Genomic DNA, 64,435 nt, shown 5'->3' on the forward strand with positions numbered 1-64,435 from the left:
ATATGAATGTATACAAAACTTACCGCAACTGGGGATAGATAAATTATTAGAACTTTATAACGTGATATGGAATAGTGGACAAGTTCCCCTTCAATGGAAGGAAATTGTTATAATTCCAATCCTTAAACCAGGAAAAACACCAGGATGTTCTAAAAATTATAGGCCAATAGCACTAGCGTCATGCGTATCAAAAATTTATGAACATCTTATACTTAATAGAATTACTTGGTGGATTGAATATAACAATATATTACCAAAATATCAAATGGGATTCAGAAGAGGAATGGGGACAATAGATGTTTTGACTACACTTATTTTAGACATATGGTTGTCAATTGTTCGTCGCGAATTTTGTATAGTTGTTTTTCTGGATCTTTCTAGTGCATATGATGCAGTCCTTATAGATTTGCTTGTTAAAAAACTAAAAAATCTCAATCTTGCTAAGCAATTTATTGAAAGTATAGTTGGATTATTACTACAGAGAAAAATTTATGTTCGTTACGGTCATCAACTTTCGAATATTCGCACAACTAGTCAAGGACTTCCGCAAGGTGCGGTGTTAAGTCCAACATTATTTAATTTGTATACTTATGACCTTGGTAAACAAGTATTGAAGTATGCTAGATTATTGCAATATGCAGCAAGAATCTATCTGATGGTATAGAGAAAACACAACTGGCTTTAAACGAATTATGCACATGGTGTGGTAATAATTTCATATACATTAACGTAGAAAAATCATCTGTAATTGTGTTCCATAGAAAAAGATTACAAACTCCAGTTGTGTTAGACATTAATGGATCACACATAATACAAACTAGGACACACACATTTCTTGGTATTATGTTGGATGATAAATTGAAATGGAAAGCCCAAGTAGAACACATGGAAGAAAAGGCGCTTAAGGCGTTTAACATTATAAAATGTCTCACAGTCAAGAAAAAGTGGGGAGCAGATTCTAGACTACTCCACATTGTTCACAAGCAAATGCTAATCTCAAGATTAGAATATGGCTCTTTCTTGATTAACAATAATCTAAATTGGACATTTGGGAAAATATCTTCAATACAATATCATAGTTTATGTAGAATCTTTGGTCTATGGAAAGGAACACCGAAACAAGCTACGTTTGTTGAAGTAGGAGAACCACCATTTCATCTACGGGCACAATATCTTGCAAGAAAATTCTTAATGAAAAAGATGTCTTCCATATCCAGTCCGATAATACCAAAATTATCACTTTTACAAGCCTTAATGTCATCAAACCGTACAGCTAAATATAAATTAAATCATCCAATCTTATTCACAGCATACAAGTCGATTAAGGATTTCATACCGAAAGTTATTAGATTTTCAACTTCTCCGTGCTTTACGACAGACTATTTTAAATTAGCAACAATACTTCCCGTTCACTTTCCTCCATATCCAGATAAAGATACACGAACGTCAATGCCAAGTATGGTGAATAACATATTCATGGAATATGTACACTCTGTAGTGCATGAAGATTTTTACATAGTATATACAGACGCATCAAAGTTCGCAACTGGTAACACTGGAGCTGCAATATATTGCAATAATCTAATGGAATACAAAATCTACCCATTACCAGCAGAATTTTCAATATTCACGGCGGAAGCGTTTGCTATTCGTCAAGCATTGTTGTATATACAGGAGAAAAACCTCAAGAGGGTAGTGATCGCCACTGATTCAGCGTCAGTCTTACACTCTCTGGGATCGATAACAGCTGATTACTATGTAGACTGGTACATTGTTAACATAAAAATTTTGTATCACAAACTAACAAACTCAGCATACAGTATTTCTTTTGTCTGGAATCCTGGGCATACATCCATAGAAGGGAACCACATAGCAGACGCATTAGCCAAGTACGCAGCTGAAGAATCAAGTCACCGATCGCTTCGGATCAAATTTTCTGCAAAATCGCTAGAGTCGCATGCTAAAACAGAATTGTTGAAAAGTTGGCAGAAACAATGGACAATTACAGGGAAGACTAATGGGAAAAAATATTATTCAATTCAACCAATTATACCTAAAGAACCTTGCTATCAAGACATTAACCTTTCAAGAAACTCTTTAACAAGTCTTTTTAGATGTCGGCTAAATTACACCCTAGCCCCTAAAGACCTGTACACTAGGAAGATCGTTCAATCCCCAATCTGTCAGTGTGGTGCAACAGAAGGAACACCTGATCATACGTATTATATTTAAATGTCATCTTAATGCAACTACGCGTGATTATTTCTTTAGAGACCTAAAAGAAGCAGGATATAATGTTCCATACGCCTTGTCAACACTTTTGAGGAACCCAACGCAGAAAATAATATATGTACTTAAAAACTATATTGTGAGAGAAAATATTATATTATAAAATTATGAAATTGTAAAATTATAAAATGTAAAACAAATGTAAATGGTGCATAGCAGCAAAGCTACAACCAAATATACATTTATATATATATATATATATATATATATATAAAAACTTCCAAACCTATCTCTGTAGCAGTTTTGAAAAATATTTTAGCATTATTCTTAATTGTATTTATATCATCCTCTAATAAGTCTACATCATCTGCATATGCTAACAACTGAGTCACACATTTTAATTTTAGTCCTTCGTTAGTTTGTTTTACCTTCCTAACAGCATATCCTAAGGCAAAATTAAAGTACAATGGAGATAATGCATCTCCTTGTTTTAACCCATCATGAATTGTAAATTTGTCAGGCACATTAATACCCACACGAATTTTACTTTCTGTTTCACTGGTGCATAATTTTAGGTTCTCAAATTTCAAACGAGAGATGCTTATTTCGACACTTGCGACTGGCGCCATTAGCCATTTTTTTAAAGAAGAAACGAACATAAGTTGCGAATATCTATAATACTTGGATGGAAGCCGCATGCAACTGGTTTAAACAATAATGACTTGAAACTTGTTGGCACATTGATATAGAGGTAAAATCAAAACAAATCTGCATACATCGGTTCTCAGAGTTTTGAGGAAGTAAGAATAAAAGTATCTCTAGTTCTTTACTTCTAGTTTAGCTGGGATAAAGGAAATATTCCGACAGGGACAAGTGTCCCTGCCACTGTGTTATCTAATTGTCTTCTCTCAATCTAGGGAGGTGGGCATCCTCAAATTTGGTCTCTCGGCTTCCACATAGAATTACAACGGTGCTGTGTCCTGTGCTGTGTGCTCCCGAACAATAGAGTTTATGACAGGATGTGGGCAGAATGTTGGAGTCACAAACAACAAACAAGAAATTCAAGTGTGCTACAGACGGCGGTAAATTTTCCTTTCACAAAATATTTTCCAGCAGGCTCTGTAACTTGGGTTTCCTTTTTCTGTAGTACGTAAGTTGATTACAAATGAAGGTGTATTGCTAAATGTATGTGTTCTACCCTTATTTCTTTTGTTCTAATTTGCACAAGAAATGAATGTGAATAGAAGATGCAATAATATTATATAAATATCTCGGAAGCTCGAGGTCCTGCGACTATATCTATCTATAGCTTTTGTAATAACCACAAGACGTGTGTCCTCGTCGTGCTCCTACTCAGCAGACGACCATCAGTGTCCATGTCTTTCACCCTCGGTAAAGGGAAAGGGAACATTCGGCATTCTTCGTAGATTTTCGGCTCTGTCTTCGGCATAGTGAATGCATGACCGATGCTCATTCTACAGTTGCTTTCGAACTAAATCCGCCTAAAAATTATTATTTTGCAATATTTTTTTCTTCATTTACGGAGAATTTTGTGTTGCCAGTTATCCCAGTGAATTTCATGTGTGTTATTTCTGGAATTTGTATGAAAAACATAGTTTTAAAAATCATACTTAACAGTTTACCAAATCAGTGCGGTTCAATTGACTCGAAGGGAATTAACCCACAGAACTCATTCCGGGTCTTGCAGCAGCTAGCTAATGGTGCGGGGGAGAGAGTAGGTGGGTGCTGGAAACACTCTTCGTCCAGGGCTTGAGATCAAGAAATTATGAAGAGAAGATAGGGGTTATTTCTGGTAGTAGATCAATGTCCGATTTAGACTCTACCGGGTGTAATAAAGAAAAAATGTGTTCGACATTTTAATCCAGACTAATATGGAATAATAGGTGGTTACAGAAAAGCATTAAAACTCTACTGTTGGCTTTAGGTCCCATTTTCAAATGTGTTCTGCTCCTAAGTCCACTTCATGCATAGACAGGCTAATTGGGGCTGAACCTATAGTTTAAAGTGGGATCCGAAACTATATGTGCCTCCACCAGGTATCGAACTCTGTATCCCTTCATTACAAGGCGACAACGTTACCACTCTACCATTCGGGAGGACCTATTTTCAAATGAAAAGGGTGTGTGGAGCAGTTCAGGTTTCGATGACATGAACAATTTACTAAATCATCACAGCGTCATCGGCAAACTTAAATCCCCGCTGAAATTCTCTTGACAACATTTGCAACTATGAGAATAAACTTGCAACAAGATCAACAGCGTAAACTGGAGATAATGAATAAAAAATAGAAATTAAATTTTTACAATTAGTTGATAAAAAGAACGAAAAAGAAGTCTTCCTAAAGACACTTTCTATTCTTTGAAATCGAGTTATGGTCATTTGACATAGCTCGTCACAGAAGTGAAGTAAGTGTCGTTTATTCCTCAGATTAATATATATCTCGATGGGAGTACAAAAACCTTTGTCTTACTTGAAGAAAAGCGTTATTAAATTGTTCAAGTTAAGCTCGTTAGTTTAAACAATTCCCGTGTCTAGTTCTAGTGCTGAACGATCTTTTTCATCATTTCATCGAATTAACAGTTAATGTAGAAATACCTAAGGGCAGTAATTGGGAAGAAGCTGCTAAAACTGAACTGAAAATGCAGACGATGAATTCTACAACATAGAGCAATATATATAGAAGACGTTAGTAATAAGAATAATGCTTTTTTAAATTTCTTACATGTGCTTCCCTTGGTGTAAATGTCTTGTTAAGAAATTATATACTACATTTCAATTCTATTTTCTTTGAGGGGGATAAAAACATCCCGTTTTGATTTGCAGAGGATAATATTTTTGGGGGGGAATTACCGGCATTCCCCTCCCCGTTAATTCACACTCTGGTAAGTACAGTGGGATCCAAATTGTCCATGACTATTTTCATGAAATATTCTTTTACATCCTATGTGTTTTTAAGCAATTGATTTTCTTGTATGCTGGTGCAGAAGTTGTCAACAGCTTGTTTTGAGTTTTATTTTAATTCTTGAAGCTCTTATTGGGCCAAATAAAGTGCACGAACATGGTGATGGACAATTTGCACGGTGATACTCATGGATCACACTGTACACACAACCACCCTCTCCTCTTTCTCAATCTCTCTCTCTCTCTCTCTCTCTCTCTCTATCTGTCTGTCTGTCGCTCTCTCTCTCCCCTATATCAATCCCCATTAGAACTGTCCGCACAACGCTGCCGGACCTTCTCAGCATGTGAAGGGCCAGGCGGACAACCTTTTTGAATGAAGTCTTTGCTCTTTAAGGACCTGTTTATCCTGCATGTACGGAACCGCATCAGGGTTGCCACTGGCATATTTATCTGCCAAGGTCATAATTTGTTTGAGGTCCAATTTATGCTCAGATAGGCTGATCGCAACTGGACCTCGATTTAGAGTTTTAGATTGGAATCTAAGTCACTGTGCAATGTGCCTCCACCGGGAATCGAACCAAAGTCCCCTGGCTTACATGACAGCGTTACCACCACGACATCGAGGAGGCTCTATTTTCCTCTGTCGGATAACAACATAGTAACGTGGCATGAAACACTATGATGGTAACACATACGACAGGTTGCATGTTCAGCTCAGAATATGAATTTATCAACAGACTTGTACACAGCCCCGGCCCTAGGAATTTTGCCGCCCCGAGCAATTTTATTTCTTGCTGCCCCCACCCCAAAATACGTGCAAAGAAAACGTAATGTATGAACAACTAAGCATGTCTGCAACTCGTGCAGGAAGCAGTACGTAGCGAGCTCCGCTCTTCGCGTGAGAAGGCTTAGTGATCGAACTGTCCGAGTTAGCTAGGGCCGTATAAGGTTTGCTAGTGTTGTGTTAGTTTTTTTTTCCTTAGGAGTGCAAGCGAGGTATTGTTTACAATTACCGAGCGCCAGTGAAGATACGATGAAATAGATCACGAAGAATACACAAAGAGAAAACACCTTGAAATTTGTTTTCATAGATGTAAAAACGGACCCAATCTTCAGTATGCTTTAGTGATCATAGTTTGGTTTCATTTGGTGTTTTAAGTCCACTTTATGCACAGTGAGGCTAATCGGGACTGGACCTACAGTTTAAAGTGGGATCCGAACCACTATGTGCCTCCACCGGGTATCGAACCCGGAAACCCTTAATTACAAGGCCATGACGCTACCACTGCGCCATCGGGGAGGTTCTAGTGATCATAGTGTACCAATTCTCAAAATAAATTTAGATTTGATCAAACCCCGACAAGGTAGAGGATACTGGCTTTTAAATAGCACATTATTACACAATGGTAGCTATGTCCAGCTAATCAGGGAAACGAGGAACGAACTCAAGGCCTCTCGGCCAGTGCAAAAGTCCCTAATCGAGTGGTGGGAAACTCGAGCAAGCCACACTAAGTCCCATTCTTCAAGAACATAAACACGCCAGGAGTCACGTCATTCATAAATTAACTTTAGATTCCGGTGAAGTTGTCACCAGCCCTCATAGTATACACGACAGGTTTTTGCAATACTATAAAAATCTTCTTGGTCAAGCCTTTAAAACAACAGAAACGCAATGTAATTTTTTTTAACTACCTCCCTGCATCACTGACGGAAAATGAAAGAACTGAGCTCATTCAACCGTTTAGTAAAAAGGAGGTTCATAATACAGTATTCAAAGCTCCGAGGAATAAAACTACAGCCGAAGATAGATTACCATCAGAATTCTATCAATGTTTCTGGGATTTAATAGGAGACGAATTAACGCAATGGGTCAACGAAGTGTTGAAAACAGGGACAATAGGGAAGACCAGTAGCACGGGAGTTATAGTGTTAGTCCCCAAAAAGGCAAATCCAAAGATCGTCACAGATTTTAGGCCAATTTCAATATTGGGTAGTGACATCAAACTTATAAGTAGGCGCATAAATCAGAGTTTAAATAAATATATGGTTAAACTTATTGGCAATTTGCAGTTCGCTTGTAATACGTCTCAAAGTATACATCACTTGCTGCAAACGATAAGAGACGTAATTATTACCAAATAAAATAAGAATGCATCCGAGGCAATTCTATCCTTAGACTTTTCCCAAGCATATGACAGAGTGAGTCGAATATCTATACAAAGTCTTCGAAGTATAAGGCTTCGGAGACACTTTTATTAATTGGATCAAAACCTTATATAATTATACGCTGCTAAAACTCAAAATAAATGGTTTCTTGACAACAAGTTTTAAAATGCGACAAGGTGTACTACAAGGGACTTTGGTATGTTGCAAAAATCCTGCCCTTCAAACCACAGCACTTAGCTAAGGTCAACAAAGCTGTTGGCTGCTTTATGTGGCATGATACAATTTTCCGGGTGGCAATAAATGAGGTCACGTTATCAGAGAAGACAGGTGGGTTGGCACTAATACACTCGAACACACAGGCAAGAGCTTTGTTTGTACAGACTGGCCTTCAAACAGCTTTCTCACTGCACGGGTCAACGACCCAAGCATGTATACTGACGATCATACGGAACATTCCATTAGAAGCTCCCATCGATATCCAAAGTATCCCAAAAAGGTTTTTGTTTTATAAGGACATTGCTATACAAGTATGCTATCAGTTATTACGACATGAGACAATTACACCATCTGTTAAAAAGATATATAGCGAAATCAATAGTTCAAAGAACGCAGTACCACGAATAGTCAGGGATTTCAATACACATAATTGGCCACAAATATGGGAAAATGTGCAACGATACTTCACACTGAATATATTGTACGCAATAGAAATAAAGTAAATATTAGTTATTTGTGAATGTAGAAGACAGTCACATAGTCCCCCCCACTCTCTATAGAAAACTACTCGAGAGATCAAACATTTTATGATATGTATGTTATCTAAAGTGTGCAGATCACATGGAGTTTTCTCAAGACATAAAAATTATGGGTCAAATTATGAGGCATATATAATTCACACACACGTGAAATAATACTTAGTAGTAACCTTGCAGAACCCAATCTCCTTGTTGGCTAAACTACTTATATAAATAAAATACAATATGTACAGTCATAACACGACTCTTCAGTACATTAATTATTGAATTATTACACATCCAATAAACAACTTGCCTCCAATTATCATTATTTGATCCTTGCCCGACCCTGTGGCCGAGTGGTTAGCACATCGCGCTGCGACGCCAAAGGTCCCGGCTTCGAATCCCGGTCGGGCTTGGTTGTTTGTGAATGTCCATTCATCAATTTCATAATTTCATCACTCATCCCCATCTTCGCAAATTAGCCAAGAGGGACAAAACGCGAAGTGAAATAAACTAAATCAAATCAAAAAAATCAAATCATTATTTGATCCCTATATATAACTTCATTAATATTGATTTGCTTGAACATGCCTGGTCCTTGCATAACATTTAGATATACATACGACAAGCTTACTAATAAATACTATTAGGCTGCTCCTGAAAGTAACACATTTCATAACTATCATGACTGACTTCACACATCATTCTACAGATCACAGTAAAATTAATTCACCTTTCATTTCTACAATAACATTATTAACTTCAATTAATTATATTTCAAACGCTGTCAATAACTATCATTTCTTTCCCTCGTAACAGTTAAAACGTTAAACATTCTGTAATGTATCACCTTTTGTGTACAAGGGCAAAACTTTCTTAACACTTAACTGGGAAGATTCATAATTTGCATAATGCCATATACAATTGTACAAAACATTACATAGTAACTTATAAATTTAATTGAGATGATTCACAGCAGTTTTTAATTATGCTTCCATTCCTGACAACATACTTTGATTTAATTGTCTCTCCCTTGGATCAAATGACACTGCATTTTCATTCAGTCCATTACTTAAAGTGACATTACTGTTAGGGAAAACGAATGGTCGTTCACAGGGCTGACGACAATTAGAACATAAATTTACATTATTGTCGAAAACTGTACTATTGTTCGGTGAATTAGGAAAACAAGCTACATTAGGATCCGAATTGGACCTCGTTTGTAGATAACCTTGTCTTGTAATAGAACGTCTATCATTCTGTGGTGTCGCACTGTCTCGTCGAAATTGGGTATTATTTGGATTTAAGTTTCTTCTAAAGAACTGTTGATTGCAATAATTATTTTGATTCCTTCTTCTGAATGTAAAGTCCTGACGCCGATCAGAATTGTCATTCACATTTTGCTCTCTATTATACGAGCTACCACCGGATGTAGAACCAAAATTAGAATCTCTATTGTTGCGAGAGAACTGTCTATTATTCCTTTGATTAGGATTTTGCTCGCTGTTCCTTGGTTGCGTGTTAACTGTCTGAAATTTGTACTTTTGTTTATCTCTGAAATCTGACACATTTGAATCCTTAGTAAACCTGGATGTTCTCACTTCAAAATCACTAGGCAAATCACACTTCTTACCAGATCTGGTCTTTATCAATTCCAGTCTCTTCAGTAAATTAACCTCGTCAACCTTCGTTAAGCCAGCACTTAATATCGTCTGTGCCGTAATCGATGGAAACTGATTAATCAAAATGTCTATGACTTCTGCATCTTTAGGACGCTCTACCAAATTATAATATGTTGAATAAGTACGAGTGGCAAACGCCTCCATGCTCATACCGCTATTTTGATCATACTTTCTGTTCCTCAATTCTGACAACTGAGCCTGCGTCAATGAGTATGAAGTGTACTGGTTCAGAAACTCATGTACAAAATGTTTGTATGTCATAAAGGAATCCACGTGCCTATTGTACCATCCCTCGGCTGGCCCTTGAAAACAATTCCGAATACATTCCAATCTCTGAACGTTTGGAATCTGAAGCAAATCCAAATGTGAAGTTAAGGTTTTAATAAACTTCCTTGGGCTAGATTTCTTTGGATTTCCAGAAAATTTAGGCAACATATTCAACTCATTCAACCGTAGATACTTTCGTGGTTGTTCCTTAGAAGTAGATGGTTTATTTGTATCAGAATCAATCATAGTGGCGTGCTTATGGTGCTTCGTGTTGTAATTAGGTTTAAATCGTTTGCCAGAAGTTGCTTGCTAATTATATCTAGTTTTGTTTACTTCAGACATATCAGAGTCTATATTGCTAGATTGTGAAGCATTATTTGCTGGATCAACATAACGAACTTGTGAAGTTTTATGAGGCTTTTTAAATCAAGAATTTCGCACATTAACTGGTAAAGTAGGATGTGACAAATTAGATTTAGGATTTCCTGTAGATATGCGTTTTCCTGACATATGAAATGGAAAAGATTCATTTTCTGAAGCACTGGAAGATGACAAGGATAAAGATACGGGATGCTCTGGATTACGTGAAATTTCAGTAATGTTGCCATTGTTCTCTGCAGCTTTATGGATTGTTGAAGTATTAGTCATCAGCAGTTTAGCTGTTACATCACTTAATCGTGCTTCACAGATCTCCTCAACACGTTGAATTAAACCTTCATTATTACTTTCCCTAATCTGGTTGATAACATTCCACTGCTCGTTTACCTGCAAACCAAAGCCAGCAACACTATCTTCTAACTTACGAATGCTGTTGGTATTCGCTTCACCAGATATATTCAACTGTTGGAAATTTTCATCCAACACTTTAACTTGTTCCTTTATTTGATCATTTGCTGTTTTGCAAGCTTCAGCAACCTGCCCAATCTCCATCCGGAGTGAGTTGCCCAACTCCTTAACAGTGTTGTTCATATCTTCCATACACTTCACCGTTCTGTCTTCAAGTTCTGCAAACTGCTCTTTCTGAGATTTCTCATGCTCTGGCAATTGCTCTCTCTGAGATTTCTCATGCTCTGACAACTGTTCTCTCTGCGATTTCTCAAGTTCTGAGAACTGCTCTTTCTGAGATTTTTCGAGCACTGACAACTGTTCTTTCTGAGATTTTTCAAGCTCTGAAAACTGCTTTTTCTGAGATTTTTCAAGTTCTGACAACTTTTGCCTTACGCTGTCATTCGATTCCTTCAATTCCCGAAACATGACCAATAATTGAGCATTAAAATCTGAAGTACCCGTAGGTAATGGCACGATAGGAACATTCTTCGTTGTCATTGCACTACTTTGTATTCACGACAACAGAATGAAAATATGAAGTACACAAAGGAAGGAACACTAATAAGTCTACAAATTATAATTCTTCAGTGTAACCAAATTCCCGCACACAGGCCACCAATTTCTTGCAACGATACTTCACACTGAATATATTGTACGCAATAGAAATAAAGTAAATATCAGTTATTTGTGAATGTAGAATACAGTCACAAATGTCTCCGCCAAACACCTTTCAAAAGCTGGCCAATCAATATGGTACAAAGTGATCTATCGTGTTATAGTGACAAGAGATAGGACATACCAATATGGAATCAGTGACTCTCCTAACTATATATCCTACAACATGCCAGACTCTTTAGCCCACAGGATAACGAAGTGTCGAAACTCCTCCACCGCATGGAACAAATTGAGAACAATGATCAGTCGTATATGCCGCACCTCATTAACAAAGTTCACGGATACAGATATAGTTTTTCCTCATTTCAATTTTTTTCCACCAACAAAACAACGAGCATTACAATGGTTGATAACTGAATACTTATTATATATATATTTCACAATGACGAGAGCAGTTTTCAGAAACAATTCAGTATCTTCTTGCAAGAACAATACGAAAAAATTCATCTCCAAACAAGGAAGAAATGGTATGTAAATTTCTTAAGAGTGCTTTATACTTAATTTAGGTCAAACAAAAATGTAAAGGTTTCAACCAGATAGAAATACAAATTGTAATAGCAGTAATACACTTATGTAAACAACAATGTAATTCCAACTTGTATATCAGAATGAGACAATAATGAAAAAAAGAGTGGTTAGAAAAAAAAGAGTGGTTAGCACATCGCGCTACGACTCCAGGGGTCCCGGGTTCGAATCCTGGCCTGGGCATGGATGTTTGTGAGTGTCCATTCATCAATTTCATCACTCATCCTCATCTTTGCAAATTAGCCAAAAGTGGCACAAGAAGCGAAGTAAAATAAAGCAAATCAAAGAAACAAAAAGGTAACAACACTTTTGCTGGGTTTTTAAAACATCTGCAAGGAACTTCAAAACAAGACCAAGATCGTATTTGTAGGACTAGCCAATACTAAGAAAGAGATGTTTCTCAAAAGTGATTAGAACTTTCTTTTGACAAATTTTTAAAATCTGAAAATTAACAACTGTGTTTAGAACCTTTCTGCCTGCGTGGTAGTAAAATTTCATCAAGATCGAACCACCTGTATTTAATTTATAGAATTTCAAAAAGAGCGATAATTTGCAAAACTAAAGAAAATGCACTTTTTTTGTTCTCATTGAATAAGCTAAATTTTGATGTAATTCATTTTTATAAAGGTCTCCTGGTTAATTTTTAATTGGAGTCCAAACTCTAGTATCCATAATTTTTAATCCGACAGTAATTATATCCAAATGTAAGCCGGGCCCTTCCAATGCCTTGTAATCAAGGGGTCCCGTTGGAGGCACATAGTGGTTCTGATCCCAATTTAAACTTTAGGTCTAGTCCCCATTAGCCTTACTTGGCATAAAGTGGACTTAAACACCAAATCAACCAATTGCAAGCAATTTTTGTCATCGATTAACATGTTTCGGTGTTATCGGGATTGTGAAATGAAAGGTTCTTATTTGTAGGTTTCACTTAAACCTCCCTTGTGCAACACGAAAACCTGTGACAATCGACAAAAATTAATGTCATGATGTATAAATAAAGGCTACTGTTGTTCTTGCACAAAACTGCCTTGTAGAGCAACCAGTGTCGTGCGCAAAGGAGGGTTGGAGGAGATCATAACTGGGGGAGTTGGCTCCGAATTTCTAAAAGAAAAGAAGGCAGAAAAATATGGCAAAATGATGGCTGACCACTAAGAAAATTATACGTACATTACCCTCTTTCGAAAATCCTAGGCACGCCACTGATAGCAACGGAATCTCGTGTGTCGCTACTGTCTGAAGACCTATTTTGACAAGAGATTCAGATATTGGCCACTAGATGTCGCAGTATGCAAGAAAAAAATGCGATTCCAATGGCTTGCTTGCTTGCTTGCTTGCTTTTTCTTGGTTCACACCGCCTATCCTTTGCGGTTTCGAGCCAGTGGGACTATTTTATGTGCTCCTACGTCTTCTTCCTCGGTATCCCTTATGGCACTTTCACAATTCACTTTCACTTTCACTCGTGATGTTCTCTAAGGGGGTATCCTGTGGGGTATGTGACGCTGTATTTTTCCGTGTTGTTGTTGTTTGGTGTTTTTTTGTTTTTGTTTTGTTTACATGACAATGTTGTGTTTCCGTGCGAAGCTATATAGTGCCCACATAGTGGGAACTCGAGGCTGGCTTATTAAGGTTGGAATTGACACCGGAAATGGGACATCTAATCGCAGTAGGGTTTTATAGAACATTTCCCGATGAACTTGTCGTAAGGGGCATTGGAAAATCAGATGCGTTATTGTTTGGTTGGGTTCTCCGCAATGGCAGGAAGTCGAAGGTACCGCGTGTATTCGTGCTAAATGTTGATTCACGAGCACGTGACCCGTGCGCATTCTCAAGGTGAACACAACCACTGCCCGAGGTAGATTCAGAGATTGATACCAAGGTTGTTTTGTGCCGATATTCGCGTTCCACTTGAAGGTTGTGGTGTTTTGGATTTCATAGGTACACCAGTCATCCCATTCATGTTGGATTTTCATTTTTACGCGGGGGAGCAAGTCTGTATAAGGTAATCGTAAAGGGGTTATGTGTACGAGTGTCCGAGCTTGTTTGGCGTAGGTATCTACTAAATTGTGGGATTTGTTTTGATTGGTGTGTGCCTTAATGTAGGTGAAGGTCACTTTCTGTCCCCGTTTTCGAATTCGTAACGCTGCACTTTGAATGAGATAAGGGAAAATCGTAAGTTTGTGGGCTGCGATTCCAGCTCTGGATAACGTTTGTAGCACGCTCAGGGCGTCTGTCAGGATAAGAGACTGTGGAATGCCCGATGTTAGAATATGGAGTAATGCTCGATAAATTGCGTAACATTCCGCAGAAAAAATTGACGCGGCAGAAGGTAATTTAAATTGTCTAATTATATTCTGGGACGGGATATAAAATGCAGAACCTACATCGGTATCGTCTTTTGATCCGTCCGTATATATTAATGTAGCCTCCGGCCATCGTTCTTGATAGTTTCCATGTTCCCCACGGTCGACGTAATGGAGATCTAAGTGTGACTCTATGGGGATATTTAGTTGATATATAAGTGGGTGTTCGTGGGTAAATGACAACTGGCATGCCTCGGTATCTATAAAATAACAGTATAAGAAAAAATAGCGGGGGTTTGAGTGATCGATGCTCTTTACGATCTCCCATTGTCGTTGGATGGCGAATTCTCTATTGAAAGGGTGTGGGTGGATATCCCATGTTTTAAGTAAAAATTTTACGGCGAGTTTTTTTTTCGTCTTTGGGTTAGTGATTGTTCATGGCTCTCGAGATATACACTCACATTAGGACTGGAAGGCATGAGTCCGAGACAAGTACGTAAGGTCTGTCTTTGCAATATATCTAGCGAATTCAGGAGTTTTATGTTCGCCCCGCCATAGACTGGGGCTGCGTAATCGTACAGTGAACGAAAGCAATTTTTATAAAATAGTAACATGATGTATGGATGACTCCCCCACTTAGTGGTGGCTATACTTCGTAATATGTTATAATTTTTTTCCCTTTGCTGTGAGGTAGGCTATTTGAGGTCGCCATGTTAATTTTCTGTCAAAAACGACTCCGAGATATTTATAGGATTCTACAAGAGGGATGTTTTGTATACTTGAGATATTGTTGGGATAGGTACGGGATTGTCGAGAATTGAAAATTATGATTTTAGATTTGGGGGGTGAAAAAGTGAGTCCCATACTCCAGAGATTGTCCCGAAGGACTGTGATAGCTCGCTTTAGAGCCAGGATGCCTTGTGTGGCATCCGATGTTTGTTTATAACAGCATAAATCATCTGCGTATTGTAAGAGTTTAAAATCAGCGAGATCTAATTGGTGAATATGTTGAGTATAGATGTTGAAAAGTAAGGGACTGAGGGGGGATGCCGGTTCGGACTTTGCGGGTCCCATCTACTCGATCTTCGAACCAAAAGACAAGATTGCGTTTATTATATACGTTCCATATGATATTAACCACCGAAGGGTGGATCTGTAATTTTTCTAAGACATTACATAGTATTGGGATATAGACAGAATCGTATGCTTTCTCAATATCTGTGAACAGACTAAAACAATAGTCTTTTGGTATCTGACTATTTTGAATTGCCACTGTGACTGTAGATACAGCATCCTGACTGCCATAATTGATCCGGAATCCCATTTGTGTTGGGGAGAAAATCTGTTGTTTTTCTAGAGCCCAGTTTAGTTGATATTGTAATGTTTTTTTCAAAAAGTTTGGTTATTACCGGAATTAAGACAATGGGGTGGTACGAATGTGCGTTGTTGCGGGGTTTAGATGGTTTGAGGATAGGAATTACGATATGGTTGGTCCAAGTGGAGGGGATAATACCTGTATGGTATATTTCATTGTAAAGTCTTACAATGAGTTGAAGACCTTCAGCCGGCAAGTGGCGAAGGACGTCATATGTAATGCCGTCATATCCGGGTGCGGTGTTTTTGAGTGAGTCCAAATTATTGATGAGTTCTAATGCGGTTACCACAGGAAAGTCATCTGTTAATGTGGCATGTAATCTTTCGTCATGTTTGTAACCCGGGCTAAGCGAAGGGGGTGTTAGAAGGGAGATGAAGTCATTTTCCCAGGTTCGGTCTATCATTTTCACCTTACTTTGGGTGGATTTACGAAGGGAATTAAATTTATGCCAGATGGAGCTTAAACTGTCGCTGCGATCTAAGGTATTGCAAAAAGTTTGCCATGCAGCTCTCTTCGCCTGAAGATATGTTTTTTTTGCTTTCGCTTGCAAGCGTTTGAGTTCAAGCAAGTTAGCACGGGTGCGGTATCGTTCATATGTTCGGAGTTGATATCTTTTCCTGATTTTAATGGTTTCGCAATCGCGCGTCCACCAGCTGATGGATGGAAATCTGTTCGGGGTACGAAAGCGGGTACGTGTCGCACTGTGATCCATAGCGACCGTGATCGTGTCGATTATATTATCATAAGCTACTTGAATATTTCGGAGTGATAAGATTGGTGTATATATCCGTGAAAACGTGTCTTTGAACGCCTCCCAGTTGATGGAAGCCTTATTCCATCTCCGCACTGGGGGAGTCGGTCTGTTTGCCGGCCCTGGGTATCGAAAAGTGGAATGTCGTCTGATTAATAAAATGGGTGCGTGATCGCTGCCCCGTAAATCGTCGTCTTTAAACCACGAGAACTGTGTGTATATTTCCGGAGACGTAATCGTCAGATCTATGCAAGAGGGGTGATTCCCGTTTAGAGGAAAGTGGGTGGGGGTTCCATCATTACTGATTATGAGATTGTTCTCGGCAATCCATGTGTCTAGTACTTTACCGAGTCTATCATCATGTGGGTTTCCCCACGTTGAATGGTGCCCGTTAAAGTCACCTAGGAAGGCGATGGGTCCAGGAACGTGTTGTCTCAGTTCTTGGAGGTCCCTGGAGCGTACGTGTTGGGATTTGGGATGGGAAGGGATGTATATCGATAGTACTGTGAAAGTTCGGTGGAAGATGGAAGCGCGAATGGCTACAATTTCTGCTTGAAATTCTTGTACTAGTCTTATGTCTTGCGGAATCGATACTTCTGTATGTTGTATTTGTTCATGTACAAATATTACTGTTCCCCTATTGGTGGTTGGTGTACCGTATAGATTATAATGCGCTAGGCGATATTTTTCATGTTTGGTACCTTTGACTTCCTGTAAACAGAGAATTTGGGGTTGATATTCGGCAATTAAGTCTATCAGTTCTAATTTTCTCGCAGAGAAGCTATTGACATTCCATTGGATGATTATTTCCATTTCCGGTGTCTATCACAAACCGTGTTCTGTCAAGGCGTGGCTTCTAGGATCGGCAAAAGGTTGGATGTTAAAGCTTGGATTTGATGTATTAATTGAATTCGACGGTGTTTGTTAGTTTCGTCCCGCACTGCGTCCCACAGGTTGGGAATTATTGCTAATATCGAGTTGTAAATTTGAGTTTGCTCCCTTGTTATAGGTGCCGAGGTTGAGGTTTGTGGGGACACTGTTGTGGGAACCCGAGCTGGGGTGAATCGATGAGGTATCGGCAATTGTGGAGGGGCATTGGGAAACGCCCGTTTATCCATAGGCAAGGATGCACAAATATCTTCCTCTGTGGCTGAGCTACTAGATGAATAGTTGCGAGGTTGTGTGCGCATGGGATTATGAGGTTTCTTGTTCCGTGGTTTATGTTGCGAAGCAGATTCGGATTGCACGATGTTAGTTATGGAGCCGTATGGGCTGGAGGGGCGAGGATAGCTTGTCGGAAAGACTGGCGTCTCGCGTTTATGGGTAAGACAGGTTTTGCAGGAGTGTTAGGAGTCGGGGTTTTTAATATCGGGTAGGCCCGGGGGTCGTGTAATGATTGCAGCACTTCTGCTTTAGTTAATGGCGCAATGTATGTTCCTTACATTCTGTGCTTAGCCTCAAAAAATGAGATGTTGTCGATTGCCATACGGTTTTGAATGTCGGTTGCTTCTTGCCATTTGGGACAGGTTTTATCATTGGCGGAATGGGCCTGTTTGCAGTTAATGCAGCTGGGACCTGTGCGACATGGTCCTTCATGCCGGTCCGACCCACAATGTCCACAAAGTGCTCGAGATCGGCATTGGGCCGCTGTGTGGTTATAACGCAGGCAATTTTTGCATTGTAGAACAGGGCGAATGCGAGGTTTTACCTCTTTGATTTCGCGATTCAGGATGACAAATTCTGGGAGTCTAGTGCCGCTGAAGGTGACACATATAACTCGGGCATCTTCGAGATGGAAGGAGCCATCGTCCTTCCAGATCTTCTTTTTTTGTCGTTTCACACTCAGTATCCGAATTGGGCCCGAGTCCAAGCCGTCGATGATGTCGTCTTCTGTGATATGTAATGCCACACCGAAAATCAGCCCTTCCCTTTGAATAAGTGAAAGGGGTACGCGAGCAGTAACCGCCAGCTTATCGAGAGTGGTTGTATTCTCAACAAAGTGATTGGCATCCTGGCCCGAGAGAAAGGTGACACGTACGCGGTTTTTCCCGCACTGTTCGACAAGTTCCACCGGGATGTCGTTTTTCCTGAAAAAGTTTCCAAGACTGCCGCCATGCAAATGGCTAATGTGATGGGCATGTGGAGTGCCTTCTAGGAGGACCACGTACGGTCCTGGGTGGTCAATGGGATAAGTATGTTGTGACGCAGTCATATCAGCAGTTTTGCGGGATTTGACGTTAGTTACACTCTCGCGTTCAGCAGAACTTGAGTCCCAAAGTCTTTTCCCAGTGCCCTTATCATGACAGTCGGGAATATGGATATCATCGCAAAAAGAAGCACCAAGATTATCACCGAACTGGGCATTCGACTCGAAATCCGTGAGATGGTTTGATTCGGTCATGTTAGATGGGGTATTAATACACTGTTTAGAAAGTCTGCGATGGTGGGAGAGAGTAGTTTTCGCCCTCGAGGGGCGTTGTCTATTTCTCCGAATCTGCGGTATGGTATAGCTGTCCTTATAAAGTCAACTCAGAAATGATAACACTTACAATAAAGTCCGGATCCACTTATGCAGCAGGACGTACTCACTATGCATGAGGTATGAGGATAAACTTCCAGCACCTATCGTGGTTCGCGAGCCGCGATTCCAATGGGCCTGGTCAAAGCAAACTATTGCAGGTGGCAGCACCCCTGTTCTGTCCCCACGCTTTTGATGGGCAATTGTTCCCCCATTTAAATACATTGAGAATTTGATGCTGATCGTGCTGCTATTACATTAAATTGTAAGTTTAATTTCATCTTAACCTGAGAAATTATGTCCGAACATGATAGATAAATAATCAGTGCTGTGAAATTAAGAATTTTAATAAGACGATCGTTAGCAACAGAAAAGATATCGGAACTAAAAAAAAAGCCTTAAAATTTGCACATCACTTGTTTACGGCACTTGCAATTTTCACAAATTAACTGCTTTATTCTTGTGAATCTGGTAAAGAATAATACATAATAATTCCACGCGACTGTACTTTTATTTTAATAGTTGTTATTAATAACTGACTCCTTTTTAAGTGATATCATACTTTTTCTCATGGCTAGTAAATATGGTTCTCTATTTTATACATACACATTTTATTGAGAGGAATAGTTATTACAAAAAAATATTTTATATTCTGTTTCATGTCTCGCAACCTTTAGGGCGTTCTTATTTACAGGAATTATAATTATAAAATTGTTGTAACCCAAAACAAAAAGGAAGAAAATACGAGGGGCAAATGTCTGCTTAATACAAAGAAAACATACGTTAATATTAAATTATCGGATAGGGCATAGTGTATAATATTAAATGGCATGCGCTTACTCACTTAATACATTTTTTCTATGTAATTTGGGGAGTTTATCCGATTCTTACTCCCGCCGTTGAATTACACATACTTGAAAGTCGCAAAAAGAGGAAACATAAAAGCCTAGAGTAAAAATCTAAATTTTTGTGTCATGGACCCATCGCAGCTAGAGACGACCAAAATTACGTCTAGTTTAGTGCTCTTTGTGCATAAGCATACTATAATTAGCCCGTCTGAGCTTCCGTGCCGTTGCGCTTTAATATGTTATTTCTTAACATATTCTTAACATGTAACTGTTAGTAACATATGACTTGCTACATAATCTAATGTTTGCTAAACACATTTTTTTTTATCGATTTACACGAGAAAATTCCTACCTTCGTTGAAAATAACGTTTTAATAGCCATCCTATCGCGCTCCCTTCAATGTAAAGCTTAGGGTAACCAGATGACGAACGAAGTTATTTATTGACACAACAGGGGTGACGCCTCTAGTGGAAAAGTTTGGCAATGAACAGCCAGCCTCATTGTGATATAAACAAATTATATATTTTATATTTTTGTCTTATTATTAATTTTATTGCATATTATGTTGTTTTGTCTGAAGTAAGCTTTAGTGATACTATGTCATAATTTACATAATGAGCATAAATTATTAGATTTCCCCATCAATTTGTAAAAATTCTTACTTGATAGAAGAAAACGGTTGTTAGTTCTGAATTCAGTATGATTGATTAAAACTCTAGAATGCCTGTAGAATTTCATTTATACTTGGTGCAATATCAGCGTCAGGTTGCGGTTCCTGTATCGTGCTGTCTTGAGCATGTTCCCACTTGTCACAGTTTACATGCCGTCATGTAGGCCGTGTTCTTGGACCGAGAAGGACGTTTCCGAACACGCGTCAAGTAGCAATTTCAGTGATGAAATGTTGGGTATTCTGGAGTGTTCAGTTGTCGATTATAATTTTAATTTGTAATCAAAATGTATCACAAACCACCAAAATGCTCTTGATTATAATATAACGTACAGTAAATATTAAATAAAATTATGTTCCCATTCCAAAAGCATTGAAATTTTTCAATGGACTACTTATGAGGAGTCAAAGTGACTCATTTCCACTGTTCTAGGGGTATCGGATCCTTCACCGTTCTAGTATAAATAAAGTCAGGTAAAAAACTAAAAACAATTTGAGTTAGATGTCAATATGCAGACCAGTATAATTTAACACTAAAATCAAGAAATTCGTACCTTTTTTATCCGACAACTGCGTTTGTAGTTTCGTAAATCCTCTTTCAAAAATTCAGATGGGTTAGCCATATATCTGCCGGAACAATTGGAGGTAAAACTTCGTATGTCTAAAAACAAAAAAATAAATGTTGTCCTCTTGGAGGATTATAATGTGTTCGTAGTTGTATTGCCATGAATACAATTCTTAACAATTACTTCGGTTTCTCATTACTGCTATACCTGGTTTAATTGTTGTTCACAGAATAATTGCCGTCGTTAGGGACTTATTGAAAAAATAAAAAATTGCTACTACTTATACCACATATAAGGGTATATAATTATATACCCTTATCTGTGCTTATACTTTATCCCGAAAAGCAACTTTGCACCACCGACATAATGGATGAAAAGTACTAATAGGAATTTTGGGATGTCTTTTCATGATTCCACAATAAAGACAATTTCCTCCTGATTTTCCTCTCACAAATAAGAGCGCTGTGTACTTTACAATGCTGGAAATAGCAACACTCGGAAGAATTTGCATCTTGGTGACCAAGAGTAGAAAAACTTTAAATGGTTCAGGCGCCAGAACCTTTTTATCAGGAGTCTTTTTTTTTTTAATTCGGTCCAAGAAAGCCATGAATCCAACTAACACGAAGCTACACACTTTGAAATGTGATCTTGAAACATTTATTTCATAATAATACAATATTGGATTAGAAGTACTAATTCTTACGCCTGAGTGGCCTACCGGTAACAGCATGAATAACTATACTATACTTTGTAATATTTATTTATTTATTTAATAGAAGATTCCAAATACAGCGTTAGCCATTTTACATTGGAACGATTTTATAGAACATAAGGACAAAAATAATAACATAATACAACAAAAATAATAACATAGAAAAATTACATACTTTCAGTTAACTTTCTCCTAAAGCGGTCCAGATTTTCAAAAATGTCTATTTGGCTTCCTAGATTATTATATTCGCTGGGCAGTCTATGGAACAGAGAGCGTTGGATGAGACACAATCTCGGCTTCTGAGAAGCAAAAAGTTGAGTGCTTCTTGTTGAGCGGGCAGGCACACGAAAGTGAATTTCCTGAAGAAGGCGGTAACTTCTGATGTTGCCATTCACTATTTTATGTAGAAATATATGGTCAGCCAGTCTATGTCTCTCTTGAGGAGTTTGGATATTTAACATTTGCAGGAGGATGGACTTTTGCAACTGTTTTGTGGACGGAATTCGGTGTCGAACAATGGCCAGGAAGAAATTTAGGACGGAATTTAGTCTATCTCAATTTGAGGGGCATGCCATAGACCAGATCGGAGAACAGTATTCAATTTTAGGTGACACAAAAGATTTGTAAAAGGTGCTGAGGGCAGTCAAGTTGTTTATTTCCGTGAAACGATAGAGAAGACCCAGCATACGCATTGAACCACTTGTGACTGTAGAGATGTGCTTAGAAAAGGAAAGTTTCTCGTCAAATATGACGCCCAGGTCCTTTTGTACGGCAACTCTTTGAACACAATTATTTTTTATGAAATATTTAGTATTAAATGTGTTTTTCTTTAAGGAGAAGGTCATCATGGTACATTTTTGAGGGTTGAGTTTTAAGTTCCATAATTCACACCACTTTATTAGAGAATCTACATTCTTTTGGAGAAGTGTCATGTTACTGAAATTGGAGATTTTACTATATATTTTGCAATCGTCAGCAACAAGATAAGGTTTTTGCATGAATCGGAAAGATATTCTGGAAGATCATCAAGGTACAGGATGAAGAGAAGAGGTCCAAGAACACTGCCTTGAGGTACTCCAGAAGATACAGCTTGATAAGAAGAAGACATTCCGGAAAGAACAGCTTTTTGTTGTCTGTTTTGGAGGTAGTGCTTGACCAGAGAGAGAAAGTTTCCATGAATATTGAAACGGTGGGATAATTTATGAAGCAGGACATTGTGGTTTATAGAGTCAAAAGCTTTCAAAAAATCCAGATATATTACATCCAGTTGAGAGTTTTCAGATATAGAGTTGATAGCGTCAGATAATAAAATGCTTAAGTTGGTTAAGCAGGAGCTGCCTGGTAAGAAGTGGTGCTGTGCTGTATTTATATATGGAGAGGTAAATTTGTAGAGTAAGTGGTGAAAGAAGGGAAATAGGCCTATAACAAGAAACAGCACACTTGTCTCCAGATTTATATAATGGTACAGTCATGTTCAAAAAATCTGTCGCATGGATTTTTTCTAAGTCCAACGTCTTACGAAATTATGTTGGTAGCTCTGAAACAAGGAAGTGTTGTGAAATATACGATCCTCCAATCAGAGTGAAGTTCGATTCGTAGGAGCAGGAGGCGTGACTCACGGTCTTGTCCACAGGAAGTTCAACCAATGCAGCATTTCCAAATATGAGATAACGTCCCCATTGGTTAAATATTGTTTCAATAATGTGAATCGCCAGAAAGATTGCGCAAAGGTTTACTTTGTCGTTTTAATTGCCTTTAATCGTTTCAAATTAGTATTAAATTGTCCCAATTATAGTACACGAGCTTAATATAATGTATTCATGCATGTGTTTGACAATCATATAGCACTCATTAGAACAATTTTCACATTGTTTTCACTACGTGAGATGACATTTCATTTACATTTACGATAAAATAGTGGTTTGGGTGTAATAACAATTTTCATTAATTAATTTAGAGATGAATTTTTAATTGTTGAGTTAATGATTATATTAATTCGTTATTTCTCGCGAAAAGAGGGAACCACAGCTGAAGGAAAATACACAACTTGTATTATTGAGGTCAAGAGTTCGTTTTAACACCACTTTTTGCACACATAGGCTAATCACGACTCGGGATACATTTAAATTGGAATCTGAAACATTATGCGACCTGACTGGAACTCGGAAAAGGACACACTGATTACAAGACGTCGATACATTACCACTTGGTCTGGCGAACGCCAATAATAATGAGGGGTTGTGGGAGTGGGAGAGGGGTGACGGAAAGTAGAAAATAAATAGTATTTTTGGGGGTATTTAATGTTATATTTATACACATACAAACCTAAGAAAATATTTATTTTGATACATGTGTGTGGGGGTGGGGAAGGGGGGAAAGAGAGGGACAAAAAGATATTGGGAGAGATGGGACGAAGAGGTGATTGTGGAAAATGTTTCATTTGACGTTCAGTAATAAAAACAATCAAATCAATGATGATTATCTTATAAATACCATATTTAATGTAAATTTGTTTTAAAAATGGGGGCGGGGAGCTGTTTGTTTTACGCAGTGCAGGATAACAAGTGGAGACACATAGTGGTTTGTATCTAACTTTAAACTGTAGGTCCAGGCCCCATTAGCTTATCTGTGTATAACGTGGATTTAGAATTCAGTAGAAAATAACGTCGCTCTAGTATTTTGGATTTTAGATGCGTTGAGACCACTAAAATTTCCAATTCTTATAATAGAAACCTGTCCTCATATCCATTTTGAAAGAGAGAGAGAGTTAATTGTATAATCTTTCGTTGTTAGTTTCAAAGAAGACTAATTCAAATAGTAACAATGGGAACGAATAAAGCTTACGAAAAGTTTTTGCCACCGTGGGAATTTGAACCTACGACCATTAGAGTGTCAACCCAGTGCGATAACCACTACCCCACAAGTTCGTTCCTTCTTACGGCATGATTATGAGTTAAGACCAATTCGTTCAATATGCATTAGAAATATAATCCCCACCCGCCTCTTTATAAACAACACACCCAAACGCTCCTTTGTAGCAAATGAAATAAAGGTGGTATGAATGTCACAAAACATTTAAGCAAAATCTACTATATTTACGACGCAATCGTTTTACATGGAGAGGCTACAGCTTCGAGAATTGAGGTTGTGGTTTGACTGCAATTGTAGGATACCCCAAGGCTCTAGTGTGGACTAGATTGGTTCATCAATCCAGATGCCAAAGCATCGCTAGTCTGCCAAAAAGAGTCCAGGATGCATTAATAGATAAAGCAGATCTAATTCTCTTCTTAAATAGTTACAGCTTCAGTTTTCATCGATGGGTTTTAATTAAATAAATATTTATTTTCTTAATTACGAATTTTCAACTTTACCTAAGTAGGGCTCGAATAAATAAACGTTAAGAAAAATGGAAAAAGTCTAGAAAAGTCCAGAAAATGTCAAGAATTCTGGATGTGTTATTTTGGTAGACACCCTGTTATTGAACTAAAAACTATCCAAGATGAAACTTTTGGAACCATTTCAAATTACGGTAATTGATGAATATTTGTTTGCCATTACAGGTCTTAGAGCAAATGTTGAGAGTGTACTTTCATTACCATCAGCACAACAGACTCACAAGAGAAATGCTTTCTTTCATAAAGTCTGTAAAATGTTTGGTACTGGTCTCTATAATTTCAAGAGTTTGACTGTCCACTCTAACCTAAATATATTTTGACTAAACCTGAAATTTTGAGAAAAATTGACTCCTCTGAGAAGTATTATTTAAATCTTGTAGTAAGAGGTGCATTGTTTAATATGATTGCAAATTTTGAAATTTTGCTTTTAAGAATTCATTTAAAACTGAAAAGTGTCATTTTTCAATTACTTTCTAACATGTTGTATAGACATATGTATTATTTATTGAAAATATTTTGTGTCCTACATTTTGGGACAGCATGTCCTACATTTCTCTTATAGCGATCTCGTAACCCTAGGCTAACCTAACAACATAGGCGCTTAGCCTAAAATTAAGAAGCCTTCTCCTGCGACGTCAGAACATATGGTTGCTCAAGTGTTGTGCGATAAGTGAAACCCGTAAAGCACGGATTAATTGACACAGATTCAATGAAAATACAGGGTTGCCATACAAAAAAATTAACACAGACTATAAAATATCAAGTACCAAAATGTGTTTTAAACACTTCTAAAAAAAACATGTTTAAAACAATTGTAAAAAACAAAGCCGTGTGTTTTAAACGTTTAAAACAAACTGTTTTAAACACTTTTGTTTTAAACATGCCAACCCTGCCTTGAACTATGTTCTGCAATACACAGTTGCGAAGTACGAACCATGCGAAACACAAAATATCCGATTTTAATATGTCTTCGATATAATGAAATGTTACCCTAACCTCTTTATCTATTTACACTAGAATGCTTTGGTGCAACAAATTATTTTTTAAAAAAAATCCTGTTCTAATTTCTTCTCATGTATTAACTATTTTGAAAGTTATGTTGTTTTACAATAATTGGTACCACAAATGTTTAACCGTTAAAAAATAAGTAGTGTTACATAATTAAACATGAATGTGCTGAGGGGTTGCCAATAGAGGAAATATAGTGCTTCTTATTTATAATAGTGATATCCATAATATTTTACATTCATCGAAAGATGTTTTGTGCTGGCTGATACAGGATTTGAACTGAGAAGTTTTATGTACAATACACTTCCCAAGCGCAAATCCCATACTGTGCCTTGCATTAGTGCTCCTGAGTCTGGATCCCAGGGAAGCCAGAATGAACTTGGAAAATGAGAAAAATAAAAAAAAAATATAGCTTGCAAGTGGTAATGAACACATAATTGTCACAACAAACTCCAAATGTTTACATGTGTTTGTGTCAGTACCAGTGGCGTGCGGTGCTAAATCAGACAGGGAAACAGGTGACCTGCACTTGCCCCCTCCCCTCCCAAACCCGTCGTAATATAATACAGTAGACCAAGTAAAATTCAACCCTTATTGAAATGAACTAAATACATTGGCCCCAAGGCCAATGGCTCATCCCCTCCAAATCATATAATTTGTGCCCTTAAACCATATCGTAATCCCCACAAAGTATTTAATTACGACAGCGTGTTTACTGAAAGTAACTTCTTTCTTAGCTATACTGAACACTATACTTGAACTGCCCCTCCTTCCTAAACAGGGGTGCCCGTACCCCCCCCCCCAAATCTCGATAGCGCAACCTGGGCCATAATCCCCCCTGTTGGCACCCCTCCTTACGATACATATGTTACAAATTGTCAGAAGTAACATACATGAAGCACGTTAAAATTTGGACAATAACAGTGTTAGAGCAAATTGTGCATAGCACCACGCCATGAAGGCGTATAGGGGGTGTGGGGGTAAAGCCCCACACTTTCTTGATCCGGGCGTCAGTGGGGATGATGTGATCAGCATCACGCCCCTGACCGCCTTTACCCCCCAGGTACCCATGTTAAAGCAAATATGATACTATAATGTAAAAATAACATTAAAAACAAAAAGTGTTGATGCGCAACAAAGAAAATAATAATAAAAGCAATTTATGAGTGATCAGAGAGAAAAAAATGTTTTGTCGAAACCTGTTTTATCTCTCTATTTGTATATTACGTGTAAGTTGACTTTTTGTAGAGTTGAGCATTCTTGTAATTCAAACGTCCTCAATGCAATAATGGCATTCAGATGGGCGAGTTTTTTCATGACGTCCGCTAGATTTGTAGAAATTGTGACAAAACCCAAACTGTTCCAAACTCCCTTCTCGTGAACAAACAAGGACAACAATAATTTGCCGCTGGAAGAGTATCCAGTTAATCATTTTACAGAGTTGTTGTAACTTTTTATAAAATGCCTTGTGTACGATTTCGTTTTTGTTTTTAATTCGGTTAGGGTAGGTCTTGGTTTGCTGTCTTTTCTGTAAAGTTCAATGAACTAAAAACTTTCGTCTTCAGCCTGTCGATCATACAACATTCTCAACCCTACGCTAGCAACATTCGCTTTCTTGTCCTGCCTCTGCGTGCGCCTGGTCTTGGGGCTGTTGGAACAGGTGGATGCGAGCTGTTCCCTCGGAAGCTATTTCGCAGCATTTAGCCAAGGCATTTAGCAGACGATTAACTGTAGAAGATTTTTCCAGTTCGTTATGAATGTCAGACGCAATTTTGCAATGAGATTAGGAAACTATAGACTTACTACACTCAAAACTATCACTACGACGCAATTAAACTTTAGCACATAGCAAAAACTCGAAGGAAAACGAATTTGCTGTCTCTCGTAGGGAACAGCTAGAGAGTTCAGCTTCCCTGGTGGGAAGTGGGACCATCAGGATCGTTTACCTTCGCGCGTGGTCGGAAATACTCGGCGTCAGGCAGCAGAGGGTGGAACAACGAGGGTGGGTGAAGTAAACAAACGTCCAGTCACGGTGAAAGTTTTCTTCGGCGTGTTGATTTCGAGAGAAAGAAGTGTTCTTATTATGTTAATATAGATAATTAAAATAGCTTCAATGGGCGATAAGTAGGAGGGAACAGCCTGTTCCCTCTGTTCCATGGAGGGACCGCCACTGGTCAGTACAGTGTACTGTTTTGTTCTAGCAGATAATACGTGCTCTATCCACACTATGCCCTAAGTATACAATGTGTAAATAAAACCTGCTGTAAAGTACAATTTTTATCCACATCTAATTTTTACATGACATATGATTCAACAATTTGTATTAATGCATGATCATTATAAAAATTATTTCATAATAAATGCATAATTATTGTGCTGTGAATTTTCTTTATAAATTAAGTAAATGCTTAATAAATTTATGTAAAACTATATTTCACACAAATCTTGAGCACTGCACAAAGAAGGAAAATAGCTCTCATGGGACTTCATTGAAGCCCATGTTAACAGTTGAGAAGGTTGATTTAATTTGATTTGTTTTACTTCGCTTTTGAGCCACTTTTGGCTAATTTGTGAAGATGGGAATGAGGGATGATAGGATGAAATTGATGAATGGACACTCAGAAATATCCATGCCCAAGCCGGAATTCGAACCCGGGACCATTATTATTATTAGTAGTAGTAGTATCAAAGACGTTATTGCCCTAGTAAATTGTGCAAAAAGGGGGTAGAAGTTGGGGCTAAAGCATTAGTGTTCGAACAACGATTTGAATTATTTTTTCAACACATTGAATATCACATTAAGAAACAAGCATTTTTGAAAGACAGAAAGTGCTTGATATATGCATTCCAAATATAATTCTCTTTTACATTAACATGTATAACTTTCATGCACGATATATATATATTTCACATTATGCAACATGTAGCGACGTGGACACTACATTGTGTACGTATTCCAAGTTTATTAAATACATATTATATACAACATATATTACTTAAATACATTACACATCCAATCCATCCATCCCACAATAAACCTACAACAAACGTTACATAAATTGTCTCTCAAATGTGCACGCTCCCTTTCCTCAAAACAATGGTTCATGCATTTAAGACAAAATCAATTAAGACAAGTCTTATTTCTCTGCCTGGTAGTTTACAATGCATTACAGAGAGCAATGAAAAATTGCGAGCGAAGTGAGCAAGAAAATGTTTGGATCCAATATTTTTGCAGGCTGAAATCAATATTGATTTAATATGGTGCAAATAATTTCACGGGACGCCAATGCATTCTCTATTTTATAATTTTTGTGTCTGCCCGATGGTGTAGTGGTAACATCGTAGCCTAGTGATCAAGGGTTCCCGGGTTTGATACCCGGTGGAGGCACATGGCACAGTGGTTCGAATCTCACTTTAAACCGTAGGTCCAGTTCCGATTAGCCTTTCTGTGCGTAAAGTGGACTTAAAACCACAAACAAATCAATCAATTTTACAACTTATATTCATTTAGATCGTTTGGCGACCAGGGCCGACTCCCACCGCCCCCTAACTACTTCCTAAACTTGATAAGACGAAGAAAAACAGGCATTACGAGCGAAGCGAGCGAGAAAATTTTCGAAAAAGTATTCTTATTTGCATAAAATTTGAAGTTCTTGGAGGTAATTGCCCCCCTCCAGGCACACTTGGCAGTCAAATTTGTCCCCTTGTCCCCCCTAGAACTCATTTCCGTCCAAGATTGGGGGTTAGGGCAATGCCCTCTGCCCCCCTGTGGTTGCGCCACTGAGTAACATATGTTATACACTCACGTTTGCTGCCACGGGTTACACGTGCTAGCCAAAGTTATTATCTTATTCTTTTAAGAGAAAACATTATTTTCCCAAATCTTCAGCAGTTATTAGTATCTCTTGCGAAGTGTTTGTGTAGTCGCCATTTTTAAAGATGCGATTTTAAGGATCGTGTGAGACCCCTTTTGCTGCCTTCGCGAACTGAGGTAAAAGATCTTATTTTCGAGTCGGAGGTGGGTAGGAAAGTGGGGAGGACTTTTCTAATTTTGATCTGGCATCACTGCAGTCATATGGTCGCTTTGGTTAGTGTTTTGTTTCTTCGTCTTTCTTGTTTACCTCGAACACATGGAGTTGTGTCAGGCTGGTTACTTTGTTCCCGTGTAAGAAAATTAGTGGTATATACTTTGGGTGTAATATAATTCCACTACGTATCAGTGCCAGGGGTTTATGCAGAATTTTTCATTTATGTGTGCTGTTTAGAGGGGTGAAATTAGCATTGAATTCAAGCTGGAAGAGAGCGGAGCCTAAAACCAAAGGGGCCCAAGTTCCTTTTTGTAGTTTCTTCAATAATATTCATTTGGCTTTTTGAGTTCTGGAATAAATTTTTCATTCCAAATGATTTCATTATTCGGTAACAGTTTCATACATCGGAGACACATTTATTCATTTTTACAGAAGAAACTACTTACGGAAATGAGTTTCTCTAAGGTTTCCAACGTTAGTCGAGGTATTTTCTTTCATTGCGGCATCTATTTGACCGGGAAATCATGTCAGTGTTTCCAACCCCTTTTTTTAAACTATGCTTGCCTAAGCTAACCAAACCTAACCTAGCGACGCCAGGGGTCCCGGGTTCGAATCCCGGTCGGGCTTGGTTGTTTGTGAATGTCCATTCATCAATTTCATCATTTCATCACTCATCCCCATCTTCGCAGATTAAACTAAATCAAATCAAACCTAACCTAACCTTATTGGAATGGTTCGTGGGCCTATCCGTCAGCTACCCGTGCATAATGTACAATTTGCACACGTGATGGCTCCGGTACCCTTTTCTACACCCTCGATTTTTCGCACATTTCAAATATTCTCGTTACAAAAATTAGTTCTTCATAATAAACGTTGTTTCTAAATAGCGCGGAAAATAATTTTTTAGATCTACGTGCTACGAAACTTACGTTTTTTATGAAATTAAAATTACTTGCGTAACGTCAAAAAGGTTTTTCAGAACTTTATGATGGCGAATGATGCATTCATGTCACAGGTGCAAGTCTGAAGATTTCGGATGATCGATTGATGTCACAGGCGCACGTCTGATTTTCTTCTTTATCTTCTTATGATTGACTTGTGCAATAGGAACATTTGCGATCGCGATATGATATTTGTGTGATATATTGGCGGATTGGACATTTCAGACATTGGATTTCATTTATGCGACTTCAGAAATTGGAAATATTTTTTTTTTTTTGGCAACTGCATGCTGTAAAGTAGAGGGTTTTTTTTTTCTAAATGACTTGTGGGATGGGATAATTTGCGACTTCTAATTTTTATGATGGGAAGGGAGTGGATTTTGGTATTCTGTGGAAAAGGACAACAAGGACTTTCAACGTAGGAGTTACTTCATTTTTGGAATTACAAATTGAACTTCGACCAACAATTCAATACCTGACCTTGATAAAAAGAGGTAAGTTACCTTCTTTGGTTTAATTTTAGCCTTCATTTTTTGTATCTTCATGTGTCAATGCGGAAAACAGTGAGAAATAGTGTTGGGGGCAGGTGACTTCGGCCAATTTCTAACATGCCTTTAAAAGGGACTCTATAGATAAAGGCGGGGCCACGGTAACGGTAGGTGGCGGTAAGCCAATTACCCCAGGGGCGGAGCCCGGAACTGGTGGGAAATTTGGACTCAACAATTTCAAACGACAAAATCGCAACTTTAAACGGCTGTACAGTCGTAAATACTTCTTTCCGCGCTCCAATTTTTTTAAATTCACAAATTTTCAAAATTCGAGGGTGTAGAATAGGGTACCTGACCCCACATGATGAACATGATAGTAGTTATTTTTCGGTGAAGAAGGTTGCAAACCCTGATATTCGAAAACAAAAGAAGCGATATCAGGTAATTATGTGATAAGGACCGAACATTGATACTTACCTATTCTGCATTGCGGAAGCTTCTTTAAGGTGAGGTTATGCCTTTTTCCATAAAATAGTGTAAACTTTTCATATTACGAGTCATTATTTGTCTTCCTTATTCTGCTTGGGTAACAGACAATATGGCATGCACTCATCATGGATCATCGCTCGTCGTGCTTGTGTTTTGTCAATTGGGAGTGGGTATGCAGTGTTTCAACCTTCTTAACCGAAAAATACCTACTTTCGTGTTCATTATGTCATCACAAACCACTGACGGATAGCCCCAAAGAAACATTCATGATAGCCCCACAAACTAATGACGGATAGCCCCAAAAATTATTCACCATAGCCCCAAAAACCATTCACCATAGCCCCATAAACCATTCACGATAGCCCCACGGACCATTTTCGGCAAGGTTAGGTTAGGTAAGCATAGTTTAAAAAAAAAGAAGAAAAATTTTCGTAACAAAAAGGCACGTTTGGAAACACTGGCGAGACCGTGTGATTTTCAACGCTTGCGCCATCTGCAGGTACATAATGGAAACAACGGCATAATGTTGTCGCTTTACAGAAAATGCAAGTTCCTTACATAAAAAGTGATTATTTCTTGTTGTGCAGCATTGTATGGTGAAGTTTTCGGTTTCCGCGAAAGAAAATACCTTGAAGAAGTTTGACAATGCTAGAGAAACTGATTTCAGTAAGTAGTTTCTCCTGTAAATTTGAAGAAATCCATTCGGGCGATATCGCATATTTACCGCGATGTCATTCGCAAAGTAAGCGATATCGCACCGTTACGTGCGTTCGGTAGACCTTAGAAAAATGCATTATTTTAGTAGAAAAAGTGTTTTCATGTAAAAAGCAGAATGGCACCTTGAACTATGTTCCGCAATACACAATTGGTAAGTACGAACCATGCAAAACACAAAATATCCGATTTTAATGTGTGTCCGATCTATGAAACTGCTTCCAATTATTCACTGCAGAGTACATCACACAGGTATAAGAATGCACGCTCGTCACATGTTCGAATCCCGGTCTTCATCAATTCCATCATATATCACTCTTATCCTCATTTTCATAATAGCCAAATGTGGTAGAAAAGCGAAGTAAAATAAACCTAATCAACAACAACAAGAAATATGCACGTTCTCTTGCTCAAATAAATACATCCATAGTTTTGACTGTTAAGCTTACCCAATTGTTTTCATTAGAGGCCAAGAGATTAGTATAGTTAAATAAAACACTACTAAAACGAGAGTGAGAAAGAGGGAGCGTGAGCAAATATTTGTTATTTAATTATTATACAGGGTGATTGGTAATTCAACCTTTTCCTGGTAAGGAGTAATACTAGAGCACATTTGCAACAAATTTGACCCTATGCACCGGGGGTCGAAAATCAATGGGTTTCGAGTTATTGCAGTTTGTAGATTTTTGTGAAATATTCCGACTTGCGACCAAAAAACTAATAATTATGAAAAAACTACTACACCCTGGACACTTAATCGACACGTTGCTAACAGCTGACTATTGAGTGACTACTGGGGAAAAAATGCATACGTAACCGGGGGAGGCAATTTTAACAGGATTTGTAGTTTTTGTAACGGTTAATTCAGACAACCTGGAATCATGAGAATGGTAAATAAAACTGCAATAACTCGAAACCCATTGATTTTCAACCCCCGGTGCATAGGGTCAAATTTGTTGCAAATGTGCTCTAGTATTACCCCTTTCCAGGACTAGGTCGAATTAGCAATCACCCTGTATATTCCATATTTTTTTTTTAAAAAAAGGTAACAGTTCGATCTCGGCTGAACACATTTCCTCATTTTTACAGAAGAAACTACGGTAAAACAGTCAAAGCCGGGAATCGGATTTTTTCAAATTTACAGGAGATAGTACTTACGGAATTGAGTTTCTGTGTAATTTCGGAAGGTCGTAGAAGTGTTTTCTCACATTTTTCAATGTATGTTGCTTGTATTTTCATCCTTGAACCGGATGTTGCGAGCATCTGATGACATAATCCTCAGTAAGTGTTTCCAAACACACAGTTTTTTTCACTGTATTGCCCAACATAAAGCAACCTAATCTAACCTTACCGTGATAGTGCGTGGGGCTATCGTGAATGGTTTTTGGGGCTATTTGTGGATGGTCATACTATCCCGAATGGTTTTTGGGGCTATGCGAGAATGTTTCTGTTAAGAAGATTGAAACACTGCTTTGCCGTTTGTAACACAACCCTAGTCAAGATTTGCTCGCCATTTTGCCTGTTCAGGAAGCGAGAAAAGAATGAACAATAATTACTCAATATGTCGACAATAGATGCTAATTTCGTTAAAGAAAGCTAAATCCCTTGTTAAACGATCTTTCGCACTGCAGAATAAGTAAGTACGAATGTCAACAATTACAGAATAAAGGTGTTACAGCCGATTCTTTACGGAAATGAGTTTCTGTAGCGTTTTGAAAGTTCGTGGAGGTATTTTCTTTCATCGTGGAATCTCAAGTATTTTTCAAGAAAAACATCTCTCGGACGTACAATTGCCATTGTTTTTAATTGCTTCCTCTACGTGAACCGGATGTTGAATACGTTTGATAACGTAACCCCCTGTCAGTGCTTCCAACCACGCCGTTGTTTTGCAAGAATATGACGTGTCCAGGATGCGTCGTGAAGTTGTTGCCGGGTGTGGAAGATAAAGTCGATTTTTTAACTATGTCAACCTAACGTAACCTGTGCATGGAACCTTTTTTTTAAAACTATGTTAACCTAACCCATGCATGGATCGCAAGGAACTATGTTAACGTAACCTAACCTAACCTGTGCATGGATCTCGAGGTATTATCATAATTACGAACCCGGGGAAAAATACAAAATCTGTAACACGAAAGTAGGTATTTTTTGGTTAAAAAGGTTGGAAACCACTGCATACCCACTGATGATACACAATGATACTCAAACTGTGCCCGCCATATTGTGTGTTACGCAAGCAAAAAATGAAGAACAATAATTACAACAATGCAGAATAGGTAAGTACGAATGTTAAAAATGAGGAAGTAAACGAGCGAGAGGTGTTCGGCCGAGATCGAACAAGTAATAATAAAAAAAATAAAGCATAATCTTTTTGCACCTAATAAGTTCCCATTTCATAAATAATAAAACTACATCACATATTATGCATACACATTGTACAAATCCCCCCGAGTTCCTTAGAGGATTTACAATGGAATCAAGGGAAAACCAATCCCCTATCTGTTCCTATAGGATATAGACTGGAGCACCTTTCAACCATTACAGCGGAGGCCAAGGGAGGTAGAGGCAGAAATCTTCCCTTTCCCTTCCGTCGGCTGTTTGTACCTGGAACTGGTGAGGCGGAGGAAAAGCCAGCTAGAATATCTCCTTCCACCCTTGAGCACCGATCGCGAGAAGCACGTGAAAAACAGTGTTGCATAAGGACTGTGTCTGCAACAAGACAATAAATATTTGTGAGAAAGTATGTAAGATTGATTAATGTATCTCTGCTAGACTAGCTAGTCCTCAGTGCACGTTGTTTACTGTGGAGCTTTGTTGATTACTTTAAATTTTGTTCAATATATGCTTTTGTGGTTAAATTAGGCAGGTCAGGGTACATTCTCTTAGCATTAAAATAAAGTCCCTAAGTGTATTCTACTAAGGTTCCGATTTACTTCTACATTCATTCCCACTAGTCTACGATACTGTCACTTGTACATGGGAATTTCTCATGCTTGCGTAAGGTTAATTTTAAGTGTATTTTTTAAACATAAAAATCAAAAGTGATACGGCCAAGAAATTGTCGAAATTCTAAGAGAATTAAACCATCATGTGTAACCTGACAAAAACAAAGTATAATTATTTTCAGCACCAGCAACTGAATTTCAGCTGTAGCATGATCTTTATCTGTCCAAGTGCCAATTTTTTCATGGCCACTGCATTTTTTATGTAGTAAGGTATATAGGTAGCACCATGCCATGAAGGCACATTTAGGGGATGTGGGTTTAGGACCCCACACATTTTCAATCTCAGCTCTTTTGGGGGTGATGTGATCAGCACTATCTTCCATCTGCCTTTATCCCCCAAGGTTGCCCCAGGTACCCATTGATTTAAGGCTGGACAAACCCCATAACCACTTTATGCAGGGACAAGGCCAGAAAAATTCCAACCTTAGATCACTCACCCTGGAAACTGAACCCAGGTCTCCCACGTGGCAGTCAAATGCCGTACCGACTAGAATGTGAGTGATTTGATTTACTTTACTTTGCTTTTTGTTCCACTTTTGGCTAATTTCTGAAGATGGGGATGAGTGATGATATGATTAAATTGATGAATGGACACTCACAAACATTCATGCCCAGGACTGAATTCAAAGGCCTGGCATCGTAGCACGATGTGCTAATCACTCCGTCAGGCGGGCTGGTCCTTACCGACTAGACTGCTGTGGTATTTTACGTGGTTTGATTTATAATTATGTCTGTTAATGCATACTTCAGAGGTTTCGTGACTACTTACTGCACGTTTTCTGGAGAACAATTTTTCCCTTCCATGTGCTTCTGTCTGAATGTTTGCAAGCAGCCATTCATTTACTGTTGTCTTAGATACAGGCTGCTGCTACCATCTTATTTCACGTGCGTGGGATGTGAAGGAGTATTATTTCACTCCTAAATGTTTTGTTATGTTAGTGAGGTCTAGGCTCTTGGTATTAATAAGATATTCTGAAATCCTTTCATTGTTAGATTAGGGGGTCAGCTTTAGGTCTCCTAGAGTAGAATAATGCCCCTAAATTCTTTAAACATCTTGATCTGGCCTTGAGTACAAAACTTCCTTGGAGCCTCGCATGATAATCTGCAAATAATTGACGAAAGTTCGGCAGGGGGAAAAAAACTACATTCCATCTTAGTATTTCACAAATTCTGTATTACATCCAAAACTAGGTGTAGCTAGGATGACTCCTAAAAATCCCATTCCTGTCTACATTTAGTGTAATTTTACATTTTACATGCATATAATGTACATTTTATTCCTCTGATGCAGAAATGGAACCCATATTATCCATGTAAACAAAACCAAACTAAAAGTTTCACTACTCACATGGTTGCAAATTGACTGTACGTATATGTACAAAAAAATCCTTTGAATAATATTCTATCACAGTGGTTCGCCAAGTGTGGGCTGCAGTGGGGTGTAGCACCATGGCTAGCTTACAGGGGTGCCTCAAAATGTTCCAATATTTTCACTGAAATGAGACTTCCAAATATGTGCTTATTAGTACTTTTTACATGTAAAATGTTTCTGAATTTGAAATATGTGTTTATTTTTTAACTTAAGGCAAGGAACCTAACTACACTGAGTGTTGCGAGTGCTAGATAGGCTTACATTCTGACTTGGGCACCACAAAAAAATCTCGAGATACCAAGGGTGGCATGAAACGAAAAAGTTTGGGAACCCCTGTTCCATCACACAGTCTTCATTTCATTGGTCCAAGAGTTTTAAACACCTCAACTACAGATGGGGAACAAAATAATACGAACACCTGTGAAATTAGAGAAAATCTATTAATATGGGGTTGAACCACCCTGTGACTGAAGTACACTCTGTATGCAACATGGGATGGACGCGTAGAGGTCATGCACAATGTTTAAGGGAATATTGAGCCATTCTTCCTCCAGAGCAGTCTCCAATTCCGAAAGTGTGGCTGGAGGCGGACCTCGAGCATGCAGTTTGGACTCCAAATATCCCCACAAATGTTCTATAATGTTCAAGTCAGGAGACTGGGGGCCATTCAAGATGTCCTACTTCAACGTCATGTTCTTCAAACCATGTTTGAACAGACCCAGCAGTGTGGATAGGAGCGTTGTCATCTTGAAAGAGCGGCCGTTCCCCAGGAAATAAAGTCTGGACAAATGGATGGAGATGATCCCCTAGAATGCTCCGATACTGATAGGCGTTGATTTTCCCATGCAGAAAAACAAGTGGTCCCACACCGTGCCAAGATATCGCACCCCATACCATAATGGACCCACCTCCATGCTTCACAGTCGGCAAGAGGCAGTCAGGATGAAACACATCTTGGGGCATTCTCCACACATAAACGCAACCAGTGGTCTGAAATAACGTGAATATTGATTCATCAGACCAGATGACTTGTTGCCACTGCTGTGTGGAACAACTTCTGTGAGCTCTGCACCATTGGCCTCGCTTGACAGCATTACGTGATGTCACCAAGAGCTTACGAATTGCCACTCTGCCATGAATGCTTGCAGCATGGAGTTCCCTTTTGACAGTTTTGGTTGAAATGGGGTCCTGGAGATGCCTGTTCATTTCAGATGTTACCTTGGATAACGATTGCTTGCCCTTTTGTGCCACTATGCACTTCAACACCCTCCTATCCCGATCAGCAAGCTTTGTCTTTTGTCCACTGTTGTGCTTTGAAGACACCATCTTACCTTGTGTTGTGTACGCTGTCATAACGGCTGATACTGTACTCCTTGCACCCCCACAAGGTTTGCGGTTTCCGTCACCGTGGCTCCAGCTGAACGTGCTCCAACAATCATGCCTCTTTGAAACTCTGTTAAGTCTGGCATTGCAGCGTCTCTTGAGAGCGTACGATAGACGAATGCACCACAAATGACTGCTGTTGACAGACTAATACCTTCCCCATCATGGCCACTAGGTGGCAGACTTCAGTGCCAGGTGGTGCTGCTCAGGGAGGTGCAGTCTGGCGTTTGGAAAAGATCAGAACCATTCGTGAACCTCCATGGATGACGTCAGCCATGGGACATCTCAAAGACGAGCACTAGCAACGGTATAGGAATTCACACTTCTTCCATGTTTTTGAAAATAAATTTGTTCTAAAAATCGAATGAATGTTCTGGCATGGGTGTATATGTATAGAGCAGACTATATCTAGTAAACTGTGTCTGTCGCTGAAGGTTAACTATCATCTATCAATAGAATTAACATGCAATGAAAAGCAGGAAAGCCGGTTCGGGGGTGGAGCACTGGTTTATTCAGAATTTTCTATTTAAGGGGAGTTAGTATGAGGGTGAAAAGGTATACTTAGAACCAAAATGACCACAAATTTGCCCTTTTTAAAAAAAATGTGTAGGGTGTTAGGGCAGAGTTGGTGGATAAATCACTGGGGCCGAGACATTACAACTTCATGTTTCATAATCCAAAGTTGCAGAAAAGCGATGCTACATACCAAAATGTAAATACAAACGAGAGAGAAAATGTACTACCCTGCATAAGTTAAAATGAATCGATAAATGTGAGTTGCCATGTCCAGGAAAGAAGCATTAAACAAGATGGTAGGAAATAGATAAAAGTTCACACACTGCGCACATGTAGCAGACATAAATAATCCAAACACTATTGTTATTTCACTTCACACTCTGTTCACGCTTGATTTAAGACCCTGGATAGATGAATTTTTATATCCCGTGAAGTGTCAACACACACAAAATATTGAGTACATGTTCCTCATTTGTTCTCAAAGTCAAATATACATTAATGTAAACTAGATCACAAGCTTTCCCCTCCAAAGACAGTCCTGCCTGACTACAGGTTGGCATTAATTAGACAACAACCATTATTTATCTTTCTTGACCTGACTTCGATTTTGTTTGATTTTCAAATTTAAATGTCTGATGTAAATGTATGTCCGAGTTTTGACAAAGACGATCTATAATTTCCTTCTTTATCATAGGAAACCTGGAAAGTAATAATGTCCTCATTGTTCCCATTACTCAACATTTCCTTCTTATATTGCCAGGAGGATAGTATACGAGGAAACAAAATGAATTTTCCATTTGCTTAACGATTGAAAATTTTTCAGTAGGTTTATACATGTAGGTGTAAGCTTTTCTTGTGCTAATGCACTTACAATATCACTTCTCAACAACAGTTTTGGTCTGCTTTTGTGACTAACAAAGGAGGTTATCTAAGTGTCACCCTCCGATTTCCATGAAACTTGGCAGGTGTATAGAGGGGCCCAAAGGAAGAAATACGTGTTTTTTTGTTTCAGCTAAAAAACTATTTTTGGGAGCAAACCCCCCCTCAAATGTCAAGATGAGGACAAATTGAAGTGGGGATCTGACACCTGGGTCCCCCTCCGATTTCCATGAAACTTTGCAGGTATATAGAGGGGCCCAAAGGAAGAAATACGTGTTCTTCTGTTTCAGCTAAAAAACTGTTTTAGAGGGCAAACCTACCCCCCTCAAATGTCAAGATGAGGATATATTGAAGTGGGGATCTGACCCCGAAACCAAGTAAATATGGCATAGGAAGAACACACACATATAATTGGAACACACACAGCACAGAGCTGTGTTTGCCAGTTATACGCACTCCATATCTCAAGTGTCCCATTTGTGTATCTGCCAGTACAATCCTACAGTTCTGTGCTGTGTGTGTTCCAGTTATATGTGCATGTTCTTTCTATGCGATATTTACGTAGTTTCGGGGTCAGATCCCCACTTCAATTTGTCCTCATCTTGACATGGGGGGGGGGGGGGTGCCCTCTAAAATAGTTTTTTAGCCAAAACAAAAAAAACACGTATTTCTTCCTTTGGGTCCCTCTATACATCTACCAAGTTTCAGTTTCATGGAAATCGGAGGGGGACACTTAGATAACCTCCCTAAGAAGACATTCAATTTGGTTGCAGGAAAACACTGGTCAAAGAATTTCCCTTACTTTCTTAGTCACGTTGAAAGCAGATTGCTTTGATTTGTGAAGTTTTAGTAACTGTTGCTAATTTGTAAATTCTTCACTTTATGTACGTAATAAATGATTGCATTGTTTATTTACTTTGTTTACTTTTTCGCACTTTCATCCTGTAGGGTCTGCAGTTTCTTTATTTGTTCTTCAGCACATTTTAATTTCTTTTTCAGAGTTTCCAACTCACTATCTTGTTGGAGATTGGGTGTATTGAGTATATTTCCAGTACTCAAAGTCTCTAATTATGTGCCATGCAAATTCTTTTGCGAGAAGATAACTCTTCAAGTATTTCCACTGCTCGCTTTCGAATCTGATGTTTATTGGCACGTTCACTCACTTCGATGAATTATGTAATTTGGCTGTTGCACACTACAATTCACCACACAACCAGGCAAATTTAAACTTGGCGGTCTACAGGTAATGCTCAGCAGTTCTGCTTTTAAGTTTCGTTCGTAATCGGCATCCAGCTGTTTTGGTGTTAACAGGATCTAATCTCTTACACTTTGAAAACCACATTTGCACATAATCGGATCATTTGGGAACGAAAAATAGCTTACACCTACTGTATTTTTGCCGCCCCCTGTGGTGGAGTGGTTAGCACATCGCTCTACGATGCCAGAGATCCCGGGTTCGAAACGTGGCTTGGGCATGGATATTTGTGAGTGTCAATTCATCAATTTCATCATGTCATCACTCATCCCCATCTTCGCAAATTAGCCAAAAGTGGCACAAAAAGCGAAATGCACAAATGCAGATCCTATAACAAGCGGAAAGGTCAGTGACAGAGTCACCCCTGTCCCATGAGTGACGTCAGGGTTGGGACCGCCCACGACCCACTTTTTTCAGCTTCGGGAGGGAAAACTGCACTACTTTGTCAACTATATTATATACTTACTTTGGTGCTGCTGTACTGCTGGTGTGAAATGTTGCATACTTTTTCACAGGTGTTCGTATTATTTTGTCCCCCATCTGTATGTCACTGATACATTTGATCACATAAGAAAAATGCTCCTTCATTGCTAGAAACTTTAATCGACTTGAAAATGCTTCATCTTTTCTTTTTCGGGAGTATAATATTGTATATTAACCTGCGATCGGTCATGGGTGCATGCCTCACTCACTTACAATTTAATAAAGTGTCATTTAACAATATTTAAAATATTGGCCTGCAGCACACAACTACCAACTTTTAGAGTACCACTAGAAGTGCAACAAATTAATTTCGAAAAAGTAAAATTTTAATTTGAAATTCTTATACAATTAACATTTTTTCATAGGTTAATGTTTTCCTTAACATTTGTGACTTGTGTTTGTAGTTGTATGTATTTCGAGCATGAGCAAGTGAATGGCAAATGTAAACTACTTAGCACCTGAAATTAAATATTATTGTAGAAATATATATATGTGTGTGTGTCATTTAATGTGTGTGTGTGGGGGAGGGGGGGTGAGAAATGGTAACATGTGAGGTTCAAATAGAGAAAACATCTGCTTATACCCTTGAATTTTTGGAAAGTTCACCTCGAACCAGGAATTATACTTGAATTTTATCACGGTCCAAGATAGAGTGGCCACCCTGAATAACAGATGTGAATGTAGTTAGAAAAGTGAGGATGTGCAATATATAATACTGGAATGACCAAAATATAATAGGAATAGAAATATACAAAGCTTTGTGTAATTTAAAAATACAGTTTACAGTAAATTTTACAAGTTTGGTAGGGAATCCAGATGTTCAACTGTAACAATTGCAAAGAGAAATGTGTATATTTTTGTCTCAAGACAAAATATAAAGGAGAACATTTAGTTTGCAATATCTACTTTTGAGGTAGATAACTATATAAAAAAAAGAAAAAAAGAGAGAGGCTAACAAGTTTCTTCTTTCTGGATATGTGATTGACTTCTTCTTCTATTTGGCTAACATGCTTCTTTCTGGATATGTGAAAGACTTCCTCTTCTATCGATTAATCGGCTGGTTAAGAGGCTTCTTCTATCAATTGGCTAATAGACTTCATCTTCTATCAATTGGTTAATAGGCTTCTTCTACTAATCAATATACTTATTCTTCCATTCGTTAGTAGACTTCTTCTATTACTCAATATACTTATTCTTCTATAAACTTCTTCTTCTATTGATCAATATACTTATTCTTAACTTCTTCTATTATTTAATACACTTCTTCCATTTGTCAATAGGCTTCTTCTTCTATTAATTAATAGTATTAGTCTTCTTCTTCTATTAGTTGATAAATGAAATTTTCTATTGGTTAATAGACTACTTCTACTAATCGATAGTCTTCTTCTTCTACTAATCAATATACTTATTCTTTTATTCGTTAGTATACTTCTTCTTCTAGTAATCAATATGCTTATTCTTCTATAAACTACTACTTCTACTAGTCGATAATCTTCTTCTGCTAATCAATACACTTATTCTTCTATTGATGAAATCATGCCTTTCATATATTTATTCTTCTAGTAAATATATATCTTATTTACAAAGGCACCTCTATCCAAAATTCCTTCATCTATTAGACATTGGATTGATTCCCATATCTTCCCTGCTACATTTCCCTTCTTTTTGCGCTTTATGAAAGACAACAATAATTCGAACCAATATTTTGCTGCGCAATAGCCTAATACAAGCAGAAAAAAGGGGATGAATCGAAGGGTGCTGTGTGTCCTGCGCTCGACCTCGACCCAGGGCAGCAATATGTGTGCTGCAATGGAAATGCTTGGGGGCTTCCACTGAGTTGGCGCTGCACTGGAGAAAACAACCAAAAAGGTCTAGTGGGAAAACTCTTTACCATTAAGACGGTAGAGATATAAAATTGTAATCGCTTTTTAACTTCATTAATCTTTACATACAATCACATATGCTGCACGTGTCGATCATTTCTTTATCTCGCCTTTATCCATCTCCATTGTTTATCTCAGTTCATAAATTTATGTAAGCAAAATTAATTTCAGTTCACCAAACAATTTCATTCAATTCGCGTGCGCATTGTTACTATAATCTACAATCCTAATATTTCTTCCGTGTGCTGCCATCTATGATTCCATATTTCAATCATTGGTGAATGGTTTACATGTGTTGGTACGTAACAAATTTCTTGCCTTTTTCAAGGAAAACAGGGTTATTAATGAGCCACAAAGTACAACATTGCTGGATATAGGAAGCTGCAGACTTCATGTTCTTGATGGTGCTTTCAAATCATCTTTTCAGAGTTCTGGTTGGAACATGGTGGTATTCTTAAGAGCAGTGTACAATTTATTTATAAATTTTCCAGCTCTTGAGAGCAGATTTCACGAGAATTACAGGATCAAAAGTTTTGTCCAATTCAGTTGTTAGACAATGGAAGTGGGATGAAAAAAGCAAAGCACAGTACCTTTTACCATTTCTGAAAACCTATGCTGACAGAGTTCCTGGCACCAAGGAACAACCAAGGTGTGAAAGCTTTAAAACTATTAAGTCACAAGTGAGGAATCCTCTGTTACCAATTCTCTTTCAGACTTCTTTCTTGCAGCTGATATAGAACCCTTTCTTGTCAGGTTTCAGTCTGATTCACCAATGGTGCCTTTCCTTTATGAACATTTGCTCAAGCTACTGAAATCCCTTATGTCCAGGTTTATAAAGAAGTCCATTCTGCTTGAAGCTGTAAGTTCTGAAGATCTTTTGAAACTAAATCTAACTGATCCAGAATGTGTGTGTTCTGCAAAAGAAGTTTACATTGGATTTGCAACCTGGGCAGCATTTAGATCCGTGAAACTATCTGACATTCAGGTATTACATTTTCGTGAAGATTGTCTGAAAATATTACAATGTTTGTGTAAGAAGATATGTATGAGATCACCATTGAAATATAGGCTCTCATATGGTGCAGCATATGTCTCTCCAGCATCTGTTTTTGGTTGAAAAGTAGGCGAAGACCAAGTAAATGTGGCATTACAAGCCCAAGTTGAAAAGTGCCATTTTTCTGACTTATGTAGTAATGACAGTGTGATTTCAATAGTGAAAAATTTTTACATTGCTGTTAATCGGCTGGATCAGATCTGGATGACAGTTCTTGAAGACTGTAACAACAGTGCCTTTATACTGTTTGTCCAGAAGATTTTAATGCTTTGCCATGGAAATGCTTCTGCTGAGCACAGTTTCTCTGTAAATAAGTGATGCCTTGTGGATAATCTTGATGAGGACTCACTTATTGCCCAATGATGTATACATGATGCAATTGTAAGTTATGGAGGGTTGAAAAAGTCCCTATGACAAAATCTTTAATTCATGCAGCAAGGAATGCAAATGGAAAGTGAAGGAAGCATGATACAACAAAAACTCAGACTTATTTAGAAGAGAGGAAAAGAAGTATGGCAGAACTGAAAGAACTGAGTACAAAGAAAGCTAAAATCCTTGAGAGATCTGCAAAGGAAATCCAAGAATTTGATGAAAAGATGAAAGCATTAAAGAAGAAAATAGTGTAGTTGTTTTTTTTTTGAGTAATGTGTTATTTTGCATTTATTTTAAAGGAAGAAAACTATTATACAAAATTACATTCAGTTTATAAACATATATATTATTTTTCTTGTGGCTACTGAATTGTTATGGAAATAAATTGACTCCAAAAAATTGGTAAAATAATTATTTTATAATGTTTGGGTGGATCGGATGGCTATAAGGATTGAAGGGAGGCCATCAATAATTTCACATAATGTGATAATGAAAGCTTGATAGTATATTGATAAATTCCCATAAATATACAGGTACAAGAGGGTAAAGTATGCTTTGTGGTGAAATGATTAATCTGATGTACTACAGTTTACGGTTTTAAACTTGAATGTGACTAAGTGTGAATTTTCATCAAAGTGCTCTGATTTTCTTACATATATCACCTTTGACTGGGTGCCAAAACTTTGTGGTTGGGGCAAGGACAGTTAATTTTTTCTTGGTAGATAAGAGATAGCATTAAGAGATGATACTGGTGGGGCAAAAAGTAGGGGGCAATCCCCCCATACACTCCCCTAATCAGTGCTACTGTACATACATGTTCATGTACATTAATTGCCCTAATGACTTGGTCTGGAAATTTTTTTGTTCCTTGTCTGGAAAACCTGGAAAAGTCAGGGAATTTTGTTTTCACAAAATAGTAGACACCCTGAATATGCTCCTATGACCTAAAATATTACAAAATATGCACTTTAATTTGAAAAATATGCTTTTATAACTAGACTGTTTCAAACCTCAATATCTAACTTATGCCGAAATATTTTCATATACATACTATTTTTACTTCACTTTATGGACCCTGATGAGTTGAAATGCAGAATGAATACTTTCAGTAAATTTTCAATTAAAAATTAAAAAGAGTTTGCTGCAGTCAAAGAAAACCCCTCAAGTGAACATGGGAGTAAGAACAAATCCACTTGGAAAATGACTGTATATTTCTTGAAAAAGCAAAAATATGCTGAATATGACCGAAAATCCATCAAAATATGCTTTATCACATAGAAATGGCCAAATATGCCAAAATATACCCTTAAAAAGCACCTTAATTCAATTAGTTTCTTCACAAAGTGAATTTCTATATATTTAGGAAACATGTCACCCTTACCAAAAAAAAAAATGTGTAAGTCATAAAAATCCTAGCCCTAGTGATCAGCATCCTGCATGGCTGCCTTTACCCTCCAGGGTTGCCCCCAGGTACAGATTTATACGAGTGCTGGGTGAACCTCAGACCCATGCAGAAACAGGAAAATGACTGGCAAATGTCCTTGTGCAGATTACCTGACATGAGATAAGCCTAGGTCTTCCGAGTGATAGCCAAATGCTCTACGAACTGAGCTACGGTGGCTCTTGGTAGAGGACTAAAACTTTAATAAATACCCAGTATTTACCAAAATTTTATTTAGCTACCCAGTGTCTAAATACCCATGTCCCAACCCTACCCTACTTATGACTTCAGTTTTCTTCATTCTAGGTTACAGAGGATGACAGTTTGCCAATATTTGTGTGCTATCCATGCATAGACAAGCTAGAGAATCTTCCAGGACTTCCATAACATGTCTTCTGAATCGAAAAACCTTCTGAATGAAATCCCATCATCTGCAGAAGAGAAGCAGAGGGGGGAGATGGGCATTGAGGTAAAGTTAATTTTTTACACTTGAAGTAGTTGTGGCTTGCTAAAAAATATACTCAAATCTTATTTGCTCTTGGGGTGGTGATAGATGTATTTCTAAGGAATAAAAAGTATTATTTTTACACCTGCTGTTACTAATAATGGAATCATATATACTTGAAGAACCACTGTGAAACGGATATATAATTATCAGGGTTCTTGTGAATAACATTGTGTTTCATATTACACTATTCTCTCCTGTTTTGCACAGCGAATTAATTTTGTGTGTGGCGTGGACCTCATTGTAAAACTAGTTTAAAATACATGAGGAATGGAATATATCTAACCAGAACAAGATATTGCCATGTTTAAAAATGTATTTAAAATTCAATTGAGTTATGTAATGTCAGGGTTCGCCAAGGTGGGCCCAACCCCCCAAAAAAGTGTTTTTTTTAGAAAAAAAAAAAAATTTTAAAACCCAGTGGGTTTTTTCATTAACTTTGGCATTTCAATGATTTCTGAAATGTAGGAACGTCATAGAGGTGTATATTAATGAAGATTGCATTTCAGATTCTTATGCAATCACGACTGTCATTATAACTTGAGATTACTTTTGCTATCTAAAATGCACAACACTTGTAAAATTGATATGAAGTAGAACTAATTATCAGAGCTCAGTACACTAATACAAACGTTTAATCTTTATTAAGAAATTACATAGGCCTATATTAAGCTGTAGATGTAAGCTGTAAGTAAAGCTGTAAGTAAAGCTGTAAGTCACTCAACTCAGATCTGAGGTCAGTTTCTCTGTAACTACTATCGTTGAGGTGCTAGCGTGAATTTTTAAATGAAGAAATCTACGTAAATAAAAATATGTTGCTTTCAGTTGCCATGTGAAATATATTCTAATAAAAAAGTCACTGAACTCACATCTGAAGTCAGTTTCTTTCGATCTACTATCGGGCAATACTATGTATACTATCTATACTATTGCTATTTTATTATGCTTGTGACTGAAGATAATAGTACACACCTGCAATTGCTCTCTTGATGCTTCTGACAAAAGTCGTAATGTATCTTGTATCGTAATATATCCATTATTGATCCAACATCTGCTAATATCAATTCTAACATACAAACTTGATCTCCACAGAGGCACAGAGGTAACCAGGAAATCATAAGAGAATAAAGGATAAAAAATAAATATTACTATGGTTTAGCAGTTTGTTGTGGTCTGCTAGTTGGTGTGCCGGGCGGAGAAGTGCAGTGGGTAGGTTGAGCAGCAATTACAAATGTGAATTATATTACATGTATTCACATTTTATTTATAAAAGCTCGACAAAACCCAATTAAACCCAACAAAACCCAATTAAACCTGAAAAAACCTGATTAATACCCCCCACAAAAACAATTTAACCCAAAAAGAAATGGTTGGGTTTTTTCAAACCCTGCGTAATGTGCAAGAGTTGCATGTGTTCATTATATTTTACCATACATTCTTGATAAATGTATGTGTTAATGCACTCATCATAATAAATTAGTAATAAAAGCCATACCTAGAGTGGGTAATAAAAAAACACCACATTCAAGTCTTCATTCTTATAACATGAGTGTCCATCAGGAACTTTGTAAAATTGGGAGGTTGAAAGGCTAATTTGTAAGACAAATGTAGTTTTTCTTTATATGATGATCATGATGCTTTGTCTGCCGGAAGGCAGGTCTTTTGACCAGAAGGTCGCTGGGCAAGGTGAACACATGGTGGTTTGCCATTGCCTTCCATGGGATGAGGATGAAATGGACATTTACAAATAACCATGCACCCCAGCGGCGTATACTCTGGGTCACCTAGGTAATCGGAGATGACCCGGCTATATTTTTTTAAAAAGTTGTTTTTTATTTCTTCGCAATATTCTTCCGAACCAATCTTTGAATCACATATTTCTTTGCTTCCAGCGCGCGAATGTTTTCAACCGTTTGCCGCGGAATGTCCGTGAGGCTTTTTCTCCAGCTGGTGGAATCTGGTGACGTCAGGGTGAGATTCCACCGGCTCCCTTTAAAACCCTTGACGGGAGGGGAAGGAAACACTGCTTCTCAGGCGCGGTTATTCCGTGGCAAGGGTAAGCTCATTCTGGAAAGAGTCCATCGGTCGCACTCTCCACCCCAGAGCCTTTGCCGTTCCCTTGGCTGGCACCCTCTTCTGCCATTCTTCCCCGATGGCCTTTGTATCGTAGGAGCTGTGTTGTTTACGACAGGGAAATTTATCAGGAAACAGGTTTTGGGTTCACAAATTACGTACTGAAAAGGAAAGAAGAGAAAATACATCTGAAAATGCGCGAGAAACAGAGAAATCTGAACAACATTTGCGAACCAATTCTGTGAAAATTCTCATTTTACGTTTGCTTCTGTCTTCCTGATCTCTGCTATTTCAACAGATATTGTCAAAGGAAAAAAAAACTATTACACCGACCTCCATTGCGGAGTGTTAGCACAGCTCCCTACGACACCAGAGCTCCAGGGTTCGAATACCGGTCTAGGCATGGGTGTTCTTTGTAAATGTTCCTTCATCAATGTCATATCATCACTCGTAGTGATTAGCCAAAAGTGGCAGAAAAGCGACGTCAAATAACAGTTTAATCAATCGATTAATGAAGTAATTAAACTATTTATATGCTTACTTTTTTCATTTTAAAATGCGTGATTACTTTCTTTGTAGCCTTCAAAACCAGTTAGAGTACTTCTTTCACAGAAATGAATAATTTTTAAAAGGGAAAGCTAAACAAAAAAAAAGGTAAAGTGTTTCCCTGTGCATAGCACCACGCCATGCAGGCGTATAGGGGGTGTGGGGGTAACGCCCCACACTTGCTTGATCCGGTCATGAGTGGGGGTGATGTGATCAGCATCACGCCCCTGACCGCCTTTACCCCCCAGGGTTTCCCCCAGGTACCCATGTTATTCGACGCTGGGTGGCTATCAGAAATAAATTATATATATATGTACACATATATTAGGTAATTTAAGTTGCTTTTCCCCCCTCTTTAGATTAACAATGATCATAATGATAAAAGATGTTTGAATGTAAAATATATAAACAAAAAACGCAATGATTCCAACTTATAGAACCTCGCGCATCGCAGGGAATATAAAGCTGGGAAAGGGAATTTTTCAACATCCATAGGGAATTTAATTCTGTGTCAAGCAGGAAGGAACCACAATAGAAGATTGGCGCAGGGAATTGAATGCGTGTTGTAGCGATTCGAGAATTTAATATTTGTTTAGCTGTTAGTGGTTTAGTATGTGTGCTAGTGCTGTGTTCACTGAAGTTAAAGGCAATGAATGGATATAATGCAATATTTGCGTGCGAAAATATTTGGAACGGGATCTTTTCCGGAGAAATTTCAAATAGTTAATGTAGGTAGGTCAGTAGCATCTCTTGTACCATAGATCTTGAACTTAAACTTCCGTGTATAAAAACAAAAATCGGGAATGCACGAGTGACTGGGTACTGGGGTAACTTGAATTTTACACTTAAATTAATATTGAGGGTTTTTATTTCACTACCGCATTCCTTTCATATTCTTTGTTACAGGTTTTTTCTTATAGATTTATTATATTCTCTTGTTTTATCATTTGAAATTCTAAACGTAGATTAACTGCAAGTGCAATCACAACAATTATTCGACAGTGGTCGCAACAATAAGGTAAAATTTTTCACACATATATTCATAAATCCTGTATGGATGTTGAGGTAAATTTGCAGGGAGACTTCAGGAGTGGGTGGATGAATCAAGTGTCGGAGATTACCCACTAGTTAAAACCAGCATACGCCACTGATGCACCCGGGACCCCTAGCGTCGCAGCACGATGTGCTAACCACTTGGTCATGTGGTCCGGCTTTTTTATTTTTTTTATTTTATGTATATATATATATATGTATATGTATATATATAAAAACACAGGAATAGGATCAGAAAAGGTGTCAGAAGGGCGGATAAATACAAATAATGAAGGAGACTGTAAACACTTACCACACGAAGAGAAATAATTCTATATTTCGCGATCTGAGTCGCATTTTCAAGATAGAAGGAAAAAGATCGGCGAAACTTGGAGAAGAGGCACAGAATACTGACCATAGCGTCTCTACAATCAGTGTTGCCAGAAACAGTTGATAGATAACAAAAAGTACTTTAACCAGTGTTTACTGTAAGGTGGGTGGGTAGTTTCGGGGAGGAGAGGAAAGAGTTACTGGTTGGCTAGGTTGAGTCCAGGGGGTATAGTGGCATGCAAGCTTGCTATATAGGCCCTTTCCCATCGCTTGCGGAAAGATGTGTCGGGGGGGGGGGGGGGGGGTAAAAGATGGATGATGGAGTTGGGAGTGGGGTATGTTGGTGTAGAGGGAAGTGACATCGATGGTGGCAAGGATGGTATTTGGGGGCAATGGTGGAAGGGTGCTGATTTTCTAGAGGACTTTCACAAGAGGCTGGAGATGGGAGTCAACAAAGGCTGAGATTCTTTCTGTGGGTGAGTTATAGCTGGACACAATGGGTTTACCAGGGTTGCCAGGTTTGTGAATTTTGGGCAATAGATAGAATCTATTGTGTCCAGCTATAACTCACCCACAGAAAGAATCTCAGCCTTTGTTGACTCCCATCTCCAGCCTCTTGTGAAAGCTCTGCCCTCCTACCTCCGTGACACCAACCACTTCCTCCAGAAAATCAGCACCCTTCCACCATTGCCCCCAAATACCATCCTTGCCACCATGGATGTTACTTCCCTCTACACCAACATACCCCACTCCCATGGCCTCTGCTCCATAGAATTCTACCTCAATAGCAGACCCAAACCTCACAACCCCATCACCAACTTCCTGACCCACCTAGCCCACCTTGTCCTCACTTGTAACAATTTCACCTTTGAAAACCAAAATTTCTTACAGATCCGAGGTACAGCCATGGGTACCAGAATCGCCCCATCCTATTCAAACCTCTTCATGGGCAAACTTGAGCAAGAGTTTTTGGCTACCCAACCCCTCCAACCCCTCCTCTGGCTCCGCTTCATCGACGACATCTTCATGCTCTGGACACATGGAGAACCATCCGTGTCAGCTTTCCTGGACCAAGTTAACCACTTCCGTTCCCTAAAATTCACCTGGATGCACTCCCCCAACCAGATCACCTTCCTGGATGTGGATGTGCACATCGAGGGAGGACACCTGACTACCTCCATCCACATAAAACCCACCAACCACATGCAATACCTACACTTCTCCAGCTCCCACCCGTTCCACACCAAAAAAGCCATTCCGTTCTCTCTGGCCCTCAGGGGACAGCGCCTGAACACTTCACCCACCTCCCGCCAGAATTATAACCTCCGCCTACACCAGGCCCTGGTAAACCGTGGATATCCCTCGAGCCTGGTCACCAAGCAAATATCGCGAGCTGCCTCACACACCACTATCACCAAGAAACCTGCTGCCACCAACCCACCTGCACTCATCACCCAATATCATCCCCACCTCAACAAAATCAGGCACACACTACACTCTCTTCTCCCAATTCTCCACAGTGATCCTGAAACCAAAAACATATTTCCCGACAAACCCAGAGTGGTTTTCAAATGCCCCCCCCCCCCCCAACCTCCAAAACATCCTGGTCCACAACACTTCTTCACCACACATCCAACACCCCCCCTGCCCATAAATGCAACCGCCCAGGTGCAAGACCTGCCCCATCCTCATTACCTCTCACACCCTCCAGGTGCGCACGGCCACTGACAAATTTACCCTCCATCCCAAGGGGACCTGCCATGCCTCAAACCTAATCTACATCCTCACCTGCAACATATGTGATGATTTTTACCTGGGGGAAACATCTACTGCCCTCAACCTCTGCATCAATAACCACCGCTCCTCCACCCACAACCTGGACTTCACTGTCGCTGTCCACACCAACCACCACAACATTCCTTTCAATGACTGCTTCCAGGTAGCGATCATCCATCTCCTACCCCAACCAGCCAACACCTCTGTTCGCAAAAGATGGGAGAGGGCCTATATATCGGCCATGAGTGCAACCACTCCACCTGGCCTGAACAAGGCCAAACAGTAATGTTCCTACCTTAAACCACCTGATCCCAACCTCCCAACATACCTATCCATCCTTTCCTCCCGACCCATCCCGCCCATTCACAGTTTCCGACGAGCGTGGTGACGAAACAGTGTTTTTCTCGTTCTACGCACCGCTTCTTCTTTGATGGGGACCTGGCAACTCTGCAGGGCCCCAACTTCCGGTTCCATCTCTTTCTCCTCGCACCAATGATGCTATGAAGTTAGCAAAAATTTTGAATTTTTCTACTGTCCGGTGAGTGTTTCCTTTTACCTTCTTTGATTTTTATATATATATATATATATATATATATATATTAGGGTGTTTCATTTTGTAAGGCAAAAAATAAATTGTAAAATTTTTGCAGACTTTGCTTACGCCCCGAGTCTCAGTGATGTAAAAGATATATATGCCAAATTTCAAGAAGATTGGATAATATTTAGAGGTTGCACACACTGATCAGTTTTGTAAAAGTAGGCAAAAAATACGATTTTTCAATGTTAATTACTTTTATTGGGAAAACTAGAAATCACAAACTTAAAATATTATTAAAACTAGACACTAAGATTAATAGGTAATATGATAGGCAAAACATGTGTTATATTAATCAACTTTGAACGATGCAATCCCTTCTTTTGTTCGCTTGGTGACGACTTTTCTGTGATGCTCGACTACCCTCAACAAGAATTGTTTTTCTTGTTCGTCCATGACCGATTCGTTAAACTTTTTATCAGAGCAATTCCTCTTTCTGCGATATCATTGACCACCTTAACAGCGTTCACATGGCTTGTTAGAAAATCACTGCAGTATTCTGTCACGTCGTGGATCCCAAAGAATTCAAAGAACGTCTTTGTTTTATTAGTAACGAAATGGCTCAGGTCTTTTCCTTCAAAAACTAGGTTTTTACCCTCTAATCGTTTCATTTCCTTTTTCTTTGTAGGTTTGGTTTCTAAATTTTTAGTCATATTTTTCTTAGCCTGAGTAGTACGTTCGTCCAAAAAAGCCAATCCTACGTTTGTTTCTGACAGATACCAAAGGTGTCTCTTAGCAACTGTGAGAGCACTTTTTTTGACGTATGCATCTGGGTAAGTGCTCAGAAGCTGTATCATATCCAAATCATTCTTTGGAGCCCATCGACTTACAATTGCCTCGTGCCAATGAGGCTGACAAAATGTGCAACCCGTTTCATTCCTTTCAATTCTCGTAGAGGAATATTCAACTGTTTAGTGAAGAGGTCAAATTTAAGTGCATATATTGCCTTTGCCATCACCTTTCTTGATGCAGAGCCCCTGGGATCCTGAAACTGAAGTCGTTTTGAGACCAACCTCCTAGGTACAGGAATGAGAGTTGTAATAACTCTTTGTAGTCTTCTCTTGGATGACTTCCATTTTTTAGGACATTTTGGATGTAGTTAACCATTTTCACTCATTGTTCTTCTAGAAAGCCTTGAACGGGACTTTCTTTATCCAGCATTGTCTTATATGACTTCTTATCAAGTGAAGCCCACAGACTTTGGAACTTCCGAAAAATCTGGATGTCAGGACCACTTGATGGTACGCCACAACACTCCTCAAACACTCCTTTCAATATTAGTTCATGGGTGTGATGACGGCAAGCCAACCACAGCAATGTTCGTCCGAATTCCCTTTCAATTCTGGTACATGCCCCTTGGATCAGTCCTGTATTAGATGCTGTAGTATCAAAACACATACCGATGATATTGTCACGTATCCCAAATCGGTCCACTTCCCGAATAACTACTTCAGCCATCTGCTCACCAGTGCTTTTCAGGGCAACAGGTATGCCAAGAAAATGCAAAAAATCTTTGCCAGTCACTAGAACTGCAACTCTATCTTCCAAAGTTTTGACACTCCCATGGGCAACTGAGGGCAACAGTTTACTATCCCAATGCAAGACCAAATGAGGAGGATTTTCAAAGAGTGACACTTCGATTTTCTTTGCCATTTTACTTCCATTGATCGCCCGAGCTCGGTAAACGGTAGCTGGAGATACGGAAATTTTTGAAACATCATGGCAAAGGCTCTTTGCAGTTGCTATAAATGAAGTACTTGCTTGTCGAATAGAAAGCTATTCTCGATCCCAAGTAGACGTTAGTGTCTGATCAAGAGGTTTTAATCTAGGACTTGAACGTAATTTTTTCGTTGCTGGAGTCGAAAACTCGGCCTCTTTGTCTCTAGGCGCTGATGATGATTACTTCCAGTATAACTGTCTTATTGATTTCAGCGATAGCTTTGTAATGTTTATTCTTATATGAATCATTTTTGTCTTTTTTTGTACACTTAGTTCTTATTTTCGAGGCGAAAACCTTGTCTACTCCACTCATTGACAAACTCATACGATCTTCTCTTTGTGACCTAAGAAATTCTTTATCTTCTTGTGATACGCTAGTCATGTCCATCACATTTTGCCTGGAAATGTCAAATAACTCGACGAGATCACCTTTCCAAATCTGCCATTTCACATTTGCTTTATCCGTGTTTCTCGATTTCTCTTTACCCAGATTTTGGTATTCTTTGTACAGCTTCTGTATACCAGCACGGATATTCTACTCCGTCTTAACAGGTATATTTGCTTTCCTCCACACTTCCTGTAGTTTAGTACTGGTAGATTTAGCAGCATCCGAACGTGTTTCTTTCATTTCCTTGTAATGGTAAATAAAAATTAAAAGTACTTGTTCCTTTGAAGGGAGCCGAGCTCCTAAAAACTCACCACGAGGCACCTTTTCTAGCAGCCAAATTCCTCTTTTGGTTCCCATTTTAAAGTTCAATTACCTGCAAAAGATGAAAGAAATACATGAGAAGCCCATTAGTACAAATCACTTCAATATTAGAAATTTCACTACTTTGAGATAAAAGGGATCAATGTGTGCAACCCCTAAATATTATCCAATCTTCTTGAAATTTGGCATATATATCTTTTACATCACTGAGACTCGAGGCGTAAGCAAAGTCATATGAAAATCACATCTTTGGAAAAATGAAACACCCTAATATATATATATATATATATATATATATATATATATATATATATATATATATATATAATAACAACAATAACAACATTCCTGATGGAAAGCTCTGTTTAGAAGATCAAAACACTGCATTTTATCTTTTAATAACCAGTCCTAGAAGGTATTTTATAGCTATTGTATATTTTACATAACAAAATCTGATCACATACACTGGAACCCCAATTTTAAGTTTCTCTTATTTATTTTTTTCCCCCAACTTTAGTCTAGCTCTTTAGCTACTGCCCCCTGAGGAATATTTATTCTAATATACACTGTAAGTGCAATTACTGTTTTGCATTTTCTGTCTTGGAGCACCATGAAATATTCAGATACAGCATGGACAAAATGGACCAAAAAAATATTTACCACTGTTATATTAGATTGCTCCATTGGAACATGCGGATTGTCTTCTGTATTATTACAAGTATTCTGCCTATCTGTCCTCCTCCATGGCTGTGCTTTCTAAGGCACCTTGCTTTTAATGGCAGCTGCTGGATGGCATGGGTTCGATCCTGGGTTTAGTTGCCGGTGGCAACCCACCATCGTGAGGAAATTGGCGAGCTACCAGTGAGTAGCGTAATCCGGTCTCGAAATCTCCTATAACGGCTGGGGTCTGACGTGCTGACCCCACGTCATCCCATTACCGGTTGAAGAACTCCACACCTGTAGGTCGGATTGTGGAGGGAGATAGGCCAAGGCCCTTCAAGGGCTGTTGTGCTACAGATTATTATTATTATTATTCTGCCTGTCTATTCAAGTCTCTGCCCATCCGTCTTTTTACAGAAACCATAGTGCATGTCGTGATCTAGTAGGTATGATATCTGACTACCATGAGGGAGATCCAGGTTCGATCCCCGGGTGGATGATCTGAGGTCAGAATTTTTCCATCCTTGTCCATGCATAAAGCACCTCTGAGGTTCACCCAGCCTTAAATAAATAAGTACCTGGGCTAAAGGCAGCTGGAGAATGGTGCTGATTACATCATTTCCATAGTGAACCAAGATCGAGAATGTGTGTAGCTCTATTCCCCACATCCCCTTCCCCTAAATGTGCCTTAATGGCACTATGCAATATGCATGGGAGACTTTACCATAGTGCACACCATATTTGACATTCAAAAGAGGTGCTACATCTGGTTATAGCCAATTTTCTTTGCCCCTGTATCCACTAGGGTGTATCAAACCTCATATCCCCTTTTTTTATAAAGTCTAAGGCATAGGGTGTGCAGAAGTTTGTGTGGTGATTTTTTTAATGACCTGTGAGTTAAATAAGAAAATCTGATTAATTTTTTTTACAAGAAGTAAGAAAAATACATTTAAATTATGGATCATAATTTTAATCCACACTGCTTGCGATTGTGTTTCAGAAGGCTTCTGCATCCTGGTCTGATGATTGTGAAGAAAATTTGGCTGCTCCAGTGTCTGGCACAGGTTTCTCTCCTGTGGAAGTGCTCATAAAGTCTGAAACAGAAAGTGCTGATCCATTAGTTTGTGAACAAACATCTCTGGAGAATGTGTGGCTTCCGGATGAGTTGTGTGTCAAGACTGAAACAGAATCATTCGAGGAGCCTCCTGATGTTGATATTTCTGTTGACATCAAACCATCTAATCAGTGTATACAGGATGCTTCTGGTGACATCAAACCATCTAATCAATGCATACAGGATGCTTCTGTTGACAGCAAACTGTCTAGTGAGTACATGGAAGAAACTTCAGTTTGTAAAGTGGAAAGTGTGAGTGATGATAGTTTCATTCAATTTGAAGGCAGAATTCAGGAAGTTCCTAGTGGGCAAAATGTTCCTAAAAGTGAAGGATTTTATCCATGTGATTATGGACAACTTGTTATAAGAATGCCAACTGAGGACAGTGACAATGGTGAATTAATTTTAAGTGAAGATAAAGACATGAAGTATACTGTAGAGAATCCTGATGAGGTGGAAGGTGAAGTGGCAGATCCTGGAGAAAGGTAGGTGAAGGAAATTTTAGTACAAGGATCGAAAATGAGCATGGCAGTACTAAGGTTCAAAATTGGACCTTATTTCTTGCAGGTTATGATGCTTATAATTTACTGTATCCTTCCACCAGTGCTGCAGGGTTACTTGTCATTCCATACAAGATTGTCCAGGAGTGTCCACCCCACCATGTCAGATTGGGATGAAATTTGTTACATGATATCCTTGGAGAAATCCATATATTTATTTTTACTTTTGGAATATCAACTCTAGTTTGGAATTTATAGTCCTCTGAAATTTCCTGCCATTTGATGCCTTTTTTTTTTGGGATCAAGCCATGTATAGAGCAAGGGCGCCGACTTTCCAGAATTGCTGTGGGTGCACATCAAGATCTGTAATTATCAATATTGTATACTATAAACAACTTACGTGCACAATGATTGCAAGAGGCAATGATATTATCAACACGTTACTAAAAGAAAATACCACATTCATACAAATTAAAATGAAAAAATTTTCATAAATGCAAATAACTTTAATTGTATTGCAGAAAGAACTATGCAAGGATTTTGTTGTGAACAGAAACTTCAAAATGACTAACTTTATGTACCAAATAATAATAATAATAATCCTGACATGTTAACTATCAATATATCACACAATCCTTCTTACGTCAATTGCACTTACGAATATGTTTGCAATTTTGGTAATGTCAATATTTTTAGTCATTTCTTTATGAACATGCAAAATTGCTAAATCATTCAATCTGTTTTGGTTCATTGTTGACTGCAAAAAAGTTTTCAATCGTGTAAGTGCTGAAAATGACCGCTCAGAGGTACAAGAAGCAACAGGTATAGTTAAAATCACCCGTACAAACTTCACAAATTCTGTAAGCATTTCACGCATGGGACCACTGTTTTCTCTACTTAAAATATTTGTAATGTCTGACAAGTTGGGCACTTTTCTTTGTACGTTCTGTACACATCTAGAAACATGTCTCTGTGCAATGTTAGCTTGTCCTTATCAAAGTCTGTCCCATAGAACTGCAGAATTCGATCAGCATCAATTTGACCGATAGCAAAAGCTTCAAGTTGTGAAATAAGTTCCAAAACCATTGTTTGAAATCTACGATTTAGCGAATCCACAGCCACATCAAATATTTCAAAAAAATATTTGTCTGTACATTTCCTCCGGCGTTTGATACGTATGAGGATCACTACCTTCGTCGTAGCGTTTTGGCATCTTCCTTTTTTTAAGGAAAACTGATTCATCAATGTTCAATTCCTCCGCTTTCCTCATGCGGTTTCATTCCACAACTCAAAAAATATATCCCTTTGTGAAGCTAAACTTGCAGACAAAGTTTCCACCAAAGTTTTGATTTCACTGTATGACAATGATTTCTTCTGAAAAGAAGAATGAAGTTTTTCAATCCTGCCGAAAACGGAAATTAACATTTTCAGGAAAATAAGAAATCTGATTTGATGTAGGTTTGAAAAATATCCACTAGCCTTCCCACCGACTTCACTTTTTTCTTCTGACAGATCTTCCAAAAATTTCAAGAGAACGTCATAATTAATTTTGAACGATTGTAGTGATTTTACCCTCACACACCACCTTGTGGGACAGAATAGTCGCAAAGTCAGTCTGGGAATGTTTTTTACAACACCATCTTCGTTGTCTTCTTGTAGTGATTGAAACACTGCTAGCCTCTTTGGCGAATGTCTTACAAATGATATTAATTCACGAAGAATCACCAGAAAGTCTCGCACATAACTGATACCTTGCATCGCATCTTCAACTACCAAATTCAAATTATGCGCCGAACAATGAACAAATATAGCTTTTGGCTCCAACTGAGTAATCCTACTTTGTAATTCTGTTAAATGTCCACTGACATTACTCGCGCCATCATAACATTGACCACGACAGTATTTTATGTTGAGAGATAAACGTCTTATGACATCCTGGACGACTTCAAACAATGTCCTAGAACTTGTTGAAGCTACTTCATAGAAGCCCATAAACACTTGTTCAACTTGCAGATTTTCATCGACAAATCTGAAGCATATGGATATTTGTTCCTTCACTGATATGTCAGAAGTCTCATCTACAATGAGAGAAAAATATTGTACCGCCTTAATAGATTTAACAATATTTTGCTGTACAGCGCCGGATAATAAAGAGACATTTTCATTCAATATATCGTGAGAAACCCACTTACACGTATATGTAGTTCGCTGCAGCCAAGATTTCAACTAAGGAGCATCTTCTGCTCTAAACAGCAGCAGCTGATGAATATTTGATGCTTCATCGGTGTGACCCCGAATTGCTATTCCTTGCTGACTTAAAAATTGGAGGGCCGTTAATATCTTTAAAATCGCCTTGCGTGCTTTTTTCATATCTCCTCATTTATGTGTTGAGATAAGAGATGACACATTGGTTCCTTGTTTCGTAGTTGCCAGAGCAATCACGGACGAACGATGAAGTGTACATTTTTCGTGAACCCTAAAACGTTCAATTGCCTTTTGCCACTGGAAAAATCCATTTCGAACAAATGCATTACACGAATCCCTGTCTGCAGAAGTAGCAGTTGCCCACAAAAACACTATACTGGAATCAAAAGCATTTTTACACACACTACAGAACACTTTTCCAATTATTTGTCATAGTAAATCCAAGGAAATGTATTTTTCCATCCTTCACGGTATGACCTGTCTGACAATTTCTTGATACTTGTTGCTAATGTACTACAGGAACTGGCAGGAGACACATTCTCGGGTTCCTTATATTTTGACTGAACATGCTTTTCACTATGTTCAGTGTCAGTAATATCCACCTGTGATGACGACGAAAAACGTATGACGAATTTATCCATAGCGACTAGCAAACCTACTGTTCGAATTCGAAAGTATGTAAAGAAGCAATACTCAATATTGTGTTTCAGCTTTCCACACGCGTCCCGTGCCACGTTTGAAAATTGCGAAATTTTTTGCCCGGCGAAGAGCTTTTGCTCCACGCATCCGGCCAGTAGACCCTCTTCTTTGTACTAACTATTAACACGGTAACACCCCTATTTTCTGAAAATGAGAACTTCCCAGTCTACAATCTAAGCTCCCGCGTCCTTCCAAGCCGTTGTCTCTCGGAGAACAAACAAAACGATAACAATCCAGATTACATGAAAACAACTTCACTGAAATCGTAAACCACGCCGCTCTTATCTGATTGAAACAAACAAAAGAAGAAAAAAATCAACTATTGAGGTAGCGGGTCACAATAGGATTCCTTGTATTTCGAGATTACATGAAAACAACTTCACTGAAATCGTAAACCACGCCGCTCTTATCTGATTGAAACAAACAAAAGAAGAAAAAAATCAACTATTGAGGTAGCGGGTCACAATAGGATTCCTTGTATTTCGGTTTATTCTTTATTAGTGCTCAATATCGCAAATAGTTATTTTAAAACAATTGTTGACGAATGGAGTGGGCGTATTGTTGTGTGTCACTTGTAAGGAAACATCAAAGCAAGCCGAAAAGACGGGATACTATTCACAATACAATATACTTCCATTGTTTTTGTGGGTACTGCCTTTGACTTGGCCAGAGACAGGCAAGGAAGGGAGGAATGTGTTGCTAGGTTGTCTTTGCACAAACACATTTGAAACAATTATGTTTTAGAGGTTAGAAATTTTAACTTCCATCTCAATGTTTTAATTGCTTATTATTTTTTGATAATGGCAAGTGAGAAATATTTATTTTATTTTGTTTTTATCAAACTAATAATCTTGTGGGTGCGGCGCACCCACAACATTATTTATGTGGGTGCTCGAGCCCCGGAGCACCCACGTAGTCGGCGTGCATGGTATAGAGTGGTGTATACAGAATTTTTGGAAGGGGGTGGAGGGTTTATATAAAATTTTTTTGGTAGTCATCCCTCATTTTGTCATCTTTTCCTGCCTTTGATTTTTTTTTTTAGGAATGCTGGGCCATAGGTGGACCCTGCTTTTTCCCATCCCCTTGAGGTTACACAGCATATGTAAATCTTTTAGGTCAAGTTCCTCTTTTTTATTGCGATTTGATCATGCTACAAATGCAATATTTACATGGTTTGATTTACATTTGCTAACACATACTGCAGAGGTAACAGTTCTTTATATCGGTGACACATTACAATTGGATATTTTGTGTTTCTCATGGTTCCTACTTACGAATTGTGTATTGCGGAACATAGTTGAAGGTGCCATTATGCTTTTTACATGTAAATAGTTCACATTACGAATAATTATTTTGGTTCCTTTCTTCCGTTGCGGAACATACAATATGGCACGCACATCTGTGGATCGTGCTTGTGTTTTCGATTTGGAGTGGGTATGCAGTGTTTCAACCCTTTTAACCGAAAAATACCTACTTTCGTGTTCATTATGTTCACAAACCATTGACGGATAGCCCCAAAAAAACATTCACAATAGAACCACAAACGATTGACGGATAGCCCCAAAAATTATTCACGATAGCCCCACGAACCATTGACGGATAGCCCCAAAAACCATTCATGATAGCCCCAAAAACCATTCACGATATCCCCAAAAACCATTCACGATAGCCCCACGAACCATTGATGAATAGCCCCATGAACCATTGATGGATAGCCCCAAAAACCTTTCACGATAGCCCCAAAAACCATTCGAGATATCCCCACATACCATTTCTGGCAAGGTTAGGTAAGCATAGTTAAAAAAAAAAAGGAAAAAAAAATTCTCGTAAAAAAAAAGGCACGTTTGAAACACTGGCGAGACCACGTGACTTTCGATGCTCACGCCTTCTGCAGGTACATAATGGAAACAACGGCATAATGTTGTCGCTTTACAGAAAATGCAAGTTCCATACATAAAAAGTGATTATTTCTTGTTATGCAGCATTCTATGGTGAAGTTATCAGTTTCCGCGAAAGAAAATACTCGAAGAACTTCGACAATGCTACAGAAACTGCTTTCAGTAAGTAATTTCTCCTGCAAATTTGAAGAAAAGTATCTCCGATATAACGAACTGTTACCCTGTAGAGTTTTAGCGATTACTTAAGATTTTGTTAAATATATGCTTTCGTGGTTAGGTTACACAGGTTATGTTTGGTTTTCTTAGCATTCAAATAAAGTCCCCAAATGCATTCTACTAAGGTTCTGATTTACTTCTACATTCATTCACACTAGTCTACCATACTGTCGCTTGTCAACGAAGAATAACTTGTCCATGGGAAGCACGCATGCTTGCGTAAGGTAATTTTTAAGTTTTATTTTTCAACATAAATAACTTTTTTCTCAAATCCAAGCAGTGCCCATTTCTTTTAGGAAGGTTCAAATTTCGTGCGACAATGATTTCCAAAATTCTACGATAATTAGTCTTTCTGATAGAAGAATTTGAAAAAAATCATAAAACAGTCAGAACCATTACCATATTTTGGTTACCTGACTGTGGAGTTATACACTTGCATGATGAGATGTGACATGACATTTTCCCTTATGCTATTTAAAATAGTTACGAGATTAAGTTTAATGCAGCATGCCTACGCCATGCCAAACAACATAAATGTTAATATCAATGTTTTAACCAAACTGAGCACACTTGAGATGAGATACCACATTGTGGCATTACGTGCGTAGTTTTAAACACAGAAAGGGTGTTGCTGGTGTAGTCTTGTGTGTTGTTGCAAGTTTCATTGTGTGGACATTATGCCTATATGTACAGTGGGATCCATGAGTATTACTGTGTAAATTGTCCACATCACCATGTTCGTGCACTCTATTTGACCCAATAAGAGCTTCAAGAATGAAATGAAAACTCAAAACAAGCTGTTGACAATTTCTACACCAGCATACATGAAAATCCATCGTTTAAAAACTAGAGTTGGAAGTGGTTGAAAAAAAATGGCTTTCCAGCATCTTTTTTGGTTGGGCTTTTTTTTGGCTTTTTTCACAAAAGTGTCTCAAATCAATGAAAATACAGGAGTTGGCAATATTTTTTCTGTTCCATGGTTTTTGTTTATCTCTCTGCTGTAAAATAGACACTCATTTCTAAATATAAAATACAATTTACAACATGAAATTCGTTGCTAGACATAAACAGCGGGTGGTGCTTTCCGAGTGTTATCTTCATATTTTGATAGCCTTATTAAATAAATCTCTGTAGTATAAACATATTCTCATAACTAAAGTAGTTTTGTGTGTGTTTTCAATAGAACCTAATAGTATGATATGATTTTCAATGTTTGAATTTGTTATATGAACACGTACATGAAGCAAAAAAGAAATACTGCTCTACCATTTGAAAATCTAGTATCAAGTCTCTTTACATTAAATTTTGTGTTCAGTAAAATATATTTGTATTAAGACATCATGTATAATTTCGTTAAATTGCTGCTAAACCTGGTCACTGAGC

The 64,435-nt window shown here is 38.4% G+C and overlaps 1 protein-coding gene across 1 annotated transcript; it reads left to right on the forward strand.

Annotated features, from left to right (window-relative positions):
* Positions 1-30,292: 30,292 nt before the first annotated feature.
* Positions 30,293-58,023, forward strand: LOC145999461 (uncharacterized). The gene is made up of 3 exons (XM_083136423.1): positions 30,293-30,337; positions 46,782-46,944; positions 57,421-58,023. The coding sequence occupies exons 2-3, from the start codon at positions 46,864-46,866 to the stop codon at positions 58,021-58,023; spliced, it is 684 nt and encodes a 227-aa protein (XP_082992549.1). The 5' UTR covers positions 30,293-30,337; positions 46,782-46,863.
* Positions 58,024-64,435: the final 6,412 nt, after the last annotated feature.

The sequence above is a fragment of the Lepisma saccharinum genome, chromosome 15, assembly GCF_977018435.1.
Source record: "Lepisma saccharinum chromosome 15, izLepSacc3.1, whole genome shotgun sequence".
In the NCBI taxonomy this organism is placed as follows: domain Eukaryota; kingdom Metazoa; phylum Arthropoda; class Insecta; order Zygentoma; family Lepismatidae; genus Lepisma; species Lepisma saccharinum.

What these genes read in the sequence shown, in the direction of transcription:
- LOC145999461 (XM_083136423.1), top strand. Translation starts at nt 46,864, where the DNA reads ATGTCTTCTGAATCGAAAAACCTTCTGAATGAAATCCCATCATCTGCA. An exon ending in GGGGGGAGATGGGCATTGAG is followed by an intron (nt 46,945 to 57,420) that starts GTAAAGTTAATT and finishes ATTGTGTTTCAG; the next exon opens with AAGGCTTCTGCATCCTGGTC.